Source organism: Ranitomeya variabilis, chromosome 3 (assembly GCF_051348905.1).
Source record: "Ranitomeya variabilis isolate aRanVar5 chromosome 3, aRanVar5.hap1, whole genome shotgun sequence".
Classification (NCBI taxonomy): Eukaryota; Metazoa; Chordata; class Amphibia; order Anura; family Dendrobatidae; genus Ranitomeya; species Ranitomeya variabilis.
The window spans coordinates 185,085,508-185,157,596 of record NC_135234.1 but is presented as its reverse complement, the minus strand read 5'-3'; the positions used below and the strand labels follow the sequence as shown (position 1 = coordinate 185,157,596).

The window sequence follows — 72,089 nt, the reverse complement described above, 5'->3', positions numbered from 1 at the left end:
AGCCCCCCACATATAATGATGGTGAAATGAGAGGAAGGCACAAACGTAGTTATGAAAACAGATTCAGCAAAATGAGGCCCGCTTAAGCTAGATAGCAGAGGATACAAAAGATGAACTGCGCGGTCAGCTTAAAACCCTTCAAAATACCATCCTGAAATTACTTGAACTCATGTGCCAACTCATGGTACATGAGTGGTAATTTCAGCCCACTAGAGCAACCAGCAGCAGAGAATTACATATCTGCAAGCTGGACTAAAAACATGAAAGCAAACATGAAACAGGGAAATCCATACTTAGCTTGTCTTGAAGGCCTAGGAGCAGGTAGCAAAGGTAACAGAGACACACTGATACATTGATAGCCGGCAAGGGAATGACAGGAAAGCCAGGTTAAATAGAAAACACCCAGCCTCTGATGGACAGGTGAAAACCAGAGACCGCAACCCACCAAAGTCACCCAGTACCAGTTGTAACCACCAGAGGGAGCCAAAAAACAGAATCCACAACAGAAGTGCTGTCTGCACAGTCAACACCTGCTCCAGTGTTATTGGGGTTCAGTAACGCCAGCTGCTCCCCTGCTGTGTGTGAGGCAATTTCTCCACTCAGTTTCTAGCATTGACCCTGGGCTCCAACACCGCCAGTTGCTGCCCAGAAGTGCTGTCTGCACAGTCAACAGTTGCTCCTCTGTTATTGGGGTTCAGCAACGCCAGCTGCTCCCCTGCTGTGTGTGCAGCAATTTATCCTGCTCCCTCCACATTGACACCACTACAGATTTTAAACTTGCTACAATTAGGCCTCAGCCTACACTCTGTCTCTTATGTAATCCCTGGGCTCCAACACCACCAGTTGCTGCTCAGAAGTGTCTTTGACATGGGTACTCCCTCCTGCCCAGCCTGGTTCCTGCATGCCAGCTGTTTCCGGGTAGTGTCAAGGTCACTTTGCCTCCAATACGTTATCCTGTCAGGTTGCGGTCGGGTTAGCCAACTCTATGGTGCCCGCAGTTTAGCTGCTTCCTATGTGGGCTGCGGGAACTGGCAATCAAGGCTGGTTCCGTAGTGCCAATAGGACAAGCTCCCCCTGTAGGACTGTGGGTTTTCAGTAACTCTGGCCGGCTCGCTGCCAAGCAATTTTTTTTCCATGTGGACCTTCTGCTGCCTATCTGAGTTCCAGCACCATTAGCTGGTTTTTTGGAAGACAATCTTGAATAGTTCCCCCTGGTTGCAATACCATCAGCTGGTTCCAGGCAGAGCCTTTGGCTTAGGTGCCTCCTTCTGTGTATCCGAGTTCCACCAATGTCTGGTGGTCCTTGGTAGTGCTTTCTGTCACTGGTACCTCCTGCTTAGTAACCGGGTTCCAGTACAGTCAGCTGGTCCTTGGTAGTTCCATTGGCTCTTGTACCTTCTGCTACCCATTCAGGTTCCAGCACCGCCAGCTGGTTCTCGACAGTGTCTTTGGCATGGGTACTCCCTCCTGCCCAGCCTGGTTCCAGCACGCCAGCTGTTTCCGGGTAGTGTCAAGGTCACTTTGCCTCCAATACGTTGGCCTGTTGGGTTGCGGTCGGGTTAGCCAACTCTATGGTGCCTGCAGTTTAGGTGCTCCCTATGTGGGCTGCAGGAACTGGCAATCAAGGCTGGTTCCGTAGTGCCAATAGGACAAGCTCCCCCTGTAGGACTGTGGGTTTTCGGTAACTCCTGCCGGCTTGCAGCCTAGCAATTTTTTTTTCATGTGGACCTTCTGCTGCCTATCTGAGTTCCAGCACCATTAGCTGGTTCTTTGGAAGACAATGTTGAATAGGTCCCCCTGGTTCCAGTACCATCAGCTGGTTCCAGGCAGAGCCTTTGGCTTAGGTGCCTCCTTCTGGGTATCTGAGTTCCACCAACATCTGGTGGTCCTTGGTAGTGCTTTCTGGCACGGGTACCTCTGGCTTAGTAACCGGGTTACAGTACCATCAGCTGGTCCTCGGTAGTTCCATTGGCTCTTGTACCTTCTGCTACCCATCCAGGTTAAAGTACCGTCAGCTGGTTCTCGGCAGTGTCTTTTGCTCTTGTACATTCTGCTCCCCATCCTGGTTCCAGTACCGTCAGCTGGTTCCAGGCAGAGCACTTGGCTTAGGTTCCTCCTTTTGGGTATCCGAGTTCAACCAACGTCTGGTGGTCCTTGGTAGTGCTTTCTGGCATGGGTACCTCCTGCTTAGTAACCGGATTCCAGTACCGTCAGCTGGTCCACGGTAGTTCCATTGGCTCTTGTACCTTCTGCTCCCCATCCTGGTTCCAGTACCGTCAGCTGGTTCCAGGCAGAGCACTTGGCTTAGGTTCCTCCTTCTGGGTATCCGAGTTCCACCAACATCTGGTGGTCCTTGGTAGTGCTTTCTTGCACAAGTACCTCCTGCTTAGTAACCGGGTTCCAGTACCGGCAGCTTGTCCTCGGTAGTTCCTCAGCCTTCTTGTACCTTCTCCTACATTTCTAAGTTCAAGCTTTTGGAAATGGTTTTTGCTAATCTCTCTGGATCTCCCTGACGATGACCCTAAAGACGACGACCCTGAAGACCACCCCGAAGAAGACGACAACCCCGGAGATGACGACCCTGGAGACGACGACCCTGAAGACCACCCTGAAGATGACGACGACCCCGAAGACAATGACCCTGGAGACGACGACCCTGAAGACCAAGAAGCAGAAGAACAAGAAGCTGCAGAACAAAAAGCAGAAGAACATTAATCATAAGACTAAAAATCAGAGCAAAAGATATTATCTAAATTATAAGCAGAAGAAGACTAAGCAGTGTATGGGGGTGAGTCCATTCCTCCTCGTGGTTCCCCTGGAAAAAACCTGCTGCTGCAGGCCAAACTGAACGCCGACAAATCCTGTTGTAAATCTTTTGTGACAGGCAGAAAGGAAGGTGTAATCTTCAAACTTTTATAGATAACAACTACAGGAATGCCTGTCACAAATAAGAATATGATGAAGAAGAATATGAAGAAGATGAAGAAGTAGAATATGAAGAAGAATAATAGTTGAATAAAAATAATATGAAGAATGTAAAAAAAAAGAATAATAGGAAGAAGGTGAAGAAGAAGAAGATGAATAAGGTCAAGGAGAAGTTGATGAAAAAGATGCTGCTGCTGAGGATGATGAAGAAGAAAGTGTGGGAGAAGTAAAAAAGAAGGTAAAGAGCATGGAAGTAGTGAAACATAAATATCTGACAAAATATAAAAAATCTTAACATAGTCAATATCTTTGTAACTCCAAACGTCTTTAAAAAAAATTAATTCCTGCTATTCCATTTGATTGGGCTAAACCTCTATGCCTTTAATTTCTCCTCCACCTCCCCCAATACATCCTACATTATTCTTAGTTGTTTTCCTTCATGTAGAATTAACCTACAAGGAAAGAAAGAGTTTATTTTAATTCCGATATTTTTGTCATTGGTATCAGGTATCGATATCGGCGATATCCGATATTTTTTGGATATCGGCCGATCCAATCCGATACTGATATTTCTGAATATTAGAAGGTATCGCTCAACACTAATATTGAATACTTACACCCTGTCTTTCCTCCTTGGGAATTTGAACCCGACGACCTTGGGAAGATTCATTTTGACTTGACTGCTCCTGCTCTTCAGCATTGGAAGGTTCATGTAAAGAAAATACATGATTTATCACATGTGTAGTATTGCCAGTCAATATATACCAATCAGTAAATCAAATGTGATTACATAATCAGTGTCATGTCCACCTTGGGAAGCAGTCAGTTCTTCACTGGATGACATGTTTGAAGAGCAGGTAGCAATCAAGTGAAACACTACAGAAAAGAACAGAAAAGAAAAAATTGAACTTGTTTAAAAGAGCCAAACACAATGTAGTCAAAGCAAAAAAAAATAAAATTCAAGGCCAATACTTAGATTAGAGGCAGTAGCCCAGCAGCACAGCAGGCAGCACAAAAACGTGACAGCAGCACAGCACCAGGACAGCAGCACAGCATGGGAACAGCAGCACCACACAGTCTTCAAGGAAAAAAAGGAAAACATGCGACACAAAGTGACGAAGGGTGTAAAACTGGGCAGTGTGAGATTGGGCAGAGCAACATAGTATTTGAAAAGTAAACACACTCATACTTACACAGGGCCACAGGAGCAATCCACGACAGGTAATCCCCAACAGGAATGAGCAATCCAGGCAAGGAGTCCAGGACAGTCTAGAAGGAGCAGAAAACAAAACATAAGAACAGAGTACAGAATGCAGTGTGAGACAAACATTTTCAAAGCTTATATACTTACATCCAGAGTCTTGTGTTTGCTCCAGAGTCTTGAGAGTAATGGACTTCCTGTCTTCAGACCCCCTTTTATGCAGCAGGAATTTTGCAGGTGGTGAAATTTTTTCCTGGATATTACTAATGTGAAAATTGCATGCGTATTGAACGCATGCGTACTCATGTCTTTGCGTACCAATGCGTTCCCATAGACAGTAATGTGTTGTTTTGACACACTCATCCTCATGCGTATATCTCAAAAAATGCAACATGTTGCGTTCGCCGCATGAGGTGAAACGATGCATGCATACGTATCTGCATGCGAACTGATGCTAACGCATGTCCCTGCATACACAATTTTAAATATATGTACGCAAGACGCATGCGGATCAGTACGCAGGTATACGCTGCGCACACATATGCTAATGTGAACCCAGCCTAATGCAGTTTTACTTGACCAATATTACTATTTACAAGTTAACAAGCACTATTTTGGGACAAATCTTTCACTTTTTTGTTAGCACAATTGTATCTTTGCAAACAGGTGGCTAGAGTTTTCTTTGTTAAAATGTAATGAATGACAAGTATGATAACATTCATGAAAATGAATTTTAGAAATACAGTGCTAGATGTCTCAATTTCCTCACCTAAGCTAATCTTCTTATTAAAAATGAGAACACCCTTGTGTATTCTTGTTTCTGGTTTATATGCATCTAAAATTCTATCTGCTTTTACATATCTAAAAATGTGTGCTATTGTCAAGTTTGAACTAATTATTTTTTTGAGGTAAACAGAATTGTAACTTATTTCAAACTGGATTAAGCTTAGTATTTCCTAAGGACATTAATAATCCTCTTAAAGAATGAAGAAGAAAAGTGGAGTTACTTTGTTTCTTCTTGAAGCTAATAACCACAAGCCTTTGTGATCCACTCAAAACCTTTTCAAAATGCAGCATAACTACTTAATCAAAGAGCAGTGAAGCTAACATTAACTTATAATTCATTAAAGCCACAGTTTTAGTGAGAAAATGATTCTGGTCCACATCTTCTAAACAGTGTCCTGTTTCATATTGTATTTAAATTGGAAGATGCAAGGTTTGATTCCATTACATAACTGTTTACACCATTGTATCCTGTGGAAATTTGCAGCAAATGGCTTTTAATGCTGAATATACCGTAGTTATATTGTATCATGTTTCCACAGTAAAATTGAATTGATGGCAAATCATACTTGCATACCTTTTACGTAATGTAACAGAATTAGTTGTAAAGTATGTGAGTAAGTTAAGGATGTAGTCCGACAATGATATAATTTATTTCATATATGGATATATTAAATATTATAAAGAGAAGAATACTCATCTTCCTGCCCAAGTCATCATAGAAGCATCTGATGAAGTGCTCTTCTTGTCTCCTCTCCTGTATCTTCCACACAGCAGCCCACTTCAGGAGCTGGAGTTGAACTCTTGAGTGGCCTGCACTGGATCCACAGGGGCGCTAGAAGGTATTAACTATTTTGAAACCATCCATATTTAAAACTAAATCATTGTTGGACAACCTCTTTGATATCTTAATTAAAAAGTACCGTATATACTCGAGTATAAGCCAAGAATTTCAGCCCATTTTTTTTAGGCTGAAATTGCCCCTCTCGGCTTACATTAGAGTCATTCCCAGGTGTCGGCAGGGGAGGGGGAGTGGCAGCTGTCTAATCATACTCACCTGCTCCTGGTGAGGTCCCTTCAGGTCCATGGTTCTCCGGGCGCTGACAGCTTCTTCCTGTGTTGAGCGGTCACATGGTACCACTCATTACAGTAATGAATATGGACCCGACTCCACTCCCATAGGGGCATATTCTATGGAGCATCTTATGCGGCCATGTGCAGCATTATATGGGGCAAATATCTCTATGGAGCATCTTATGGGGCCATAATCCGCATTTGTGGAGCGTTATACGGGGCAAATATGTCTATGGAGCATCTCATGGGGCCATAATCAGCATTTGTGGAGCATTATACGGGGCAAATGTGTCTATGGAGCATCTCATGGGGCCATAATCAGCATTTGTGGAGCATTATACGGGGCAAATGTGTCTATGGAGCATCTTATGGGGGCCATAATCAGCATTTGTGCAGCATTATATGGGGCAAATGTGTCTATGGAGCATCTTATGGGGCCATAATCAGCATTTGTGCAGCATTATATGGGGCAAATGTCTGTATGGAGCATCTTATGGGGGCCATAATCAGCATTTGTGCAGCATTATATGGGGCAAATGTCTGAATGAAGCATCTTATGGGGCTATAATCAACATTTGTGCAGCATTATATAGGGCATATTTTAATATGGAGCATCTTATGGGGCTATAATCAACATTTGTGCAGCATTATATAGGGCATATTTTAATATGGAGCATCTTATGGGGCGTATTTTGTATGAAGCATCTTATGGGGCCCATCATGAACTGTATGGATCATTACATGGGGCTCCTGATTCAATATGGATATTGAAAAACACTTAACCTACTGATGTCTCAATTAATTTTACTTTTCTTGTTATCTATTTTTATTTTTGACATTTACCAGTAGCTGCTGCATTTTCCACCTTAGGCTTCTACTCGAGTCATTAAGTTTTCCCAGTTTTTTGTGGCAAAATCAGGGGCCTCGGCTTATACTTGGGTCGGCTTATACTCGAGTATATACGGTAATCAATTATTGCCTTTTAATTTCTGTCTTTCTTTCTTTGTTCAATTGGGTTAAATGAATCCCATGCCTATTTGATCAACAAATTTTGAAATCATTTCCTTGTTTTTAGCACATATTTAGCATTATGTTTATTTAATCAACTGAAGTTCCCAGAGCACAGATTCTATAGTTTCAAGGTGCATTAACTATTGTATCCAGTCATTGTTGCCTCAATAATACTATTGTAACTTTATAATAATGTAACACAAATAGTGTTGAGCGATACCGTCCGAATCGGAAAGTATCGGCCGATACCGGCAAAGTATCGGATCTAATCCGATACCGATACCCGATACCAATACAAGTCAATGGGACACCAAGTATCGGACGGTATCCTGTATGGTTCCCAGGGTCTGAAGGAGAGGAAACTCTCCTTCAGGCCCTGGGATCCATATCAATGTGTAAAAGAAAGAATTAAAATAAAAAATAGGGATATACTCACCCTCCGACGCAGCCTGGACTTTACCGCCGTAACCGGGAGCCGTTGCACCTAAGAATGCGTGCTTGAAGGGCCTTAGATGAGGTCACTGCGCTCTGATTGGTCCATAGCGATCGCGTGACCGCTACGCGACCAATCACAAAGCAGTGATGTCTTCTAAGGTATTTCAAGCGCTTGAAAGACCTTAGGTGACGTCACTGCTTTGTGATTGGTCGCGTAGCGGTCACGCGACCGCTACGGACCAATCAGAGCGCAGTGACCTCATCTAAGGCCCTTCAAGCGCGCATTCTTAGGTACAACGGCTCCCGGTTACGGCGGTAAAGTCCAGGAGCCGCCGGAGGGGTGAGTATATCCCTATTTTTTATTTTAATTCTTTATTTTACAAATTGATATTAATCCCGATACCGATTCCCGATACCACAAAAGTATCGGATCTCGGTATCGGAATTCCGATACCCGCAAGTATCGGCCGATACCCGATACTTGCGGTATCGGAATGCTCAACACTAAACACAAACAATTGTGGGCTAAATTATGCATTCTACACACATTAGTGTTCTGAAAAAAGACAGATTCCAAAATGTAGTCTGAAAGTTTTATTCTATCATCTAAAGAAAAGTATATTAGGCTAACTTACTGGCTACAGGTTTTCATGGCTGGAAATTGTTAAGAATCTGCCAGCAGGTTTTTGCAATATAATCTGAAAACAGCATGAGTGAGGGGCCAATACACATTTTTAGGCTGTAAGCTGCTGTTTCTATGCAATAAATGTTTTATCACCAGGAGATTATCACTGCCTGGACTACAGGTCACATGAGCCCTGGTCTGACCACACCCCCTTTTCTGATAAGCAGCTGTCAATATACAATGTACACAAAAAGCCTGGCGTAGGCAGGGTTAGCTTTTGAGCTCTGCTACATGCTACACTTAGTTTACTGGGTGCAGCAGTTCTGACACAATCAGTTTCTAAGTGATTCGTTGTAGGAATCAGGGCTTATTTTCATACATTATGCTGCTCTTAGATGACGTAGCAAAACTCTGGTGACAGATTCCCTTTATTTGTGCTAGGAAAAAGAAAACCAACTTTTGATTGTATTTAGGAAAGTACAAATGCACCACTCTGCTCAGAGGTAAGAAGAGACAAATCGGCACATGGGGAAAATGTCACTGATATATATTTTTTTATTTATTAGTATCATCTTTTAGAATTAATAACAGAGAGACAGCAATAACAGCAGCAATTAAAGAGACTTTCAAACAATAAAAGCAGTGACCTTTTATTGATTGGTCTACATGCATTGTGCTCTACCTAACCTGAAGCACAAGCCCAAAGCAGTGGCTATTGATAGGCTAAATGACCCACATCATGGTATTACACTGTGCAATTGATACACTAAACTCAAGAATGAAGGTAGAACATAGATGTGTATGAAAGGTCAAAAAATCCCTTTACAAAATGGTGATTTTCTTGTTTTGCATTTTGTTTTTCCTCCCCTTCTTCCCAGTGTAAATTATTTTTTTTTATTCTTCTATGAACAGAAAGATTTTTTTGTGGGACAAGTTGCACTTTAGAATGACATCATCCACTTTATCATGTGATGTACTGGAAAACAGGAACAAAATCCAAGTGCAGTGAAATTGTTTTCACAGTATTTATTTTAGAGTAAAAATTACCTGGCTTTATGATTCTCAATGTCAATAAAATTATAGCTATACCAAGCTAGCATACTTCTTTAATTTAAGTGGTGTTAAAAAAAATTTGGAAATTTTTATTAAAAAATGCCTTTTTATGGCTACGTTCACATTTGCGTTGTGCGCCGCAGCGTCGGCGCCGCAGCGCACAACGCAAACAAAAACGCAGCAAAACGCATGCACAACGCTGCGTTTTGCGCCGCATGCGTCGTTTTTTTCATTGAATTTGGACGCAGCAAAAATGCAACTTGCTGCGTCCTCTGCGCCCCGACGCGGGCGCCGCAGCGACGCATGCGGCGCAAAACGCAAGTGCGCCGCATGTCCATGCGCCCCCATGTTAAATATAGGGGCGCATGACGCATGCGGCGCCGCTGCGGCGCCCGACGCTGCGGCGCTGGCCGCAAATGTGAACGTAGCCTATGAGATTCATAATACTTTCATTTTACAATCACTGTGGCTGTATGAGGTGTTTCTTTTCCATCCCAACCTAAAATTTTTATCAATATCATTTTTGAGTACATACAATGTTTTGATTTTTTTACTTATTCCATTGTTTAAAGGTGTTGAGACAACCCAAAACATGTAATGTTTTCTCATAAACCAATTGGGTTAATTTAATATTTTGACAGATCAGACTTTTATGGACTTGGACTCACCGCATATGTGTATTTTTTTTATTTATTTTTCATAGAGGAAAAGAAAACTGAACAAACCTTTTTTTTTACTTTTTCATGTTTTTAAAAACATTTTCTTCACTTTCCAATGTATTTTCTAATCCCATAATGGAACGTGAACTGCCAGTTCACTTGTGCTACATGTATCAATTTTTCAATATTGCTGTATATAGCACAAATCACTGCTATGAAAATCAGCCATTGTCTGGCATTCAGAGGAGTTTCGTCATGACATGCTATGATAGCCATCCATGAGCACTCTGTGGTCGAGTCATGGGCAGAAAGGAGCAGGGGTGGTCAGCAAAGAGTACCCACTCCACTCAGAGCTTTAAGAGGCAGATAATTGCTGAATTAAACTTCCATCATCTCCCGAGAAGGGAATGATATGTAATTAAAGGTTTAGGGTTGGAATGCTGGCACGAGATATCATTATCATAATAACAAGTCTTGCTTAAAAATTACTTTTCAGTCCAACTAACTGCATTACCAATGAACAACATTGAGAAATCAAGTGCTAGAGAGTTAACCTTTCAAGCAGTTTTTTTCTCTACCTAAGGTGTTTACACTATTGTCAGAGGCTTCATTTGCCAGTCTTGGCTGGCATCACAGGAATGCTAGCACAACATGGAAAATGATGACACAAGTGTGAACATAACCAAATAGAGACTCATTTGCTATCTATTACAGCCATATGTCCCTAATATTCATGTTTTATATAACAGTATTGCTGTAATTTAGGTTATCATATTCCATGCTGACTTTTTCCAAGTTAACACATTTTTAATTAAAATTTCATGTTCACTGCCATAGAGTATACATTAACTCTTTATTGAAAGTCTTTTGATTAGTAATATGTTGTACAGTACTAAGCCAAAATCTTATTATATGTCACAAATTATAATAGATATCCTGCCTTATTGAAGATGACATGTTGATTGCTTTTCAGTTTAAAGGAAACAACAAAGCAAATAGCAATTGACAGCTATGGACTTGTCTCTAATGACTGTAATATAAAGTCTATATGAACAGTGGGGTGTTAGGAAATATTCATTTTATTGTCAATTCTTTTCAAAGAGGGATTTTTTGGAATAACTACAATTAGGGGCATGGCTGGTTTTGCAAAAATAACAAGAGTTCATTAAAATTTATAGTGATAAAGTACCATTAGAAGAAAGGGCTCTGAGTGTTAAATCTGGAACAAATAATTCCATTTTTTGTGGATTAGTGATCAATATATACATTATGGATTTTTGGGAAATTTACATTTGCCAGCCTTAACAAATTTTTCTAAATAATTTGATTACCAATGAATCAAATTACAGCACATTGCAATACTGCAAATCCTCACATTGTTTGAAAAAGACACATTTTTAAGACTGTAAGACACACCAGACCATAAGAAGCAACCCAAAGTTTGGAGAGGAATGTAGGAAAAAAAAATATTTTTTATAAGACTGCGGTCCATCTTACAGTCTGAATTTAAGATATCCCACCTGGGGGGGCTTTAGCAGTGTAGTGGGGTCACAGGAGGCATGGTCCCTTCCTCAGGTAGCCGGCGGTGGCAGAAGTGGAGCAATGATGCAGGCTCTGGGTGGGAGAAGTGGATGCCCCAGTGGTGCAATTCTACAGGCCTGGGGTCGACGGTGAGGCAGAACAGAGTGTATTGCTTTCCTGGCAGTCATTTTCCTGAAGCCATGGGCTGCCGGAAGTGGCACATGCACAGACTGGCATCTCGGCCACCACCGGGGATGACCATCTTCCTGAAGCTGTTGGCTTTGCTCTATAATCAAGCAGCATTTACATTTAGGATTGCTGCACCAAAGATATCCTTTTAATTCTGGAAAAAAGGATAGTCCCCTTGGTCTGCTTTTAGCTGTATAATTTATTGATTTGATACAACTGGGGGCTACATGATTTTTAATGGTCATATTCCTCCTGAAAATGACCCCTAGATTTGGGGGTAGAACATTTGGGCATATTTTTTTCACAACACATTTTTTGAGACTCTGCTGACACTTTGAAACAAAATTTTTCACAATTCTTTGATCACACACTAATGTCTTAGCAATTTAAAAAGTATTACATCCCTCTGTAAGGCTTAACAATTGTTGATTTTTCAGAGACATTTAAATCTCTTGTTTGGCCCATTTTGCCTTAAGAAAACTAGCAGCTTAATCATTCTCCATTGATTGATGAAGGGTGTTAAAATCCTTAGGCCAAACTCTCCCTCATTACCCAAATACATATCATTTGATAAGCTTCAAACTAGTGATGAGTGAGTATGCTCCTTACTTGAGTTTTCCGAGCATGCTCGGGTGTTCTCCAAGTATCTTGGGCGTGCTCATATATTATGTTTGAGTCCCCACAGCTGCATGATTTGCTGCTGCTAGACAGCCTGAATACATGTGGGGATTCCCTAACAAACAGGCAATCCCTGCATGTGTTCAGGTTGTCTAACAGCTGCAAAACATGCAGCTGTGGGGACACAAACATAATCTCCGAGCATGCACAAGATACTAGGAGATCACCCGAGCATGCTCGGAAAACTTGAGTATTGAGCACACTCGCTCATCACTACTTCCAACCAATAAGATATTTAATCTATAAGAACCAATAAGAACTCAAGTTTATACAGCTTGAATTTGGAAAATATGCAGAAAATGATATGGTCTAAATACTTGGTTAATAATTGTGCACACAGTGTATATGATGGTTAAAAAATTATCCTTTTTGGGGAGTAGCAGCAGGTTTTTTACTTGATAAATGAAAAAGATGCTGCTTTTTAATAAGCTTTACAAAAATGATTGCTTTTTAGAAAGCATTAATAGATTTTTAACAAGCCATACAAAACTATCCCTATGTTGCGATTAGCAACCAATTTTCTGTTTGGAAAATGAAAAAAAAAATGGCTTTTTAACAAGCCATATAAAAATGACCCCTTTTAATGGAATCAGTACAGGTTTGCTATTTTGAAATTTAAAAAACAGTGTTTTATTAAAAATGTATGCAAACATTACCCATTTTTGTGAGACTTTTCAGGTCTATTTACCCTGTACAGTATATGTTTCTTAGCAGCAGTAAATTATACTGTACATACTGTGGTAGATCAGCTCACCTGGAACTGTTATGGCTGATTAACCCCTCTCAGCACATAACATGCTGCAGCAAACTTCCATGTTCATATCACTGAAGCTAATAACCTCAGTAAAACATATCTCCCCCAACACTTTACCAGTGACAGTCTTTCAATGTATAACACAATGGACAAGACAAGATGGAGACTTGTGGCTGCCTATCAGAAGTGACAATGGAAGCAGTGTGAACTGCTTAGTATAGAAATTCATAGGACAGGTAAAAAGATCCTGCTGCGTAGGACCAGCATTGGTAGTCCCAGAAGGAGCATTTCAGTATAGCTATAAAACACATAGGAACAACAAGAGATGTGTGGCCATCTATAGGCAGCCGCAGTGGCAGCTGATGCACAGTATACGATTTGAAAAGACATGCAAGGGCAAGTTTGGCTGTGTAAGGACCAGTACAGGCAGCCCCAACAGCAGCACTAGTAGTAGCATAATATAGATGTAACATGATGGATAGGATAAGCAGGGGTCATCACCACTGCCGGCAGATGAACAGTGTAGAACAAAATGAACATGCAGACAGATGCCATAACAATTCTAATCAATGGCATCAGCCATAGGTGAATGAAAATTCAAACTAATTTATGCCTGATTTATTTTGACACATGCAAAGTTTTTTACATTTGTGGATAACAAGTTGGTCACTTTGGTGTGACAGAAACACCTGCCATTCTGAAAATCCTGTCTGGCAGTACACTGGAGACTGGGCAAGATACTTTATCCATGGTAATTTGTGCTAGTTTTTTACACTGGTCCAATCTTCTGACTGAGAAGTACATGGCTTTGGGGTTCAAGTTATGTGCTGGAGAAAGAACACATTCCCTTTAAGACTGCATATAGCTTCTTAAGGGTATGTTTCCACGGTCAGGATTGGCTCAGTATTTGCTCAGGATTTCACGCAGGTGAAATCTCCATCTGAGGTCACTGGCAGGTCACCTGCGTTTTTGATGCGTTTTTATATGTGTTTTTAATGCTGTTTTTCCGCATGTGTTTTTGATGCGTTTTTTCATTACATGCTTTTTTTTCACTTGAAATAAAGCTTATTGAAAGTTGGCTTCTGGGAAGGAAAAAAAATGATTTCCTGTTTGCAGAAAGAGTACGTGCACACAGTCAGTAAACGCTGCAAGTTGAACGCTGCGTACATCTCCAGTGTCCAACCTGCAGCAGCCAGATGTTACAGCAAAGTGGATGGGATTTCAAGAAATCCCATCTCTACTATGCATTCAAAGACGCAGGCGGCAGACCTGCAGAAACGGACATGCAGCACGTCTTTCCAGATCGCAGCATGTCTATTTACGACACGGAGACGCTCAGTCCCCGCAGCGTAAATTTCAAATAGACTATCATTACATGCAGTAAAACCACATCTAATTATTAGTTACATGCGTAATAACTGCGGGAATGCAGCTTACAATGCATGTGGACTAATTTACATATGTTACATCAAGAAGTATGTGACAGGCCGAGGTCACACTTGCGAATGTGAAGTGAGAAACTCGCATCAACACCTGGCGCTGCCGCCAGAACTCGGACCGACGTGTGCGGCTGCATAGAAATACATGCAGCTGAACACTCTGGTCCCGAGTGCTGGTGGCAGCGCCAGGTGTTGATGCGAGAGACTCGCGCAAGTTTCTCACATTACACTTGCAAGTGTGACACTGGCCACACAGGAATATGTAATGTCCTTTCCTTTTTTCAACTAAATAAATATTTAAAAAAAAATGGTGGGCTCCCGCACAATTTTCCATACCAGCAGAGGGAAAGCCAGTGACTGGGGGCCAATGTTTTTAGCCTGGGAAGGGGGTAATACCCATGAAGCTTCCCAGGCTATCTAATATCAGCTCACAGCTGTATACTTAGCCTTTATTGGCTATTAAAAGAGGGGGACCCCAAAAAAATGACATTGGTCCCTCTATAATTAATTACCAGCAAAGGTAAGGTAGACAGCTGTGGGCTGATATTAATAGCCTAGGAAGGGACCATGGATATTGGCCCTCCCTAGCTACAAACAACAGCTCACAGCTGCCCCAGAAATGGCGCATCTCTAAGATGCACCAATTCCGACACTTAGCCTCGCTCTTCCCACTTGCCCTGTAGCGGTGGAAAGTGGGGTAATAGTTTGGGGGTTGATGTCACCTGTGTAGTGTCTGGTGACATCAAGCCCGGTTAGTAATGAAGAGGCATCAATAAGACACCTATCCATTACTAATCTTATAGTCGTTACAGGTGACACAGCCAAAAAAAAGTATTTTAATGAAATCAAACAAAACACAGTTTCCCCATCTTTATTGTTCTGTTAATTCCTCGAATGCCTCAATCTCCTGCCAAAAAAATAAAATAAACCAACACAAATACTCCCTGTTCCGGTGTAGTCCTTAATAACGAGTGTCCCACGACGAGTCCAGCTCTGCTACATCTGGATGCCTGACATAAATACTGTATGTAGCAGAGCTTGTAGTTGACTGCCGGAGATAACTCTCTGGCAGCACCTGCACTGCAGCTCTCGCGATCAGCTGATCAGCTGATCATGAGAACCATACTAGTGACCGGAGGTAACCCCGGCTGTCACGTGCACGGCACTTCTCGCGGTGAGCTCAGTCATCGAGAGAACTGCAGTGGATGCGGACTTCCGGCAGTCACAAGATAAGAGATTATTTAAATTAGTTTGCATGCCTAGTAAGCTGCGTTTCCGCAGCTATTACACATGTGACTAATAATTAGATGCAGTTTTACCGCATCTAATGATAGTCAATGGGAAATTACCACATTGTAAATAGACATTCTGCGGTCTGTAAAGATGTACCACATGTCCGGATACACAGGTCTGCTTCCTGCAACTCTGAATGCAGAGTGGAGATGGGATTTCATGAAATCCCCTCCACTATGCTGTAACATCTGGATGCTGCGGGTTTGATGCTGTGGATGTACGCAGCGTCAAACCAACAGTGTTTCCTGACCATGAAAACATACTCTTACAACCCCTGGCAAAAATTATGAAATCACCCGCCTTGGAGGATGTTCATTCAGTTGTTTAATTTTGTAGAAAAAAAGCAGATCACAGACATGGCACAAAACTAAAATCATGTCAAATGGCAACTTTCTGGCTTTAAGAAACACTAAAAGAAATCAAGAACAAGAATGTGATAGTCAGTAATGGTTACTTTTTTTTAACCAACCATAGGGGAAAAATTATGGAATCACTCAATTCTGAGGAAAAAATTATGGAATCACCCTGTAAATTTTCATACCCAAAAATAACATCTGCATCAAATTAGATCTGCTCCTTAGTCTGCATCGAAAAAGGAGTGATCACACCTTGGAGACCTGTTGCACCAAGTGGACTGACATGAATCATAGCTCCAACACGAGATATATCAGTTGAAACAAAGGAGAAGATTATCAAACTCTTAAAAGAGGGTAAATTTTCACGAAATGTTGCAAAAGATGTTGGTTGTTCACAGTCAGCTGTGTCTAAAATCTGGACCAAATACAAACAACACGGGAAGGTTGTTAAAGGCAAACATACTGGTAGACCAAAGAAGACATCAAAGCGTCAAGATCGGAAACTTAAAGCAATATGTCTCCAAAACAGGAAATGCACAACAAAACAAATGAGGAACGAATAGGTGGAAACTGGAGTCAATGTCTGTGACCGAACTGTAAGAAACCGCCTAAAGGAAATGGGATTTACATACCGAAAAGCTAAATGAAAGCCATAATTAACACCCAAACAGAAAAAAACAAGGTTACAATGGGCTAAGCAAAAGCAATCATAGACTGTGGATCACTGAATGAAAGTCATATTCAGTGATGAATCACAAATCTGCATTGGGCAAGGTGATGATGCTGGAACTTTTTATTTGGTGGCATTCCAATGAGATTTATAAAGATGACTGCCTGAAGAGAACATGCAAATTTCCACAGTCACTGATGATATGGGGCTGCATGCCAGGTAAAGGCACTGGGGAGATGACTGTCATTACATCTTCAATAACTGCACAAGTTTATGTTGATGTTTTGGACACTTTCCTTGTCCTATCAATTGAAAGGATGTTTGGGGATGATGAAATCATTTTTCAAAATGATAATGCATCCTGCCATAGAGCAAACACTGTGAAAACATTCCTTGAAAAAAGACACATAAGGTCAATGTCATGGCCTGCAAATAGTCCAGATCTCAATCCAATTGAAAATCTTAGGTGGAAGTTGAAGAAAATGGTCCAAGACAAGGCTCCAACCTGCAAAGCTGATCCGGTAACATAGTAACATAGTTATTAAGGTTGAAGGAAAACTTTAAGTCCATCTAGTTCAACCCATAGCCTAACATGCCCTAACATGTTGATCCAGGGGAAGGCAAAAAAAAACCATGCGGTAAGAGTAAACTCCACCATGGGGAAAAAAATTCCTTCCCGACCCCACATACGGCAATCAGACTAGTTCCCTGGATCAACGCCCTATCAAAGAATCTAATATATATACCCTGTAACATTATACTTTTCCAGGAAGGTATCCAGTCCCCTCTTAAATTTAAGTAATGACTCACTCATTACAACATCATACGGCAGAGAGTTCCATAGTCTCACTGCTCTTACAGTAAAGAATCCGCGTCTGTTATTATGCTTAAACCTTTTTTCCTCCAGACGTAGAGAATGCCCCCTTGTCTCTGTCACCGGTCTATGATTAAAAAGATCATCAGAAAGGTCTTGGTACTGTCCCCTCATATATTTATACATTAACATAAGATCACCCCTTAGCCTTCGTTTTTCCAAACTAAATAGCCCCAAGTGTAATAACCTATCTTGGTATTGCAGACCCCCCAGTCCTCTAATAACCTTGGTCGCTCTTCTCTGCACCCGCTCCAGTTCAGCTACGTCTTTCTTATACACCGGAGACCAGAACTGTGCACAGTATTCTAAGTGTGGTCGAACTAGTGACTTGTATAGAGGTAAAATTATGTTCTCCTCATGAGCATCTATTCCTCTTTTAATGCATCCCATTATTTTATTTGCCTTTGTAGCAGCTGCCTGACACTGGCCACTGAATATGAGTTTGTCATCCACCCATACACCTGTTGTGAATTCCGTTCTCGGACTCCCTCCTGTGGTCATGAATGGTACTTTGGTTAGTTCTGCTCTTGGACTCCCTCTGGTGGCTTTGAGCGGAACTGCTGGTCACTGAGGTTGGTTTTGTCAGCTGCTCTCATTTATTGCTATGTTGGCTTCCCTATTTAACTCCACTCAGATCGTTACTTGATGCCAGCTGTCAATGTTTCAGTATTGGTTCAGATCTCTCTTGGACTTCTCTGAGGACCTGTCTACTCCAGCAGAAGCTAAGTTTTTGCTAGTTCATTTGTTGTTACTGCTTCCTGAATATATTTCTTAGTACTGCTAATTTCTAGTCCAGCTTGCTATCATGATATTCCCTTGCTAGCTGGAAGCTCTGGGGTGCAGAGTGGCACCTCCACACCGTGAGTCAGTGTGGGGAGTCTTTTTGCTTACTCTGCGTGGTTTTTTGTAGTCTTTTGTGCTGACCGCATAGTTACCTTTTCTATCCTCTGACTATTTAGTGAAGTCTGGCCTCCTTTGCTAAAACCTGTTTCATTCCTGTGTTTGTGACTTTCCTCTTAACTCACAGTCAATATATGTGGGGTGCTGCCTTTACCTTTGGGGAATTTCTCTGAGGCAAGGTTAGGCTTCTATTTCTATCTTTAGGGGTAGTTAGCTCTTAGGCTGTGAAGAGGCGTCTAGGGAGAGTTAGGTACGCTCCACGGCTATTTCTAGTGTGTGTGATAGGAGTAGAGTTTGCGGTCAGCAGAGTTCCCACTTTCCCAGAGCTTGTTCCGATTACTAGTTTACTCATCAGGTCATTCCGGGTGCTCCTAACCACCAGGTCCATAACATACACCGAGGTCTTTTTCATTGACGGTTTTGCCCAGAGTTTTAGAATTAAGCACATAGTTATACATCTTATTACTTCTACCCAAGTGCATGACCTTACATTTATCCCCATTAAAGCTCATTTGCCATTTATCAGCCCAAGCTTCTAGTTTACATAAATCATCCTGTAATATAAAATTGTCCTCCTCTGTATTGATTACCCTGCAGAGTTTAGTGTCATCTGCAAATATTGAAATTCTACTCTGAATGCCCCCTACAAGGTCATTAATAAATATGTTAAAAAGAAGAGGGCCTAATTCTGACCCCTGTGGTACCCCACTGCTAACCGCGACCCAGTCCAAATGTGCTCCATTAATAACCACCCTTTGTTTCCTATCCCTGAGCCAGCTCTCAATCCACTTACACATATTTTCCCCTATCCCCATTATTCTCATTTTATGTAACAACCTTTTGTGTGGCACCGTATCAAAAGCTTTTGAAAAGTCCATATACACTACATCCACTGGGCTCCCTTGATCCAATCCGGAACTTACCTCTTCATAGAAGCTGATCAAATTAGTCTGACATGAACGGTCCCTAGTAAACCCGTGCTGATACTGGGTCATGAGGTTATTCCTCTTCAGATACTCCAGTATAGCATCCCTTAGAATGCCCTCCAGGATTTTACCCACAGTAGAGGTTAAACTTACTGGCCTATAATTTCCGAGTTCAGTTTTTGCCCCCTTTTTGAATATTGGCACCACATTTGCTATACGCCAGTCCTGTGGTACAGACCCTGTTATTATGGACTCTTTAAAGATTAATAATAGCAATCAGAGAAAGTTGGAGCCAGATTGATGAAGAGTACTGTTTCACACTCATTAAGCCCATGCCTCAGAGACTGCAAGCTGTTATAAAAGCCATAGGTGGTGCAACAAAATACTAGTGATGTGTTGGAGTGTTTTTTTGCTTGTTTGTTTTTCATGATTCCATAATTTTTTCCTCAGAATTTAGTGATTCCATAATTTTTCCCCTATAATTGGTTAAAAAAGTAACCCTTACTGACTACCACATTTTTTGTTCTTGATTTCTTTTAGTGTTTCTTAAACCAGAAAGTTGCCATTTGAAATGACTTTAGCTTTATGCCATGTCTGTGATCTGCTTTTTTTCTACAAAATTAAACAACTGAATGAACATCCTCCAAGGCCGATGATTCCATAATTATTGCCAGGGGTTGAGAGTGGTAAGTGGGTGCAACTATGTATCCTGCTATTGTTCGGGCTGGGGTTATGTTTATTTAGCAAGATACAGGAGAGGTATAGGAGAAAATGATTGGGTGCTGCCTAATGGTGGAACAAGACCTTGTTGCACACCATGAAGGCTTTAACAACCATCTTGGAAAAGGTGGTGCATCACTGCCACTCCAAACAATCACCCAGTGTTATGTGAAAGACAAATGCTATCCCTGTCCACATTTGCTGCTCTACAAGTCTACAGTGCAGTGCACTTTCAAGATACATGCAAAGCAAGAAAGTGGCCTACAGTCTCCTGAATGTGAGAGTATAGGACACCACTTGGGTTCATGGAATTACTCACCTGGTCAGGTTATGAACTGACAACACACAAGGCTCTTTATATGGCTGCTGCAGACCATAAACCACATTCTTTTATCCTGGTTCATGCTCTTTTCTCAGGAATTTTCATTGGTATGCATGGTGGTGCTTTAAAAAAACCTTTTATCCCTGCTTGTTGGATTTTTTAGTTAAATGCAATAGACTCTACTACTAAATAGTACAGCACAGACTGTACCCCCAGAGACATAACTGGGTGAAAGTCGAGTGAACTTACAAGTATGTGACTGGGAGCATAACCTTTGTTTGAACCACACAATTAAGGATGGATATTGGATGTTGTGACAGAGAAAGGAAGGAGTAGTCCGAGTGGGGCAAACAGAAGTTGTATAGGATTATGATAATGATGACACCGACTAAGTACTACTTGGGGATGCGACCTGACTACCATAAATCTGAATGTGAGAGGAAAGGTTAAGAGGACAACTTGAGCATTGCTCATATTGTTGACCAGCTTCCTTTTCTCAAATGAGCAGGTGATATCACTTCATGAGCTAATAAAAAGCCAAATATCCCAACTTAATCAAGCTTAGCTGTCCATGTCTTAATTTCCTCCTGTAGTGTGTGAACATAGAAAAAGCTTCCTTAGCTTGTAGCATAAAAAATAATTCAAATGTATCTGTTGATGAGATCATGTACTCCTCATCTCAATGTGCTTTTAGGTCTTGGTCACCTCTCACAATACAAGGAAGAGACATATATGAGGAAAAAACATATAGAAGCATGTCAATATGCTAAGAAGCTAATTTAAGAAATCCTAAAACTGTATACCTTACACAGAGAGCATTTAGTAGATGATGCAACTGTAATTTGTATTACATCATAAGAACTGAATTGGTGTTTTTTGATTGGTCACCCTAAGATGATAGAATACTGAATGCAGAATAGATGATGCAATATAGTAGCTACTAACAAAGTAATAATGATAATGAAATATTACAGACACAATTTTTCTATAAGCCTGCATGAAACGTGTTATAAGTAATTGCAACCTCCTCCGGATCTTGAAAATTAGAGCCAATCAGCAAATGTAAGCAACATATTCATTTTCAGTGCCACAAATTTAGGTAAGTTCAACTGCTTTCATCTCAGAACCAACTTGACTGTAGAATATTGTTATTACTTTCTATGTTTTAAAAATGTTCGAGATCTGGGGAATTTGGAGTCAACACAACGAACCCCTAGTAATGTTCGGCACAATATTCCTGAACAATTTTCACAATTTGGCAGGGCGAATGATATTTCTAAAAAAGACCACTTCCATTAGCATGTACTGTTGCTATAAAGGAGTGTATTTGGTTTGCAACAATATTTTAATAAGTGTTTTGTGTCAGCGTAACATGCATATGTGTGACAGTAAGTTCATACAGGGCATTTTTGCTGCTTTGTTTTCTGCAGCAAAACCTGATCTTCTGGGCAGGAAAGAAGCTGCGTCAAAAACTAAGGTTTAGGTGCTTTTTTTGTTGCATTTTTGGTTGCGTATTTGGTGCATTTTTGGTGCGTTTTTTTTTGCTGCCTTTTTTCACTTTGTCCATGCTAATATTCTTAAATTTTCAGCAGCAAAAACACAGCAAATAATGATATCTGTGTTTTTGCTGCATTTTAGCTGCATTTTTCAGCACCCGTTAAAGTAAATGGGTGAAAAACGTTGAAAAAACGCAGCAAAAACGCTGAAAGAAATGACATGCTCTATGTCCAAAAAATGCAGCAAAGCACAAAATACTGATCACACAAAAACATAATGTGTGTGCATGAGATTCCGGAAATCTCATAGGCTTTGCTGGTACTGTAAAAAGCAGCTAAAAATTAGCATAAAAAACTCAGCAAAAAAGCCCAGTGTGAACTTACCTTTAAGCAGTTTTCAAGCAAAACATTTCTCAGTATATCTCACTGTCTCAACTGATTTTTCTTCTCTCATCAGTTTATACAGTGCAGTGCAGTGGTATCCACACTGTGCAGTGATGAGGCAGTCACCCTGCAAAGTTCAAAGCAAAACGTGCTTTAATGTCCAACTCACAAGAGTACACAGCACACGATATCCTCCGGATAGCAGCCGGGAAACATATTCTCCAGATTGCAGCCAAAAAACATGCCAGTCCACCTTCTAGAGCAGTTGCCGTGGGCATCTGCATCGTAGCATAGCTACCGGGGGGCAGAGGGTGTGTGCGCCCCGGGCCCGGTGCTCAGAGGGGGCCCACCAGAGCTACGGTAACTGTATCGGTGCGTGCAGCGTGCCGATACAGTTACATTCTGCGGCACAGCAAGGAGAATCGATCTCCCTGCTCTGCTGCTGTGGGGCCCCTGATTTGGTGGGGGGCCCGGTGCCAGCAGTGAGCCCCCTGCCTGTCATTGCAGGGTCAGCTGTACCGGCATTTAGCCGATACAGCTGACCACAATGATGAGGGAAGGTGCGCTGCGCTCCTTCCCCCATCATCCCCCTGTCAGTGTCTGATGTCGGCGGCGCTGACAGGGTGCGCGATGTTGTCACTGCCCAGTGCCCGCTGTCAGGAGATGAGCAGGAGCTCAGAACAGCGCAGGAACCAGGAAGAAGAGAGGTGAATATTTATTCATTTTTTTAAGGGGTGCTGCCTTTTAATACAGGGTCTGCCTATGGGGGGTCTGCCTAATGCTACAGGGTCTGCCTATGTGGGGTCTGCCTAATACTACCTGGTCTGCCTATGGTGGGTCTGCCTTATACTACAGGGTCTGCCTATGGGGGGTCTGCCTAATACTACAGGGTCTGCCTATGGGGGGTCTGCTTTATACTACAGGGTCTGCCTATGGGGGGTGCTGTCTTATACAACAGGATCTGTCTATGGGGGTACTGTCTTATACTACAGGGTCTGCCTATAGGGGTGCTGCCTTATAGTACAGGGTCTGCCTATGGGGGTGCTACCTTATAGTACCAGGTCGGCCTATGATGGTGCTGCCTTATAGTACAGGGTCTACCTATGGGGGTGCTGCCTTATAGTACAGGGTCTGCCTATACTTGTGCTACCTTATACTACAGGGTCTGCCTATAGGGGTGCTGTCTTATACCACAAGGTCTGACTATAGGGGTGCTGCCTTATAGTACCAGGTCTGCCAATGGGGGTGCTACCTTATAGTACCAGGTCGGCCTATGATGGTACTGCCTTATAGTACAGGGTCTACCTATGGGGGTGCTGCCTTATAGTACAGGGTCTGTCTATACTTTTGCTACCTTATACTACAGGGTCTGCCTATAGGGGTGCTGTCTTATACCACAGGGTCTGCCTATAGGGGTGCTGCTTTATACTACAGGGTCTGCCTGCAGGGTGCTACCTTATACTTAAGGTTCTGCTTATGGGGTGCTGCCTTATACTACAGAGTCTGCCTATGGAGAGTGCATTATACAATATAGAGTAGGCCTATGAAGAGTGCATTATACTATATTGAGGACTATCTGGTGCATTATACTATATTGAGGACTATCTGGTGCATTATACTTTATAGAGGCTATCTAGAGGGGCATCATACAGTGTGGGGATTACAGTGTTGGAGCCATCAATCAGTTTGGAAGCTACTAAGGGGTCAGTATACTGTGTATAAGAGAGCATCATACCGTGTATAGGGGAGCTGTACAGGGGGCAGACTCAGGACATTATTAAATGTAAAGTGGGCACTTATTGTTATAGGGGAACTCAGGTTACTGTGACTGTCAAAGGAGCACACATGGCAATATTACTTTCTAGGGGACAAAATATGCGCACTGTTTTCTAGGGCACTTGTGCCCAGCATTACTATATTATAGAGGGGTGCTTTAGAATTTAGAGGGCACACCGAACCACACAGCAGGTGCAGTAATAGGGCACCAGCAGCTCAGTATTGGGGTATCAGGTGCTGTAGGACACATATGGCAGCAGAGGCTCAGTATTGGGGTATCAGGTGCAGTAATAGGGACACATACGGCAGCAGCGGCTCAGTATTGGGGTATCAGGTGCAGTAATAGGGACACATACGGCAGCAGCGGCTCAGTATTGGGAGTATCAGGTGCAGTAATAGGGACACATACGGCAGCAGCGGCTCAGTATTGGGATATCAGCAGGATGAGGATTTTGTGCAGGTTGGGAATAGATGTTGATGGGGCTGGAATGTGAGAAGTGAAATGTGTCTTTGTTGTTTTCTCTGCAGCCGAGTCCTGGCTGGAGAAGTTGTCATGTCGTTCTGGGCCAGATGGGAAAAGTGAACGATTCCATCAGAAAGGACGTCAGCGGTAAGTCATTATCTGTAACTGTGCAGTGATTTGTTACAGTATATGTTCTGTAGGACTGATATCTACCACTGACCATATGGCGGTAATATCCATGCTGGTCTTTGTATAGAGATTATCTTCAGTAATAGAGCGGTCATCTGCTGAGGTTCTCCACTATTAGGGCACATCACCCAGCTGTAATCAAGGTTACCTGGTTAGGGGCCCACTCAGAAGCTTCTCCCCCCGAACCAAAACCCTAGCTACGCCTCTGCCGTGTACGCTGTGGGTGCCAGACCTTTCAGCTCCCTTGGCTGTTTGGCTCCGCTTGCCAGTGTTGCCTCACACAGATGGAGCTCTGCGGAGCCTTCTACTCTGCACTTTTGCAAACACCAAACTGACACTGAGCCTTACACACCCAAACCTTTTACTGCAGGGTTTTTAACTGGAATCTGTGGCCATAGACCACATGAAAAACACAGGTTGGGGGAAAAATGGACTGCCCCGCTGCCATCCTGTAGTCCGTTTCAAAAATAAAAGCCCAGCAGGTTTTTTTAAATTTACTCTGGACAAATAGCTTATTTAAGAACCTATACTCACTTTTATTCCGCATGGCAATCACAGCTATGCCTGTGACTGCAATGCACTCCCATGGCCTCAATAAGTCTCTGTGCACATCTTGGGTGTTACACACAGTGACTCTTATATGTGACACCAGTGACTGCCTCACATGCCCCCTCCCTCTGTTCAAACCTGTGGGGTTGAACACTTGTCACCCCACATGGGCGTGTGACAGGGCACCCGCATGACCCTATGACATCCCCACCCGACACTGTACTGAGAAAGCAAAGTAGGGACCAGAACCATCGGCTGGTGCAAGCATCCCTCCCCTTTGTGGTTCTCCTCCATACTTTGATACGGGACCACCCACCTCCCCATTCTCCATTGCAGAAGACACAGCCACTTTCCTGACTAATAGTAGATTTGGGCCAGCTTTGGGTGGTCTCAACCTTGTTTATTTGGGGTTCACTTACCCCGCAGATCATTCTGTGACCTTCAGGCACTTGGTACTATTTCTTCTGTACCCCTACCCATGCCTCGGTGACTACGTCATGCTGGAACACCGAGGTCTGCTGGCAACTCTGGGCATTCATACGTACCACGTTGCACCCCAATCTGAGCCACCCGACGCTGCTGTGTAGCAAGAGCTTTATCTATTTTATCCCGACCCCTAGCCACATCCTTGGTCGGTGCCAGAGAGTTCCCCGTGCATACGTCTCTAGTCTCCTACATGACCATATACTCCCGGTTCCTCCAGCCTTCCTTTTTATTAGTACGTTGCTGCGTAGGTCCCTCGAACTGGAATGTCCTGAACTTACCGAGGGACATTTCCAACTCGTAGTGGGGTCTCCTCAACTTCTCCTGCCAATACCTCTAGGGGAAGCCTATCGGGGTTACATTTTGTTAATAGATTGGTGACCCCTATGGCAGGTATCCCTGATTCGGGATCTTCGGCTTCTGCACCCGAAATATCATTTACCTTGGGAGGGTTAAACATGGTCTCACACAGGGACCAAAAAAGGGGCAAGTCTCTTCCCAACACAGTCCCATTTGGAAGAGACTTTACCACTCCCATCACATATTTAATGTCCCCATATGGTGTGGAAAAATTAACCTCTGCGGTCGGTTACTTCCGAATTTCCCCATGGATGCCCATCACCTCCACTTCCTATCCTTTTGTGTTGTTCCTGGCAACAGGGGCCCATGGACTAAAGTCACTATGCTCCCTGAGTCCAGGAGACCCTTTGTTTGGTACTCATTCACGAGTAGCTGGCACAGCCGCGGTTCGCTGCTGGCAGTGCCTGTGGAGCGCCCCCAGACGCAGGGCCGCAGGGTACTCGGTACCGGGCCTCTCTGTCTCGGTTCTGGGGTTGTCACGTTGGCTGGACCCGGTCCGTGACCCTGCTAACGGGCATCCAATGAAAAATGGGATGATGGTGCGTGGTGCAGGTCTCGATGAATAACGAGGACACAGAGTTGCAGTCTCTTTACCTCTTTACTGAAGGCTTCAGGATCTTCATTCCAGAGTACTGCTAACAGGGCTGGCTGAGACTGGCCGGTCCGAAGGCACATCCAGAGTTCCCTTTGCAGGTGGAAATCATTGCCTACCTTCTAGCGCCTGTGTGTTGTAGTACCTCCCTGCTGAGCACCACGGGATAGTCCTCACAACTGTTGTGTCTGTTTCTGATGTTCTTTCTCACAACTCGTATCTGTTCTGATGTTCTTCTCCATCCCCCAGATGATATGGATAGGACGCACCCGTATGACGGGTAGGCCTGGAGTTCTTCCGGGACCCTAGCGTTGCCCCTCTCCCACAATTGCCCCCTATGTCTTCTTAGGTGATTTAGGTGAGACAGCCAACCTAAAATTAACTGTGCTGACGCTGTTTAAAGTATTGCTTGGAGCCTAATACTTCCTCGGCGTTCCGGCCACCGGCTACGCGCCTCAGTAGGATGTTGCCTCGATCTTATGGCACGACTCCTACTGGCTTTATCTCCTTTTTGCTGCGATCTTGTTTCTCACTTCTCCACAGTAAACCTCACTTCTTTTCCTTTCTTAGGATGCCACCGCATTCGAGTGCAGGCGCGGCTCCGTAACGTTCTGTTCTGTTTGCTAGGCCACTGTCAGGATCCCACCCCTGACAGAGACCCCCCTGAATCTTCCCCCCCGCAACACCCTCTGCCACAGGATGTTGCCTGGTTCCAACCCAGTCAGCTTCTGACTAACTTCCTATCCAGCCCCCAGTTTTACCAGATTGTGAGGAGTGGCCTAATACATGGAACCCTTTGCTCCCCCTGGTGGCCAGAATGTGAAGTGTAAAGTGTGACTGTGATACCTGGTCAGGTGAACTCCTTAAGTGCCATCAGACGTACCATCACTCCCCTTAGCGGCGGAGCGTCAGTACTGCAACGACCAGGACTCTGGGGCGCTGCACCCCCCCCCCCCGGTTAAGTCCAGTACTCCCGGACTGGGAAGAAAACAACAATACATGTCAGCAAAAGACATACAAATTTTGAAATGCAATGAACAAACAATAATAACAGTGCTTCCCTTTATGGGAGGTGAGGACTCTTGAACGTTACAAACAAAACATGGTTAAATATTTTAAATAACATACTATAAATAACTTCTATTACCCAGCCGGGTATTCTACTAAGTGCAAATTCTGAACAATAATTTAACTTTTCCTTTAAGGGCGTATAGGCTGAACCCACTAAAGGTTTACTTTAAAACTATAAAATATAAATTAACTTTTTCTTTATTTTTCTCTTCTAAGTGCAACATTTTCTTTTTACTCTCTGATTTTTCATATGCAGGACCGCCTGTCTATCTGGCCAGGCCTACTGCCTCTTTTCTTAGTACAGGATCACTGAGCCATCTCTCTATGGCTCTCAGGAGGGCTCACTATCTAACCCCTATGGGTTTACTTTCCTGTCCTCATTCTCTAGTAACATTATTAAACATTCTCTATAACTATCTAGCTAACTACATATTACTCCTATGTAAAACATTATTACCATCTACTTTCTTTAAGGCAACATTATACTTTAAGTGCAACTGGTGAACGTTCCCTTTAAGAGGGAACTAAGTCTCTTTGAGGTAATGCAGACTCTGTCTAGCTGCAAGTCCAGTTAAGGCAAGAGCTTCCATGCTGTACTCAGGAATAGTCTCTTCACAAAGCTCTCCTTCTTGTAAAACCAGTAAGGGGCACCTTTAAGAAGGTGCGAACTATTTACAATACAGTTTGTGAACCATTCACCGTCCATGATTCGGCAGTCTTTATAACATTGTGGAACAAAAGCAAAAATGAAGACAAAAGCAAAAATAAAAAGCAATAGGGATCCTGGGTAAACGAAGGGATCCCTTTAAGAATAACCCAGGTCGGGTATTAGCAGCAAAAAGCAGGAAAACTAACAGTTAACTATTTACATACTCGTGGTTCCAAGGTTTATCTTTACAGGAGGTTACACTGCATCAGCTGGTGACGGACACTCTCCGGCCGGTAAGGCTGCGGTCCTCTGTCTTCAGCAGATGCAGGATCGGTGTCATTGGTTGGTCTCCCAGGCGCAGTCAGATCACCCGGTGTCTGGATTCGAATGTCAGCTGTGGTTGCAAGTTCAGTAGCGGCGATAATACACACCGTGGTGACAGTAGTGGCGTTGGTCAAATCTGGGTTAGTCGTAGTCGGGACAACAGGTGGCGCTACTGCCGGCTCGCATCGTTGGACATCTCGAGCGCACCACCCCTGCGCACTCCGGTGGCGAGTGTAGGTCACCTGGTCCCCTTTACATGGTAGCTGATTGTCACATCTATTGCGGAACGGGGTTTTCACATTGTAGCTGGTAAAGAAGATTTCAGTCGGCAGTCCCGGTTCTTGTATAGAGCCCCAACTCCACTTCGGGTGAAAGGCTAGTACAGTCCCCTGCCTTACCGAGTTCCTCCTGTTGTGTTCAGTCTTTGGTTTCTGTACTTTTGGTGGGTCATTTGGTTCTGTCTCCTTTTGGTTTTTCCATTGTAGAATTAAGCATTGCTTATACTGTTCCCAGGTGAGCGCAGCAATGCTGAGGCCCTCCTGCCTGGCCCCATCCGGCCCAATCCGTGGGGTGTCCCACTGGAAGATCACCCCCTCTGTGCTCACATCTAGCGGTTTCTCCATCGTTGTTGGTAACGGAGGCACCAGCTTTTCCATGGTACCTGGGGTTAGCACTACCAGCTCAGCTGTGAAAACTCGGTTATTGTCGGGCTGGGGAGCGGTCACGGGAGCAGGATCGGTCGGAGGAGCAGGATCGGTCGGGGGAGCAGGGACGCTTTCCATACCTGCGTCGGATGTGGTTCCACCGATGTCGATCTGTTCCGTTGCCAGGGACACTGGAATCGGCTGCAGCCCGGACTGCGGTTCTTCCAATGCGACCCTCTCGCCCGGCTCCGACTTCTGTGGCTTCACAGCGGCTGGCTCCGCGTTCGGGATAGGCTGGCTCAGCTCCGCCACCTGTAGCTCCGAGAAGTCTGGATCCTCCAGCAGCGGTGGGTTCGGATCCATCTCCGGTGGGCGAAGACAGGCCGGGATTACTTCGCCGTCGCTCTGGGACTCGCTGGTCGCCATCCCTGCTCCGGGATCTTCGGTGGCACATGCACGTTGCCCCTCCATTTTCTGAGGGCGTAGCTTCTTCTCCCTCTCATTCCCACTGTTGCAAATCAGGGGGCGGTTATCCTCTGCTTCTGGGCAAGTCGTCATCTCGCAACAGTAGTCGGAGGGGGCGGTCGCCACTTTTGGCGCCATTTTGATAGTCTCCTCCCATGGCACGCCCTTCTTCTTCCTCTGCGCTCCCTGTCATGCTGCAATGGCGGCGGTTTTGGCAGAAACTTTTGGCGGCAAGTGGCAATTCACAGTCTTTGCAATAAATCACAGTTCAAGCACAATTCAGTCACAGTTCCAAGGCACACATGACCTGATTCTTCAGGCTTAAGTAGATCCTGTTCGTGACGCCAAGTTGGAGCGCCCCCAGACACAGGGCCGCGGGGTACTCGGTACTGGGCCTCTCTGTCTCGGTTCTGGGGTTGTCACGGTGGCTGGACCCAGTCCGTGACCCTGCTAAGGGGCGTCCAATGAAAAATGGGATGATGGTGCGTGGTGCAGGTCTCGATGAATAACGAGGACACAGAGTTGCAGTCTCTTTACCTCTTTACTGAAGGATTCAGGATCCTCAATCCAGAGTACTGCTAACAGGGCTGGCTGAGACCGGCCGGTCCGAAGGCACATCCAGAGTTCCCTCTGCAGGTGGAAATCAGTGCCTACCTTCTAGCGCCTGTGTGTTGTAGTACCTCCCTGCTGAGCACCACGGGATAGTCCTCACAACTGTTGTGTCTTTTTCTGATGTTCTTTCTCACAACTCGTATCTGTTCTGATGTTCTTCTCCGTCCCCCAGATGATATGGATAGGACGCACCCGTATGACGGGTAGGCCTGGAGTTCTTCCGGGACCCTAGCGTTGCCCCTCTCCCACAATTGCCCCCTATGTCTTCTTAGGTGATTTAGGTGAGACAGCCAACCTAAAATTAACTGTGCTGACGCTGTTTAAAGTATTGCTTGGAGCCTAATACTTCCTCGGCGTTCCGGCCACCGGCTACGCGCCTCAGTAGGATGTTGCCTCGATCTTACGGCACGACTCCTACTGGCTTTATCTCCTTTTTGCTGCGATCTCGTTTCTCACTTCTCCACAATTAACCTCGCTTCTTTTCCTTTCTTAGGATGCCACCGCATTCGAGTGCAGGCGCGGCTCCGTAACATTCTGTTCGCTAGGCCACTGTCAGGATCCCACCCCTGACAGAGACCCCCCTGAATCTTCCCCCCCGCAACACCCTCTGCCACAGGATGTTGCCTGGTTCCAACCCAGTCAACTTCTGACTAACTTCCTATCCAGCCCCCAGTTTTACCAGATTGTGAGGAGTGGCCTAATACATAGAACCCTTTGCTCCCCCTGGTGGCCAGAATGTGAAGTGTAAAGTGTGACTGTGATACCTGGTCAGGTGAACTCCTTAAGTGCCATCAGACGTACCATCACTCCCCTTAGTGGCGGAGCATCAGTACTGCAATGACCAGGACTCTGGGGCGCTGCACCTGTAGTGGCAGTACAAACTGGCTGGGCATGCATAGATACATGGTGAGTATACTAGCAATCCATAGGTTCAGCTCTCAGGGGGCAGTTGGCAGCCACATGTTCAGACACTCAACATTTAACTGCTGCAGCACGACTGTACCTTGGAGCCTCTTTAAGGGAAATGGGAGTTTTGTCACCCTCACTTCATGTTACCTCCTGATCAGGGGCTCGGTCCTGGTTAGCACCAACAGTGGTTTGTGGACTTTTCCCATGCTCCTGTACAAAGTCCTGAGGGGCTGTATAGCGCTCAATGCAACTTTTCAGCTGGTCCAGAGTGCCCAGATCCCCTTGCCCCACCCAACGCTGCATAGCAGCTGGCAGAGCCCTCACCAGCCGGTCAACCACCACCCTCTCTACAAAATTGGGACAGGGTCAAAGTCTCAGGCTGGAGCCATTCCTCAACCACCTGCAATAAGTCATACACCTGAAACCTCGCTGGACAAGTCTCTGCAAATGACCACTGGAACACCCTCTGATTGCCCCTTACCTTACAAGGTATCTTCTTGGCACTGCTGATCGCCCCTTACCTTAGGAGTCTCTTCTTTACACCACTGATGCTCCTGCTGCTGCAACTGCAGTGCTTCTTGCTACTGCTGCTGGAACTGCTGCACCTCTTGCTGCTGCTGAACTAGTAGCTCCTGCTGCTGCTGGATCTGCAGTGCCTCTTGCTGCTGCTGGCCCAGTAGCTCCAGCTGCTGATGAATGAGGACCACATGTTTCAAAAGCTCCTCCATTTTTCCAACCGGCTTGCTCACCGACATGCAGCACACTTTGGGGTACGACTCAGTTCACACTTCCGCATTCTCTAACCATATGTAATGCAGTGGTATCCGCACTGTGCAGTGATGAGGCAGTGACCCAGAAAAGTTCAAAGCAAAACGTGTTTTAATGTCCAACTCACAAAAGTACACAGCACACGATATCCTCCGGATTGCATCCAGGAAACATATCCTTCAGATTGAAGCCAATAAAAATGCCAGTCTACCTCCGAGACCGGTTGTCTTGGGCGACTGCACCGCCATGTATGCTGTGGGTGGCAGACCTTTCGGCTCCCTTTGTTGTTTGGATCCACTTGCCTGTGTTTTGTCACACAGGTGGAGCTCTGCAGAGCCTTCTGCTCTGCAATCTTGTAAACACCAAACTGATACTGACACTGGCCCTGACACACCCAAACCCTTTACTGCAGGGTTTTTAACTGGAATCTGTGGCCGTAAGCCACATGGAAAAATCTGGGCTGGGGAGGAAACGGACTGCTCTGCTACCATCCTGTAGCCTGTTTAAAAAATAAAAGCCAAGAAGGTTTTCTTAAATCTTCTTTTGTTTATCCAAGACCTATACTCACTTTTATTCTGCATTGCAATCACAGCTATGCCTGTGACTGCAATGCACTCCCATGGCCTCAATATGCCTCCGTGCGCATCCTGGGGGAACACACAGCGGACCCTTACATGTTACACCTGTCACTGCCTCACACCAGGTACCATATATTTTTTTCTCAGGTGAGCAGACTACACCAACCATCATTCACATGTTGCAAGGCTGTTTAGATTGTTCCCATTGTAGACAAACTCATTAAACAACGTTTGTCATGGACATTTTTACTACCTTTAGCAATACAGGCTATACAGCCCCATAACCAGTGATCCCCTGTTCATTTTAATGCCACTCTATTATATTGTAGCTAGTATAAATCCCATGCATAAATCAGCCTTGGGCACCTCTAATAGACAGACATGACCCATTTGCACAGTTTTACTTTCTTTTTTCTTATTTTCTAGTGGAAAATAACTAATGAATACCAGGAACAACAAGAAAAAGCTGCTGTTCTCGGCATCACAATAAGGCCCATGTTAAAATTAAATTGCTTCAAAACAATACATGAAACTGCAAGGTCAGAGAATTTCCAAACTTCCATTGAACCAATCTTATCTGATAGCCCTATCTGGGAAATAAAGGCATGTCTCTAGACTGATGTTAAATGTGTTCATAAACTCAATCAAAGTAATTCAGTTCTGTAAACACTGAAGCCGAGAAATTAATGTTTAAGAAGACTTTATATAATATGATAATAATTAATATAATGATGTCCCATGAGAACAGGATTATCTTTTTCCTATCTAAAGGGCATTTCCATTTCATAGAATGTATTTAATATAGCTCTTGATTCTAGATAATGCATTTTTATATTTACTTTTTTTATATTGTTTGACATATATCCCTGCTGTTTCATTCCATTTCCCATATATTTTTTTAATCTTCTAATGTGTTTTGATTCTGCAGTGTTGCCTTTGCTTTTTGAGTCACAAGAGAACTTAGAGAATAGGATTCTTCGATGAATAGGATGACTCCTGTTCAGCCAATGGTAGTATTATAGGAACCCTAGGTCCTATGCATTATGTGACAGAATGTCCTATTCTGTTGTCAAGTCTCCCATGTCCAGGACTGTAGCCATTGCTGGATGTTGAACAATTGACACTGTTCTCTATGAGGCACAGAGCCCTGCTCTGCTCTTAAGTACTGTATAGGACTCTTGAGACAGTTTGCTATGAAACGAAGAATGCTTCTCTATGCCCTGTCCATGCATATTCAACAATGTTGACCACTGTACAGGAAGCTGAAGACACTAAAACAAATTGAGGTTCTCAGCCTAATAGTGTACTATGTCAAGGGTCACTATAATGCTGATCTCCATGTACTAGACAGAGAAACCTTGAAAAAAATAACTGTCTCATATTGCACAGTGCCAAAGAGCCCAGAGTGCAGACTGTGGATAGGATTTCATAAGGATTGATACAGCGTTGTCTTCTGACAAAGTTCACATCAGACAGTAAAAGCTGAACAATTCCTTGTCAGACCACTTAGTATTGTCTATATCAAAAATTTCTAGAAAATATTTTTTTTCTAATGTAGCCTGTATAGAAAATGATATAGCAGAAAATTGAGTCTAAACGCATTCAACCTCTCTGAATTCACTACTTTTGATAGCAGCCGAAAGCGTCTAGTTGGCGTGTGACCACAAGCATGTAAATCTCATATATGCGGTCAGAGTGCCTTGAGGCTTGCACTGGAAATATTGTGACAACGAGGACACAGCAGGCATAGTACAGGATTTTGTCTCAAGCATAGATAGGGATTGTTGCACTTTATATAATGAATTACCTACTTGTGGAAAATTGTAAAATGCTTAAAGGGATTTTAAGCATTTTACAATTTTCTACAAGTAGATAATTTTTTACATAAACTTCAACTGTGTTAAAGTAGAAAATATGCGACACACATCGGATCATTATTGTTTTAAATAATTAGATTTTATTTTTTCTATAGAACTACTTTCTGACTGATGCACTTAAAATCAATTGTATTCTTTAGATTCTATTTTAAGTATCTGATTTAATGACCTTGAGAACTTTAGCACAAAAAATCTCTCTCAGTGTACTGTAAGAAGCCTTCTTTCAAACTATTGGGATAGTTTATTTCAGTCACTAGATGTTAATTTTCAAGGGTGGCCAGTTTGATCTGCAGCTTCCAAAAAAATAAAGAAATCTAGATGGAACTTGATATGATCTCTCCAGCTCTCTATTGCATCTAATGCTAACAAATTTGGCAGAGAAGAAAAAGAGATTGATTTGTTTTCAGTTGGCTACTTGGGTTTGCTTAACATACAAAACTCATTTTCTTTCTGCTTGCAATATTGATCAGTAAAGAATGTGATAAGATTACAATAATCTTTACCTTGAAAGAGCCGCCCTGCAATCAAAATAAAGAGAAAATAAATTGTTCTTTTAAATTATACTTTTTGGGCATATTGTAAAAGCATAGCACAGGCATTGAGGAATTGAGGTAGCTATATATAATGCAACTACAGTACATTTAAAAAAAAAAGAGTTATGTTAAAGCTGGTTTCCAGCTTGGATTTTATGCAGTATTTACTACTTTTTCAGCCAAATCCTCAAAAATGAGTATTAGAAGTAAATAAATATTAAAACTTCTCTCTTTGTAATCGATTACTGCACTTCGCTCACAAAGTGCCCCAAATCTGTTTGTGTGAATTTACCCTGAGGATTTTTTCAAGGTTCTTTTTACATTTTTCAAAAAGTAAAAATTGAAAAAAAAAATCATAAGGCTAAGTGCACACGTCGCAGAATTGCCGCGGAAATTTCCGCGGCAATTCTTCAACTCCTGCCGTGGGTATATCGCATGCGGAATTGGCATGCATATTCCTGCTGAACACTAGCATTTTGCAAGCATAATTAGCTTGCAGAATGCTAGTGTTTTCCAGGTGATCTGTAGCATCGCTTGGAAAACTGATTGACAGGTTGTTCACACTTGTCAAACATAGTGTTTGACAAGTGTGACCAACATTTTACTATTGATGCAGCCTATGCAGCATCAATAGTAAAAAGATATAATGTTAAAAATAATTAAAAAAATGTAAAAAAATGGTTATACTCACCTTCTGATGGCCCCTGATCTCCTCAGCGGTGCACGCGGCGGCTTCCGTTCCTATAGATGCTTTGTGTGCAGGACCTGCGATGACGTCACAGTCACGTGACTGCGATGTCATCGCAGGTCCATCACACAAAGCATCCATGGGAATGGAAGTGGCTGTGTGCACCGCTGAGAGGCGGGAAGACTCCGGGGGCCATCAGAAGGTGAGTATATCACTATTTTTTATTTGAATTCTTTGTTTTACCAATTATATGGTGCCCAGTCCGTGGAGGAAAGTCTCCTCTCCTCCACCCTGGGTACCAACCGCACATGATCTGCTTACTTCCCGCATAGTGGGCATAGCCCCATGCGGGAAGTAAGCGGATCAATGCATTCCTAGGTGTGCGGAATCCCCGCGATTCCACAAATTAATGAACATGCTGCGTTTTTTTCTGGAATGCATTTCCGCTCAGGAAAACAGCGCAGCATGTGCACAAAAAATGCGGATTGCATTCTATTAAATAGGATGCTTAATGTGAGCATTTGTTTCGCGGTTTTATAGCATTTTTATAGCGAAAACCGTGAAAAACCCGCGAAAAAAAGCGACGTGTGCACACAGCCTTAAAAGTAATGATGATTTTCATGCTTTTTTAACATACATTTTTAATATGCAGCTGTTTATGAAAAAAAGAAGGAAAGGATATAATTAGAAAAAAAAAGAAAAAGCAGAACCAAAAAAACAAACTGCGTTGCTCTTAGTGTGCTTTATATTTTCCCTTTGATTGTTCTGGCAAAAAAATTATTTGACAAAAAAGTTATATTATTTAAATATACCAGAATTCATTTGAGTAAACATTTTGTAATTGGAATTCTAGTATATTTGTAAAAAGAGAATTATGCACCAGTTGCTGAAAAAAAGCAATGTTCACTGGTTCACACCTCAGTATGCCTCCTTAGGATCTCTGTAGGGTGGTAAATTCACATAGAAAACATCAAGGTAAATCATAAGAAATTGAAAGAATTAGCGCACTCACCCAGATCCTTCTCGTTGTGCAATTTTATTGCATGATAAAACGTGACATCAAACCATATTAAAGTGAGGAGTGCAGGTAGCAGCGGAGCTATGCAGATGAGAGAACCTGACGGACTATGGCCGTTTCATGCTTGCTTAGCGCTTCTTATGTGTCCAATATATAAATATATTTTTCTTCTAGCCATTCTTATGAAAATTAATTACTTTTTTTATTATATGAAGCTGTCACAGCAATTAGTAGGTTTTAAAGGAACTAATTAAATAAAACCATGATATCATATCCATAATATTTGTCTGCTAAAAAATAAGAAATATCCAGCCAGGAGTTTTAATAGTGGTCAAAAAGAAGTTTATAAATCCAAGATAAAAGAGTACTTTAAGTGAAAATATGTTCTTTTAAAAATATGTCATTAATAACAAACTGACTCAGAGAGTGATGGAGGAAACACGTTTGAAACGCACTTGAGAGTGTGGGCCAGCAAGAGCTCAGAATCATTAACCTGGCCCAATATTGATACTTAATCATGTTTCATGTTTATCTTGTATTTGTCTAGTTCCTTCTTGGAAGGATGAAGTTCTCCATATACATATGGGGGTGACTTTCATGTTAGGGCATTATATTTAAATTTAATCTATATGGGAATGATTTTGATGGTATGGTATTATCCTGTTATTTCTATTTTCACAACATATCATTTTGTTAGGCAGGACATTTATATATCCAAGCATGTTTACCACAGTGGCCTATTCCTTATTGGAAGGAGTTGGTTCTAATTTATAAGAACTGCATTACATAGTGCTACTGTCCTATTTACATAGTAACATAGTAACATAGTTATTAAGGTTGAAGGAAGACTTTAAGTCCATCTAGTTCAACCCATAGCCTAACCTAGCATGCTCTAACATGTTGATCCAGAGGAAGGCAAAAAAAAAACCATGTGGCAAAGAGCAAGCTCCACATTGGGGAAAAAAAATCCTTCCCCAAATTTGAAGGAAAAGGTTCTATTATTCACTTATTAGTATCACACTAACCACTGCTGCATATTTAGCCTTATTCCTTATTCGAAGGATTTTCTTCGAGCATACAGTTACTTTGCACTGCACTAATCATTTTTGTGTACTACATTTTTATTTGTTACTAGATGGCAGCCCGATTCTAAAGAATCGGGAGTCTAGAATCCATATATACTTTATTTATTCAAATGTAAGAATAATACAATTAATAAATAATAGTAAGAAAGAACAAAAAATGGCTGCACTCACCAGCTCTTGACAATTCTTGACAGTACGGCACATTTCTGATTGGTCGCTCGCGGCAGGCGGCAACCAATCAGAAAAGTGCCGCGCACCACGAAGGCATATATCTTTGTCCACCCTGAGCGGGTGTAGGACGCTGGTGACGTCACTTATCTCCGGACATTATCTCCGGACAAAGCCACGGAAGTTGGCACAAATTGCCGGAAGTAGTATTCTAGGCAATTATATATTAGATTTTAATGTTATCAGTGTTTACCTTTGAACGTTTATATTGTATTGTCCTGTCACCAGCCATGTGTACGATTATCGGCCGAAAGCCTCTCTGGAACCAATAATCACCCCATGTAAAGGTATCTTTATAAGTTAAAGATTCAGAATACTATGACTTTTATCATATCCTGAACAGTCAAGTTTTTTATGAACCGTTAAGGTTTTCTGGTTGAAGTAAAAAAAACTCTGAGTGTTTACAGTTTGAAACCATAAAATGTTGAAAAATTATGTCATTCTTGAGTATATCACTCAATGGTGCTCATAAACGTGTCAAATTTGATCTATAATATACTTTAATATACGTTACTTTAATCTTTAATATACTTAAGAACAGGGCCCCAGACATCACACAGGGGGTCTGAAACACCGCACAGTGGTCCAAAATATCGCTGTGCTCTGCCTGGGGCCCCATATGCTGCCTGGGGCCCCTGTGCTCTGCCTGGGGCCCCATATGCTGCCTGGGGCCCCTGTGCTCTGCCTGGGGCCCCATGTCCTGCCTGGGGCCCCTGTGCTCTGCCTGGGGCCACCGTGCTCTGCCTGGGGCCCCATATGCTGCCTGGGGCCCCTGTGCTCTGCCTGGGGCCCCATATGCTGCCTGGGGCACCTGTGCTCTGCCTGGGGCCCCATAGGCTGCCTGGGGCCCCTGTGCTCTACCTGGGACCACTGTGCTCTGCCTGGGGCCCCATATGCTGCCTGGGGCCCCTGTGCTCTGCCTGGGGCCCCTGTGCTCTGCCTGGGGCCCCATGTTCTGCCTGGGGCTACTGTGCTCTGCCTGGGGCCCCATAGGCTGCCTGGGGCCCCTGTGCTCTGCCTGGGACCACTGTGCTCTGCCTGGGGCCCCATATGCTGCCTGGGGCCCCTGTGCTCTGCCTGGGGCCACTGTGCTCTGCCTGGGGCCCCATATGCTGCCTGGGGCCCCTGTGCTCTGCCTGGGGCCCCATATGCTGCCTGGAGCCCCTGTGCTCTGCCTGGGGCCACTGTGCTCTGCCTGGGGCCCCGTATGCTGCCTGGGGCCCCTGTGCTCTGCCTGGGGCCCCTGTGCTCTGCCTGGGGCCACTGTGCTCTGCCTGGGGCCCCATAGGCTGCCTGGGGCCCCTGTGCTCTGCCTGGGACCACTGTGCTCTGCCTGGGGCCCCATATGCTGCCTGGGGCCCCTGTGCTCTGCCTGGGTGTAGGACACTGGTGACGTCACTTATCTCCGGACATTAGCTCCGGACATTAGCTCCGGACATTATCTCCGGACATTAGCTCCGGACAAAGCCACGGAAGTTGGCACAAATTGCAGGAAGTAGTATTCTAGGCAATTATATATTAGATGGGCATTTCCTGAAGGAAATACATGGTGCTTGAACAGCGCTACCAGCTTTACAGCAGCACTTTTCACACACGGGACTGGGGGGCGTGCTTACTTTTGCACCCGGGGCCGGGGGCGTGCTTAATTTTGCACCCGGGGGCGTGCTTACTTTTGCACCCGGGAGCGCGCTTACTTTTGCACCCGGAGGCGCCCTTACTTTTGCACCCGGGGGCGCACTTACTTTTGCACCCGGGGGCGCACTTACTTTTGCACCCGGGGGCGCACTTACTTTTGCACCCGGGGGCACACTTACTTTTGCACCCGGGGGCGCACTTACTTTTGCACCCGGGGGCGCACTTACTTTTGCACCCGGGGGCGCACTTACTTTTGGGGCCGCACTTACTTTTGGTGGGCGGGGCTCCTCGGACTCCGATTTGGTTGGTGGGGCCCCTCGTCCTCCGATTTGGTGAGTGGGGACCCTCGGCCTCCGATTTGGTGGGTGGGGACCGGCCTCCGAATTGGTGGGCGGGGACCCTCAGCCTCCGATTTGGTGGGCGGGGACCCTCGACCTCCGATTTGGTGGGCGGGGACCCTCGGCCTCCGCTTTGGTGGGCGGAGCCCCTCGGCCTCCGATTTGGTGGGTGGGGTCCCTCTGCCTCCGATTTGGTGGGCGGGGACCCTCGGCCTCTGCTTTGGTTGGCGGGGCCCCACGGCCTCCGATTTGGTGGGTGGGGTCCCTCTGCCTCCGCTTTGGTGGGCGGGGCCGCTCGGCCTTCGATTTGGTGGGCGGGGCTCCTCGGCCTCCGATTTGGTTGGTGGGGCCCCTCGGCCTCCGATTTGGTGGGCGGGGCCCCTTATCCTCCGATTTGGTGGGCGGGGCCCCTCGGCCTCCGATTTGGTGGGCGGGGACCCTCGGCCTCCGATTTGGTTGGTGGGGCCCCTCGGCCTCCGATTTGGTGGGCGGGGCCCCTTATCCTCCGATTTGGTGGGCGGGGACCCTCGGCCTCCGATTTGGTGGGCGGGGCCCCTTGGCCTCCGATTTGGTGGGCGGGGACCCTCGGCCTCCGATTTGGTGGGTGGGGACCCTCGGCCTCCGATTTGGTGGGCGGGTCCTCTCGGCCTCCGATGTGGTGGGCGGGGCCCCTCGGCCTCCGCTTTGGTGGGCGGGGCCGGGCCCCTCGGCCTCCGATTTGGTGGGCGGGGACCCTCGGCCTCCGATTTGGTGGGTAGGGACCCTCGGCCTCCGCTTTGGTGGGCGGGGCCCCTCGGCCTTCGATTTGGTGAGCGGGGCCCCTCGGCCTCCGATTTGGTTGGTGTGGACCCTCAGCCTCCGATTTGGTGGGCGGGGACCCTCGGCCTCCGATTTGGTGGGAGGGGACCCTCGGCCTCCGATTTGGTGGGCGGGGACCCTCGGCCTCCGATTTGGTGGGCGGGGCCCATCGGCCACAGATGTGGTGGGCGGGGCCCCTCGGCCTCCGATTTGGTGGGCGGGGCCCCCCGGCCTCCGATTTGGTGGGCGAGGCCCCTCGGCCTCCAATTTCGTGGGCGGGGACCCTCGGCCTCCGATTTGGTGGGCGGGGACCCTCGGCCTCCGATTTGGTAGGCGGGGACCCTCGGCCTCCGATTTGGTGGGCGGGGACCCTCGGCCTCCGATTTGGTGGGCGGGGACCCTCGGCCTCCGATTTGGTGGGCGGGGCCCCTCGGCTTCCGATGTGGTGGTCGGGGCCCCTCGGCCTCCGCTTTGGTGGGCGGGGCCGGGCCCCTCGGCCTCCGCTTTGGTGGGCGGGGCCGCTCGGCCTTCGATTTGTTGGGCGGGACTCCTCGGCCTCCGATTTGGTTGGCGGGGCCCCTTATCCTCCGATTTGGTGGGCGGGGACTCTCGGCCTCCGATTTGGTGGGCGAGGACCCTCGGCCTCCGATTTGGTGGGCGGGGACCCTCGGCCTCCGATTTGGTGGGCGGGGACCCTCGGCCTCCGATTTGGTGGGCGGGGCCCCTCGGCTTCCGATGTGGTGGTCGGGGCCCCTCGGCCTCCGCTTTGGTGGGCGGGGCCGGGCCCCTCGGCCTCCGCTTTGGTGGGCGGGGCCGCTCGGCCTTCGATTTGTTGGGCGGGACTCCTCGGCCTCCGATTTGGTTGGCGGGGCCCCTTATCCTCCGATTTGGTGGGCGGGGACTCTCGGCCTCCGATTTGGTGGGCGGGGACCCTCGGCCTCCGATTTGGTGGGCGGGGCCCCTCGGCCTCCGATTTGGTGGGCGGGGACCCTCGGCCTCCGATTTGGTGGGCGGGGCCCCTCGGCCTCCGATTTGGTTGGTGGGGCCCCTCGGCTTCCGATTTGGTGGGCGGGGACCCTCGGCCTCCGATTTGTTGGGCGGGGACCCTCGGCCTCCAATTTGGTGGGCGGGGACCCTCGGCCTCCAATTTGGTGGGCGAGGACCCTCGGCCTCCGATTTGGTGGGCGGGGACCCTCGGCCTCCGATTTGGTGGGCGGGGATCCTCGGCCTCCGATTTGGTGGGCGGGGACCCTCGGCCTCCGATTTGGTGGGCGGGGACCCTCGGCCTCCGATTTGGTGGGCGGGGCCCCTCGGCCTCCGATGTGGTGGGCGGGGCCCCTCGGCCTCCGCTTTGGTGGGCGGGGCCAGGCCCCTCGGCCTCCGCTTTGGTGGGCGGGGCCGCTCGGCCTTCGATTTGGTGGGCGGGGCTCCTCGGCCTCCGATTTGGTTAGCGAAGACCCTCGGCCTCCGATTTGGTGGGCGGGGACTCTCGGCCTCCGATTTGGTGGGCGGGGACCCTCGGCCTCCGATTTGGTGGGCGGGGACCCTCGGCCTCCGATTTGGTGGGCGGGGACCCTCGGCCTCCGATTTGGTGGGCGGGGACCCTCGGCCTCCGATTTGGTGGGCGGGGACCCTCGGCCTCCTATGTGGTGGTCGGGGCCCCTCGGCCTCCGATGTGGTGGTCGGGGCCCCTCGGCCTCCGCTTTGGTGGGTGGGGCCGGGCCCCTCGGCCTCCGCTTTGGTGGGCGGGGCCGCTCGGCCTTCGATTTGGTGGGCGGGGCTCCTCGGCCGCCGATTTGGTTGGTGGGGCCCCTCGGCCTCCGATTTGGTGTGTGCTCTGCCTTGGGCCACTGTGCTCTGCCTGGGGCCACTGTGCTCTGCCTGGGGCCCCATAGGCTGCCTGGGGCCCCTGTGCTCTGCCTGGGACCACTGTGCTCTGCCTGGGGCCCCATATGCTGCCTGGGGCCCCTGTGCTCTGCCAGGGTGTAGGACACTGGTGACGTCACTTATCTCCGGACATTAGCTCCGGACATTAGCTCCGGACATTAGCTCCGGACATTATCTCCGGACATTAGCTCCGGACAAAGCCACGGAAGTTGGCACAAATTGCAGAAAGTAGTATTCTAGGCAATTATATATTAGATTCCTTATTGGTAGGAATCATTAATCACACATAGCACTCATTTTCTCGTCAAGAACTTGCATTTTTATTCTCTATTGGAATGACAGGGTTTTTAATCTGCTCATTATGCTGACCATATCAGCTTACACTCTACAGAAGAGAAGGACTTACCCAGTGACTTTGCTGATAGGAAACATCTCTGCCGTACAAATTGGTACCAGTTCTTGTGATCAATAAAATGTGTTAACCACAGGGTATTATAGGTAGCAGCATGCAGCAATGCAAACTTAAGTTAGCCCACTCTCTGATGCTTCTGCAAGTTTTGGGGGTTTTTGCAAATTGAATCTTAAAATGTCTGAATTTGCATGAGCCACGAATTTCAGGAAATTTAACTCAGACTTGATTCCCAGAGGAACGATCTGCTAATTTCTAGTCTTGATGCAGTGATCACACACTTGATCCCGATTAATAGCGATAAGCAGCAAGTAAAAAAAAACCAAACACAATAAAATTAACATGTAAATCACTATAAAAACTAGCACATTTCCACATAGATATATACACATATATAAACATACATCTATCAACAAGTACATAAATATGCATTATTAAAATGTTTTCTCTATTAATTTGTTAAGACCCTCAGGGACCAAGCAGCATAATGGGAATATCTCATAAGATTCCCTGTTAATCAATATCTGATGCTGATTAGGATGATTTTACTAGCTGAAGAGTCCAGCATTGCCCGATCATAGTAGCTAACTGTGGTTAGCTATGGCACCTCACTTCTCTCATTTTCCCGTCGCGTCTCTCATTTTCCCCCTCACATCTCTCATATTCTCCCTCACATCTCTCATCTTCCTCCCACTCCTCTCATTTTCCCCTCACACCTCTCATTTTCCCCCTCACACCTCTCATTTTCCTCTTCCTCACATCTCTCATTTTTCCCCTCAGTCCTCTCATCTTCCCACCTAACACCTGTCATTTTGACCTCACACCTGTCATTTTCCAATCACTCCACTATTTTCCCCTCACTCCTCTCATTTTGCACTCACACCTCTCATTTTCCCATCAGTATATAGCTGTATGTCATCTCCCCTGTATATAGTATATACCTGTATGTCATCTCCTGTGTATAGTACATAATTGTATGTCATATCCCCTGTATATAGTATATATCTGTATGTCATCTCCTACTGTATATAGTTTATAGCTTTATGTCAACTCATCCTGTATATAGTATACACCTGTATGTCATCTCCTCCTGTATATAGTATATACCCATATGTCACCTCCCCTGTATATAGTACATATTTGTATGTCATCTCCTCCTGTATATAGTATAAACATGTGTGTCATCTCCTCCTGTATATAGTATATACCTGTACGTCATCTCCTGTATATAGTAAATACCTGTAAGTCATCTCCCCTCTATATAGTATATACCTGTGTGTCATCTCCTCCTGTATATAGCAAATACCTGTGAGTCATCTGCTCCTGTATATAGTATATACCTGTGTGTAATCTCCCCTGTATATAATATGTACCTGTATGTCATCTCCTTCTGTATGTAGTCTATACCTGTATGTCATCTCCTCTGTATATAGTATATACCTGTATGTCATCTCCTGTATATAGTAAATATCGGTATGTCATCTCCCCTTTATATAGTATATACCTGTATGTTATCTCCTCCTGTATTTAGTATAAACCTGTGTGTCATCTCCTCCTGTATATAGCAAATACCTGTATGTCATCTGCTCCTCTACATAGTATATACCTGTGTGTCATCTCCCCTGTATATAATATGTACCAGTATGTCATCTCCTCCCTTATATAATATATACCTATTTGTCATCTCCTGTATATAGTATATACCTGTATGTCATCTCCTCCTGTATAAAGTATATACCTGTGTGTCATCTCCTTTTGTATATAGTATATACCTGTATGTCATCTCCTTCTGTATGTAGTATGTACCTGTATGTCATCTCCTTTTTTATATAGTATATACCTGTATGTCATCTCCTTCTGTATATAGTATAGACATGTATGTCATCTCCCCTGTATATAGTATATACCTGTATGTCATCTCCTGTATATAGTATGTAACTGTATGTAATCTCCCCTGTACATAGTATATACTTGTATGTCATCTCGCCTGTATATAGTATATAACTATAAGTATATGTAATCTCCTCCTGTATACAGTATAAACCTGTATGCCATCTACTCCTGTATATAGGATATACCTGTATGTCATCTCCTTTTGTATATAGTATATACCTGTATGTAATCTCCCCTGTATATAGTATATACCTGTATGTCATCTCCTGTATATAGTATGTAACTGTGTGTCATCTCCCCTGTATATAGTATATAACTATAAGTATATGTAATCTTCTCCTGTATACAGTATAAACCTGTGTGTCATCTCCTCCTGTATATAGGATATACCTGTGTGTCATCTGCTCCTGTATATAGTATATACCTATGTGTCATCTCCCCAGTATATAATATGTACCTGTATGTCATCTCCTCCTGTATAACGCATCGGGTATTCTAGAATATGCATGTCCACATAGTATATAGCACAGCCACGTAGTATATTGCCCAGCCACATAGTATAATGCCCAGCCACGTAGTATATTGCCCAGTTACATGGTATATTGCCCAGTCACGTAGTATATTGCCCAGCCACGTAGTATATTGCCCAGTGATGTAGTATATTGGCCAGTTACGTAGTATATTGCCCAGTCATGTAGTATATTGCCCAGCCATGTAGTATATTGCCCAGCCACATAGTATATTGCCCAGCCACGTAGAATATTGCCCAGCAACGTAGTATATTGCCCAGTGACGTAGTATATTGCCCAGCCACATAGTATATTGCCCAGCCACGTAGTATATTGCCCAGCCACGTAGTATAGTGCCCAGTAACGTAGTATATTGCCCAGTGACATAGTATATTGCCCAGCCACGTAGTATATTGCCCAGTCACGTAGTATATTGCCCAGCCACGTAGTATATTGTGGGCATCATATCCCTGTTAAAAAAAGAAGTAAAATAAAAAATAGTTATATACTCACCTTCTGGAGCCCCCGCATCCAAGCGAAGCGGTTACCGATGCTCCTCGCGCGGTCCGGTCTCAAGAGTGCATTGCAGTTTCGCGAGGTGATGACGTAGCGGTCTTGCGAGACCGCAACGTCATCATCTCGCGAGATCGCAGCATGGACCGGTTACCAGAGCGTCGCGAGCGGGAAAGGCCTGTTGTGGATCCGAGGGGCCGACGGACGGTGAGTATATAACGATTTTTTATTATTTTTAACATTAGATATTTTTACTATTGATGCCGCGTAGGCCGCATGAATAGTAAAATGTTGGTCACACAGGGTTAATAGCAGCATTAACCGAGTGCGCTACACCGCGGCATAGCGCGATCGGTTAATGCTGCCATTAACCCTGTGTGAGGGCTGACTGGAGGGGAGTATGGAGGGGGCACTGACTGTGGGGTGGAAGGAGCGGCCATGTTGCCAGCGGACTGTGCCCGACGCTGATTGGTCGTGGCAATGGTCATGGGCGTTTTGGCACGACCAATCAGCGACTTGGATTTCCATGATAGACAGAGGCCATGACCAATGAATATCCAGGACAGACAGACGGAAGTACCCCTTAGATAATTATATAGTATATACCTGTATGTCATCTCCTCCTGTATATAGTATATACCTGTTTGTCATCTCCTCCTGTATATAGTATATACCTGTATGTCATCTCCTCCTGTAAATAGTATATACCTGTGTATTTTTACTTCAGTATTTGTAGGCTAAAACTTGGAGTAAAACAATCAGTGGAAAAGAATATAAGAAACACATCACCACTAGTGATGAGCGAGCGTGCGCGCCACTACTCGTTACTCACCCGAGTATCACTGTACTCGGTGTACTCGGCGAACACCGAGCATTTCCGGAATTACTCGGTGGGAACTTGGGTCTCCACCCTGCATTTTTGGCGGTCTTTAGAGACCCAATCAACATGCAGGGATTGTCTGTCAGGCACTGTAATGCCGCAGCCATCTTTGTTGTGGTCTTGCAGTGATTGGCTGGCTGCACAGCATCATCAGGGGTATAAGAGACCGGACACCACCCTGCTCGGTACATTCAGCTCCGGAATTGGACAGTGTAGGGAGAGCTGCTGCTGAGATAGGGTCAGATTTAGGGATTTCTTAGTCAGTGTGGGGTCTACCATTCTAAACTACTCAAATCCAGCTAAACCAACAGTCCTTTTAAGGGCTAATTCCAGAGTATATAGGTTGCAGTGTTCGGTAGGCAGGGGAGTATACGTCGCTCTATTCATATTATTGCAAGGCCTGCAGGCACTGTATGTGTGTATATAGATATCATAGCATACATCAAGAGGGTCCATTCCATTACTGTCTGCAGCTGCTGCTGCTACTTATAGCATATATTGACCATATATACCTATCCTCAGGTATAATTGGCTAGTATTTTTTTTTTGCCAGGTTAACAGAGATTATTTTATTGCAAAGCAATCCAGAGCCTTATTTTCTCCATTTGCTTTTTGACACTGCACAACACAGCAAGGTCCTTTTCCTAGCACAGCGTGAAAATCCAGCAATTTTAAAAGGGTCACCATTTCCTGAAGATGTTTGGATCATGATTTTAACCCCTTTCTGTCATTGGACGTACTATTCCGTCCATGTGGGGTGGGCCCTACTTCCCAAGGACGGAATAGTACGTCCAGCACGATCGGCCGCGCTCACGGGGGGAGCGCGGCCGATCGCGGCCGGGTGTCAGCTGACTATCGCAGCTGACATCCGGCACTATGTGCCAGGAGTGGTCACGGACCGCCCGCGGCACATTAACCCTCGGCACACCGCGATCAAACATGATCGCGGTGTACCGGCGGTATAGGGAAGCATCGCACAGGGAGGGGGCTCCCTGCGTGCTTCCCTGAGACCCCCGGAGCAACGCGATGTGATCGCGTTGCTCCAAGGGTCTCCTACCTCCTTCCTTGCTGCAGGTCCCGGATCCAAGATGGCCGCGGCATCCGGGTCCTGCAGGGAAGGAGGTGGCTTACCGAGTGTCTGCTCAGTGCAGACGCTGGTAAGCCTGCAGCCCTGTCAGTGAGATCGGTGATATGACAGAGTGCTGTGCACACTGTCAAATCACCGATCTGTGATGTCCCCCCTGGGACAAAGTAAAAAAGTTTAAAAAAAATGTCCACATGTGTAAAAAAAAAATAAAAAATTCCTAAATAAATAAATAATAAAAAAAAATTGTTCCCATAAATACATTTCTTTATCTAAATAAAAAAAAATCAAACAATAAAAGTACACATATTTAGTATCGCCGTGTCCGTAACGACCCCACCTATAAAACTACATAACTAGTTAACCCCTTCAGTGAACACCGTAAAAAAAAAAAAAAAAACGAGGCAAAAAACAACGCTTTATTCTCATACCGCCAATCAAAAAGTGGAATAACACGCGATCAAAAAGACGGATATAAATAACCATGGTACCACTGAAAACGTCATCTTGTCCCGCAAAAAACGAGCCGCAATACACCATCATCAGCAAAAAAATAAAAAAGTTATAGTCCTCAGAATAAAGCGATGCCAAAATAATTATTTTTTCTATAAAATAGCTTTTATCGTATAAAAGCGCCAAAACAAAAAAAAAAAAATGTAAATGAGATATCGCTGTAATCGTACTGACCCGAAGAATAAAACTGCTTCATCAATTTTACCAAACGCGGAACGGTATAAACGCCTCCCCCAAAAGAAATTAATTAATAGCTGGTTTTTGGTCATTCTGCCTCACAAAAATCAGAATAAAAAGCGATCAAAAAATCTCCCGTGCCCGAACATGTTACCAATAAAAACGTCAACTCGTCCCGCAAAAAACAAGACCTCACATGACTCTGTGGACTCAAATATGGAAAAATTATAGCTCTCAAAATGTGGTAACGCAAAAAATATTTTTTGCAATAAAAAGCGTCTTTCAGTGTGTGACGGCTGCCAATCATAAAAATCCGCTAAATAACCCGCTATAAAAGTAAATCAAACCCCCCTTCATCACCCACTTAGGCTACATTCACATTTGCGTTGTGCGCCGCAGCATCGGCGACGCAACGCACAACGCAGGAACACCGCATGCACAACGCATGCACAACGCTGCATTTTGCGACGCATGCGTCCTTTTTTTGCTTGATTTTGTACGCACAAAAAATGCAACTTGCTGCGTCCTCTGCACCATGACGCGTGCGCCGCAGTGACGCATGCGTCGCAAAACGCAAGTGCAACGCATGTCCATGCGCCCCCATGTTAAATATAGGGGCGCATGACGCATGCGGCGACGCTGCGGCACCCGACGCTGTGGCGCAGAACGCTAATGTGAACGTAGCCTTAGTTAGGCAAAAATAAAAAAAAATTAAAAAATGTATTTATTTCCATTTTCCCATTAGGGTTAGGGCTAGGGTTAGGGTTAGGGCTAGGGTTAGGGCTAGGGTTAGGGCTAGGGCTTGGGTTAGGGCTACATTTAGGGTTGGGGCTAAAGTTAGGGTTAGGGTTGGGGCTAAAGTTAGGGTTAGGGTTTGGATTACATTTACGGTTGGGAATAGGGTTGGGATTAGGGTTAGGGGTGTGTCTGGGTTAGAGGTATGGTTAGGGTTACCGTTGGGATTAGGGTTAGGGGTGTGTGTGGATTAGGGTTTCAGTTATAATTGGGGGGTTTCCACTGTTTAGGCACATCAGGGGCTCTCCAAATGTGACATGGCGTCCCATTTCAATTCCAGCCAATTCTGCGTTGAAAAAGTAAAACAGTGTTCCTTCCCTTCCAAGCTCTCCCGTGCGCCCAAACAGGGGTTTACCCCAACATATGGGGTATCAGCGTACTCGGAACACATTGGAGAACAACTTTTGGGGTCCAATTTCTCCTGTTACCCTTGGGAAAATACAAAACTGGGGCTAAAAAATAATTTTTGTGGAAAAAAAAATATTTTTTATTTGCATGGCTCTGCGTTATAAACTGTAGTGAAACACTAGGGGGTTCAAAGCTCTCACAACACATCTAGATGAGTTCCTTAGGGGGTCTACTTTCCAAAATGGTGTCACTTGTGGGGGGTTTCTACTGTTTAGGTACATTAGGGGCTCTGCAAACGCAATGTCACGCCTGCAGACCATTCCATCTAAGTCTGCATTCCAAATGGCGCTCCTTCCCTTCCGAGCCCTCCCATGTGCCCAAACGGTGGTTCCCCCCCACATATGGGGTATCAGCGTACTCATGACAAATTGGACAACAACTTTTGGGGTCCAATTTCTCCTGTTACCATTGGGAAAATACAAAACTGGGGGCTAAAAAATAATTTTGGGGGGAAATTTTTTATTTTTTTATTTTCACGGCTCTGCGTTATAAACTGTAGTGAAACACTTGGGGGTTCAAAGTTCTCACAACACAACTAGATAAGTTCCTTGGGGGGTCTAGTTTCCAATATTGGGTCACTTGTGGGGGGGTTCTACTGTTTAGGTACATTAGGGGCTCTGCAAACGCAATGTGACGCCTGCAGACCAATCCATCTAAGTCTGCATTGCAAATGATGCTCCTTCCCTTCCGAGCTCTGCCATGCGCTCAAACGGTGGTTCCCCCCCAGATATCAGGTATCAACGTACTCAGGACAAATTGGACAACAATATATAGGGTCTAATTTCTCCTGTTACCCTTGGAAAAATACAAAACTGGGGGCTAAAAAATAATTTTTGTGGAAAAAAAAATATTTTTTATTTGCACGGCTCTGCGTTATAAACTGTAGTGAAACACTTAGGGGTTCAAATCTCTCACAACACATCTAGATGAGTTCCTTAGGGGGTCTACTTTTCAAAATGGTGTCACTTGTAGGGTTTTTTTACTGTTTAGGTACATTAGGGGCTCTGCAAATGCAATGTGACGCCTGCAGACCATTCCATCTAAGTCTGCATTCCAAATGGTGCTCCATCCCTTCCGAGCCCTCCCATGCGCCCAAACGGTGGTTCCCCCCCACATATGGGGTATCATCGTACTCAGGACAAATTGGACAACAACTTTTGGGGTCCAATTTCTCCTGTTACCCTCGGGAAAATACAAAACTGGGGGCTAAAATATAATTTTTGTGGGAAAAAAGTTTTGTTTTATTTTTACGGCTCTGCATTATAAACTTCTGTGAAGCACTTGGTGGGTCAAAGTGCTCACCACACCTCTAGATAAGTTCCTTAGGGGGTCTACTTTCCAAAATGGTGTCACTTGTGGGGTGGTTTCAATGTTTAGGCACATCAGTGGCTCTCCAAACGCAACATGGCGTCCCATCTCAATTCCTGTCAATTTTGCAGTGAAAAGTCAAACGGCGCTCCTTCCCTTCCGAGCTCTCCCATGCGCCCAAACAGTGGTTTACCCCCACATATGGGGTATCAGCGTACTCAGGACAAATTGCACAACAACTTTTGTGGTCCAATTTCTTCTCTTACCCTTGGGAAAATAAAAAATTGGGGGCGAAAAGATAATTTTTGTGAAAAAATATGATTTTTTATTTTTACGGTCCTGCATTATAAACTTCTGTGAAGCACTTGGTGGGTCAAAGTGCTCACCACACCTCTAGATAAGTTCTTTAGGGGGTCTACTTTCCAAAATGGTGTCACTTGTGGGGGGTTTAAATGTTTAGGCACATCAGTGGCTCTCCAAACGCAACATGGCGTCCCATCTCAATTCCTGTCAATTTTGCAGTGAAAAGTCAAATGGCGCTCCTTCCCTTCCGAGCTCTCCCATGCGCCCAAACAGTGGTTTACCCCCACATATGGGGTATCAGCGTACTCAGGACAAATTGCACAACAACTTTTGTGGTCCAATTTCTTCTCTTACCCTTGGGAAAATAAAAAATTGGGGGCGAAAAATCATTTTTGTGAAAAAATATGATTTTTTATTTTTACGGTCCTGCATTATAAACTCCTGTGAAGCACTTGGTGGGTCAAAGTGCTCACCACACCTCTAGATAAGTTCCTTAGGGGTCTACTTTCCAAAATGGTGTCACTTGTGGGGGGTTTCAATGTTTAGGCACATCAGGGGCTCTCCAAACGCAACATGGCGTCCCATCTCAATTCCAGTCAATTTTGCATTGAAAAGTCAAATGGCGCTCCTTCGCTTCCGAGCTCTGTCATGCGCCCAAACAGTGGTTTACCCCCACATATGGGGTATCGGCGTACTCAGGACAAATTGTATAACATCTTTTGGGGTCCATTTTCTCCTGTTACCCTTGGTAAAATAAAACAAATTGGAGCTGAATTAAATTGTGTGTGAAAAAAAGTTAAATGTTCATTTTTATTTAAACATTCCAAAAATTCCTGTGAAACACCTGAAGGGCTAATAAACTTTTTGAATGTGGTTTTGAGCACCTTGAGGGGTGCAATTTTAAGAATGGTGTCACACTTGGGTATTTTCTATCATATAGACCCCTCAAAATGACTTCAAATGAGATGTGGTCCCTAAAAAAAAATGGTGTTGTAAAAATGAGAAATTGCTGGTCAACTTTTAACCCTTATAACTCCCTAACAAAAAAAAATTTTGGTTCCAAAATGATGCTGATGTAAAGTAGACATGTGGGAAATGTTACTTATTAAGTATTTTGTGTGACATATCACTGTGATTTAATTGCATAAAAATTCAAATTTGGAAAATTGCGAAATTTTCAAAATTTTCACCAAATTTCCATTTTTTTCACAAATAAATGCAGGTAATATCAAAGAAATTTTACCAATATAATGAAGCACAATATGTCACGAGAAAACCATGTCAGAATCACCAGGATCCGTTGAAGCGTTCCAGAGTTATAACCTCATAAAGGGACAGTGGTCAGAATTGTAAAAATTGGTCCGGTCCATAACGTGCAAACCACCCTTGGGGGTGAAGGGGTTAAATAACCATCTGGACTTTGTATCACCCCACCTCATTGTAGATTGTAAGCTTTTATGAGCAGTGTCATCATTATTTTTGCTTTAATTATTGTATTATTGTTAACTGTAATTTATGACTCTTTTATATGAACTGCTGACTTGTAAAGCTCTGTGGAATATGTTTGTGCAAAATAAAGAAAGGTTATTATTACTAGTAAATTGAAGATGGTGAAGTTCAAGCTCTTAGCTTTGCCATGTGTATGAGTAAGCAATCTTTTACATGACTACAACTGCACGAATGAGGGCTTGCTGCTGTGTTGACAGAGGGTAGAGTAGGGTGAACACGACAAACTACTGAACTGTGAGTGAGATGCAGGTGGGGATGTTATGGTGCTTGGTGTCTAAAATTGGTCAAAAACAGCAGGCATGTCCACTTCTGTAACAGCTGATGGGCTCTCACTCATAACAACTGTAGCGGGTAAACAAGTGGAGGATCTGCAGATGGAGAACTGTGTGACAACACTTGCCACATTGACAAGAAAGAAAGAAAGAAAGCAGATGTGGTTAATGGGGTGGCTGGTGGTTGGCGAAGCCCGCTAGTCCACAATTTAGGGCAGTGAGATTCCTAGGCTAATGCAACTTAATGTGCTGGTTCATGCATGTAATAGGCAAATTATTGGATTTGTTTGCCTCTACTCAGTCATTTTTTACAAAATTGGCAGATAACATGTTAGGTCATCCATTGTGGTCTCAAAAAATGGCCAGGCTAGCCAACCCCTGCCGCCCTTGTGAACTTCAGACCCGCGATCATTGCTTGCCACAGTCAGAGTTGTGACTGAGGATGCAGTGCATTTTGTGGTTGCATCACTCACTCTGTGAGGGAAGCTGCAACATAACCTACTCGTCTTTCTCCTCCTTCACCTCCTCTGATGAGCTACTCAGCTGTGTGCCTCTGGGCTCACACCAAATGGAATCTACAACTTCATCATGTTCTCATACACTTTATGCAGTTAATAGCACTCTGTGTCTGTACTGCTACACAATTAGGCAGTTTAGTCTACGTTCACATTTGTGGTGTGCGCCGCAGCGTCGTCGCCGCAACGCACAACGCAACAAAAACGCAATAGAAACGCATGGTTTTTCGACGCATGCGTTCAACGCATGCGTCGAAAAACGCTGCGTTTTTTGCAAACGCAGTTGCGTTTTGACCAAAGAACGCTGCGTTTTTCGACGCATGCGTTTTCCTACAGTGAGTCATTCTTCATCCCCCCCAAAAAAAAAAAAGTGTGTACACACTAGATAAGGACCACCAATGGCTAGAAGAGGGTTGGTGTAATGTAATTGTGTATATATACCCTGGCAGAGATGAATTCCTCCCATTTTGCTGGTATTCATGATGGAGCGTATCTACATGGATATGGAGATGGAATTTGCCTTGGCTAATGCCTATGCTGTCGCCTGTTTTCATCAAAGGGAAAGGGAAAAACGGAGATGCAGTCGTCGCCGCTTTTGGATACACCCTATCGTGGAAGTCCGGGAGAGCCGTGGAGCCTACCATTGCTTGTTTGGCGAACTCAATGACAACCTGGAGAAATATTTTGAATATACCAGGATGTCTCAAGACAGCTTCCGCTATCTTCTGCGTCGGGTGGAAGGATCCATTAGCAGGCAGGACACGCAGCTCCGGAGAGCTATTTCCGCAGAGGAACGGCTGCTGGTGACTCTACGGTACGTAGCTGTTTGAATGACTGTGATATGTTCTTCCCTTTTTTTTTTTTGGGGGGGGGTTTGGTATGGTCAATGTACTTTTATAAATTGCAATGTACTTTAATGTAATTTTTTTATCTTCTTGGCAGTTTCCTGGCTACCGGAGAGACCTTGAGATCACTTCATTTTCAATTCAGGATTGGAGTCTCCACTCTTTCCGGAATTATTGCTGAGACATGCCGCGCTTTGTGGGATAATCTCCGGGAGGAATTTTTACCCGTCCCTACAAGTGAAATCTGGGAGGCCAACGCACAGAAATTTGAGCAAGTGTGTTCTTTTCCAAACTGTATTGGCGCAGTGGATGGAAAGCACATTCGGATTACCAAGCCTGCAAAAAGTGGATCCCTTTTCTACAATTATAAAAAATACTTTTCAACTGTGCTCATGTCAATTGCCGGTGCGGACTGCAGGTTTCTCGCAGTGGACATTGGTGCGTTTGGCCGTGCAAATGACTCACGCACATTTAAGGAGTCGGATATGGGCCAAAAATTATATGGAAACAATTTTCATTTCCCACAGCCACGACCTCTTCCCCACACCGAAGGCCCTGCAATGCCATTTGTTGTGGTTGGGGATGAGGCATTTCAAATGTCTGCCAACCTATTGAAACCCTACTCCAGTCGGGGCTTGGACCACACCAAAAGGATTTTCAATTACAGACTGTCCAGGGCCAGAAGGACTGTGGAGTGCGCCTTTGGCATCCTTGTCTCCAAATGGCGTATATTAGGATCCGCCATTAATCTTAAAATTGAAACAGTGGATGAGGTGGTGAAGGCTTGTGTGGTTCTCCACAATTACATTATGGCCAAAGAGAGACTGAACGTGGAACTCGATGAACCCATAGCCAACCCATTGCCCGATTACCATGATCATCCTCTGAGGACAAGTGTGGAAATTGCGCAGATGAGGGATCGTTTTGCGGCCTATTTTGTTTCAGATGTTGGCCGTGTGTCATGGCAAGATCAAATGGTGTAGTGTTAATGTTACTGTTGGACTGTATTCTGGTTTTAACTACACCAAAAAATACCTCTACTGTGACTGTGCTAAAAATATAATATAATAATAAACTAATTCTCCAGTATTATGTGCAATAAATGTCATCCATTTAGGTTGGTTTTGTTAGGTCAACTTTTACATCTACCTATACTTCACAAATGTAATGTGCCTTATCTAAAAAATTGGAACCCTTTTTTTTTTTAAATGTTGTTGTTTAATAAAAAATTTTTCTAAGTTTTCTACCCTGCTTCAAAGAACATATTTATACCATACCATATCATATTTATTTGGTTGTCAGATCGCCGTGTATCGTTGTGTTTGACAGCAAAAGCAATGATACCAGCGATGTTTTACAATGGTAATCAGGGTAAATATCGGGTTACTGAGCGCAGGGCGGCGCTTAGTAACTTGATATTTACCCTGGTTACCAGTGTTAAATGTAAAAAAAACAACAGTACATATACTCACCTTCGCGTCCCCCGGCGTCCGCTTCCTGCACTGACTGAGCACCGGCCGTAAAGTGAATGCACAGCACAGCGGTGACGTGACCGCTCTGCTGTTAGGGCCGGCACTCAGTCAGTGCAGGGAAGCGGACGCCAGGGGACGCGATTGTGAGTATATGTACTGTTGTTTTTTTTTACGTTTAACACTGGTAACCAGGGTAAACATCGGAAGTGCGGCCCTGCGCTTATCAACCCGATGTTTACCCTGGTTACCCTGGGACCTCGGCATCGTTGGTCGCTGGAGAGCTGTCACACAGACAGCTCTCCAGCGACCAAATAGCGATGCTGCAGTGATCTGCATCATTGTCTTTTTCGCTGCAGCGTTGCTTAAGTGTGAAGGTACCTTTAGGGTATGTGTCCACGTTCAGGATTGCATCAGGATTTGGTCAGGATTTTTCATCAGTATTTGTAAGCCAAAACCAGGAGTGGAACAATTAGAGGAAAAGTAGAATAGAAACATATGCTCCACTTCTGTATTTATCACCCACTCCTGGTTTTGGCTTACAAATACTGATGTAAAATCCTGACCAAATCCTGATGCAATCCTGAACGTGGACACATACCCTTAGTGTTTGTAAACACCTCATACAGCAATGAGAGACACCCAAAAAAAGGCAAAATAAAAATTGTAAAAATACTGTCTGACATTGCATATATGAGGTGTTTGAAGCACAAAATATGTGTAGACGGCGCACGGCGTGAATTGCCGAGAAGTATACTGCAAAATAAGAACAAATATTGTTGTTTTAAAAAGAACAATTTTTATTGGGGGGAAACAGAAAAAAAAAGGGGAAATAAACTTAGGGGGTATCAACCTAAGTCTCTGGTTGGGAATGGGGAGAGGAAGCGGAGGATGATGAGCCAAAGTCCAATAGGCTTGATGGTAGTTCCAATCCCTCCTCAGGGTACACTGGCGACGAAACCACCACCTCTGTAGGGGAGGGAGGAGGCAATACCAGTCTTTCCCTGGTTCTTGAATGGCCCTGGCTGCTCCTGCTGCGGCAAGACCCCTGCCGCAAAGTTGGTGTCTGGCTTGGAGCAGCCAGAGCCTCAGTGTGTGTCCTCCTTCTTTTTCGCTTTCTTTGCTCTCCCGCGGCAGCTCCCACAGCATGATGACGGCTACGGGAGGATGAGGGCCTGGCAGGAGCAGGAGTCGGCGGCACAATATTACGGTGCCTGTGGTGGCGTCGCTCCACACGTGGACCTCGGTGGGGTGGCTGGAGTGGCTCTGCAGGAGGAGTCGGAGTCATGCTAGCCAGCGACGGCACTACGGGCATTGTCGCTGACTGCATGACCCAAGCCTGCTGCAGAGCCCTCACGTAGGCAGTGTTGCAGGCCTGCATCACCGAAATCTGGAGTTCCGGCGTAAGGTGTTCCACCATGCCCTTAGCAATGGCACTAAAAAAATGTTTTGCTGGCCTCGAGAGCTCGGATTCCATATTTTCAAGGCGCCGGTCGATATTGGACAGAGCCTATCGCCCAACGCCTTGAAACAGTTCTGGAAGACCGTGCTCAAATGCAAAAATTCGGGCATGGTTGGCCTGTCCGAGGCCCGCTGGCGCTGTCGGGAATTCCCGAACGAAGGAGCGCCAGAGGCCTCGGGCAGGGGAACACCTGATGGACTGGCTGCCGGTTCTCCAGATGGTGGTGCAAGCCTGCTGTCGCTGTGGGAGGGCTGTGACGGGTCAAATGGCGATTCATGAAGGTCCGCTCCTGAGGGGCGAGCTCGCTCGAGGGTGCTGCTGTGTGTTCTGTGAAAAGATAAGGGAAAAATTAGTCTTCAATTAAAAACCTATCACATACGCCAACTCCTGTAATAAAATTAACATTACATGACACAACAATACATTACAATCCTCTGTCTCTCAGTCTGTGTGGCCTATAATAAATTGCTGATTGTTATCGCCAGCTGACCGTTATGGCTGACGATAACAATTATGGACATACCAACGGCAGAAAATGACTGCTCATTCCCGCTGCCAAAGCCTTTTGACTGCATACCACTGTCGTCGGTAAAAAACTTTTTTGTCAAAAACTCTTTATTGACGCTGCATATGCCGCAAAAAAAGTATAAAATTTAAAGTCAAGATAAAACTTAAAAAAAAATATATATATATATACACAGTGACTTTGCTGATCTGATCGCAGGAACGGCCATGACGTTAGGATCATGTGATCGAGACGTCATCATTATTCCTGCGATCAGAACTACCCTGACTCAGAACGTAACCTGTCATGGACTACAAGGACTCACGCTTAACCCAAAAAATTACTAATGGGCTATATACCATCCCACTAGGGAAAAAGTTACGTGGATGGCCAATATGCTACGCTGACTACATGGATGGCCAATACACTATGTGCCTGGGAAATATACTATGTGGATACGTGGCTAGAACGTGTACTATGTGACTGCGATATAGTGGCCTGCCAATATACTATGTGGATGCACAATGTACGTGGCTGGGCAATGTACAATGTGGTTGTGCAATATGGTATGTGGACAAAATACTTACTGTCGGCGGCCAAGGACCGGTCTTAGGAACTGTAATGCCCTGTTGTACTTATAGGGCACAGACTTGGCCGCAGCAGCACCACTCTGAGCTTGCTCCTCCTCATTACGGAGCCCCTTATTGAAACGGTCCTTCATGGATCGCCATCTGGTCCTCAACTTTTTAACTGTGAATGCAAAGAAAAAAAAGGTTACATATTTAGCATTTAAAAAGGATAAAACAACCGTGTGCGATGCAAAGTTGAAGGCGTTGATCGCATCACACACGGTTGTGTTTATCCTGGCATGATGGGTCATAGCAGCGTATCAGCACGGCGTATCAGCAATACTCACCAAAGTTGCTTTTGTCACTGCTTGAAGCGCTTTCAAAGCCATCCCACAGCGACTTTGCCACCTCAACCCACAAACGCCTCAACACCACCTGGTCCATGTGCCGGGGGTCACGGCTGTCCCACAACGGGCCACGCTCCTGTATGCAGGTTATAAGGAGGTCCACATTAATCCCACTATCTCTTTGGTCCCGTTGTGAAGCCTAGAAAAATTAGAAAACATTAAGGTTACAAATATGCAAATATTAACAACCACCAGCACCTGTCATGATATGTACCTTTGCCCTGTCCTGTCTTTGCCATTTGATGTATGTATATTTCTGGTTTCTACACCTGTATTTAGGTATGTTTTTGTGCAGGGAGTTCAACTTTATGTTACCTTCCCCCAATACTTGCAGCCCTTAAAAGCTATCCCTAGTGAAAGCAGGATGCTCCTCAAATGTACTGTTCCTCAGAGCAGGATGCTAGTCAAGAAAAATTTTTAAAAAAAAAATACTCACTCGCCGTCTTGACGCCACAACTTGGCCCCGAGCTCTCTGCTCCCGCTGAGTGCCTTTCCCCTCACTTGAAGAAGCCTGTAAAAATTGTAGACAAAAATTATTGCCAATGCTACAAATGACAGCAAATAGTAAGCAACTGGACATAATTACTCACCGCACTCCCCTGCGCCGATTGGCTATGTTCTGAGTCACTCGCCATTCTTGCAAGTTTGTTCTGCAATGAAAAAATGAGCAAAAAATCACATCCAAAGCTAACAATGCCACATCCAATAAAATAGCCACAAAAAAAAAAAAAAAACACAATGGACTGTTGACTGATAGGACAATGCAAACTCAACAAGCGACACCACAACACCATACATTGCAAGAGAATACAATAGAAGATACAACACAATGCAGAGTATGAAAAAGTTTCATCCACAATAGACCCAAACAAAATTAAGCAAAAATAGACACCTATGTCCAAATTTAAAAAAATAAAAAAAATTAAAAAAATAAAAAACCTTTATTTATACAGAAAAAAAAAGGCACAATGAAATAGCGAACTAATGAACGCCATACTTTACAATTACAACAAGACATGATCCAAAACAACACCATCTGGTGACATATAACCACAGAAATACATCAGAAAAAGGTGATAAATACCATTCTACATAATAAGCAATAAACATTACCGGACAACCGCTGTTTTACAATATACAGCAGCCCAAAAGATAAACCATAGTCAAATAGAAAAAAAAACCATGAAACTAAAAAAATAGTGCCACACCAAAAAAAAAATAAAAATGCATACTACACACTTGGCATTGCAAACAGTCAAGGAAGGAGATATATGCCATACGGAAAACGACGTAAAACCATCAGAGATAAAAAAAAAATACAATTGAAAATAGAATGGCATATAGCCACACGGTGTTTACAATACAAATGAAACATCATAAATGTAGCCCCCCCACCAGCAAGAAAAGACACTCAAGGAAAGAAAAAAAAATGCCAACAGCATAATAAAACACAGCAAGACATGAGCCAAGAAAACGCCATACGGTTACCCCCAACAATAGAAACCAGAAAAAGACATGCACCAGAAATTTAACAATAAAAAATCAGCCAAAAAAAAGACATTGATCAACCGCATGACACCAGAACAACCCAAAACCAATCCCAAACCAATCCCAAACCAAGCAAGGCCGAAGACAAGAAACGCCATCATATAACGCCAGAAGTACATCAGAACCAGATTAAAAAACACTATATTTCTATAACAACCCACAGTGCCATAACCGTACAATAGCACAGACCAAACATTGCACAAATTAAATCAAAATCAAGAAATAAAACACAGAATAAAAAAAATGCAAAGAGAAATTAATATACCGTATATACTCGAGTATAAGCCGAGATTTTCAGCCCACATTTTTGGGCTGAAAGTGCCCCCTCGGCTTATACTCGAGTCACGGTCGGCGGTGGGGTCGGCGGGTGAGGGGGAGAGGGCGCTGATGCATACTCACCTAGTCCCGGCGCTCCTATCGCTCCCCCTGCCTGTCACACGGTCTCCGGGTGCCGCAGCCTCTTCCCCTGAGCGGTCACGTGGGACCGCTCATTAGAGAAATGAATAGGCTGCTCCACCTCCCATAGGGGCGGAGCCGCCTATTCATTTCTCTAATGAAGCGGTGCCGGTGACCGCTGATAGAGGAAGAGGCTGCGGCACCGAAGACCAGATGTCCGGGGGAAGGAGCGGGACGCCGGGAGCAGGTAAGTATGTCATAATCACCTGTCCTCGTTCCACACGCCGGGCGCTGTCTCCATCTTCCCGGCGTCTCTCCTCACTGACTGTGCAGGCAGAGGGCGCGATGACGCATATAGTGTGCGCGCCGCCCTCTGCCTGATCAGTCAGTGCAGGGAGACGCCGGGAAGATGGCGCCGAGGAGCTGCAAGAGAGGTGAGTATGTGTTTTATTATTTTTATTGCAGCAGCAGCACAGCTATGGGGCAATAATGGACGGTGCAGAGCACTATATGGCACAGCTATGGGGCAATAATGGTGCAGAGCACTATATGGCACAGCTATGGGGCAATAATGGTGCAGAGCACTATATGGCACAGTTATGGGGCAATAATGGTGCAGAGCACTATATGGCACAGCTATGGGGCAGTAATGGTGCAGAGCACTATATGGCACAGCTATGGGGCAATGGTGCAGAGCACTATATGGCACAGCTATGGGGCAATAATGGTGCAGAGCACTGTATGGCACAGCTATGGGGCAATAATGGTGCAGAGCACTATATGGCACAGCTATGGGGCAATAATGGTGCAGAGCACTATATGGCACAGCTATGGGGCAATAATGGTGCAGAGCACTGTATGGCACAGCTATGGGGCAATGGTGCAGAGCACTATATGGCACAGCTATGGGGCAATGGTGCAGAGCACTGTATGGCACAGCTATGGGGCAATAATGGTGCAGAGCACTATATGGCACAGCTATGGGACAATAATGGTGCAGAGCACTATATGGCACAGCTATGGGGCAGTAATGGTGCAGAGCACTATATGGCACAGCTATGGGGCAATAATGGTGCAGAGCACTATATGGCACAGCTATGGGGCAATAATGGTGCAGAGCATTATATATATGGCACAGCTATGGGGCAATAATGGTGCAGAGCACTATATGGCACAGCTATGGGGCAATAATGGTGCAGAGCACTATATGGCACAGCTATGGGGCAATAATGGTGCAGAGCACTATATGGCACAGCTATGGGGCAATAATGGTGCAGAGCACTATATGACACAGCTATGGGGCAATAATGGTGCAGAGCACTGTATGGCACAGCTATGGGGCAATAATGGTGCAGAGCACTATATGGCACAGCTATGGGGCAGTAATGGTGCAGAGCACTGTATGGCACAGCTATGGGGCAATTATGGACGGTGCAGAGCACTATATGGCACAGCTATGGGGCAATAATGGTGCAGAGCACTATATGGCACAGCTATGGGGCAATAATGGTGCAGAGCACTGTATGGCACAGCTATGGGGCAATAATGGTGCAGAGCACTGTATGGCACAGCTATGGGGCAATAATGGTGCAGAGCACTGTATGGCACAGCTATGGGGCAATAATGGTGCAGAGCACTGTATGGCACAGCTATGGGGCAATAATGGTGCAGAGCACTGTATGGCACAGCTATGGGGCAATAATGGTGCAGAGCACTGTATGGCACAGCTATGGGGCAATAATGGACGGTGCGGAGCACTATATGGCACAGCTATGGGGCAATAATGGTGCAGAGCACTGTATGGCACAGCTATGGGACAATAATGGTGCAGAGCACTGTATGGCACAGCTATGGGGCAATAATGGTGCAGAGCACTGTATGGCACAGCTATGGGGCAATAATGAACGGTGCAGAGCACTATATGGCACAGCTATGGGGCAATAATGGTGCAGAGCACTATATGGCACAGCTATGGGGCCATAATGAACAGTATGGAGCATCTATTTTTATTTTTGAAATTCACCGGTAGCTGCTGCATTTTCCACCCTAGGCTTATACTCGAGTCAATAAGTTTTCCCAGTTTTTTGTGGCAAAATTAGGGGGGTCGGCTTATACTCGGGTCGGCTTATACTCGAGTATATACGGTACTTAGTTTTTGAAAGCAGATTGATCCTCTCTCTGTCTTCTCTGATCCTCTCTCTGTCTTCTCTGATAGCCTTGTGAAAGACAATGGCAACCCCCCTTTTTTTTTAATATATATATATAGTGTTTTTTAGTGTCTAGACAAAGTCTAGACAATGTTTTGCATTTTTTAATTGAAAACGCATGTGTCGTACAACGCACAATGACGCAAGTACTTGCATCGTCTGTGTTGTCAATACTATTCAATGGGGAATAAGGCGCATCGACGACGCAAACACGACGCAAACACGACGCATGCGTTTTTTAAAAGGTCGACGCCGCCCAAAAAATGCAACATGTTGCGTTTGCCGCGCCCTGACAGGTGCGCCCTAACGCCGCATGCGGCGTACAACGCAACACAACGCATGACAACGCATGTACATGCGGCCCCATGCGGCGCCAATGTTAAAGATAGGGCCGCACGACGCATGCGTTTTCTTGCGGCGGCGACGCTGCGGCGCACACCGCAAATGTGAACGTAGCCTAACTGGTTCATGCAGCTTTACATGAACACCCGAGCCTTACACTATGGCTGGTCCAAATAACTAAAGCAATTGATACCATCCACATCTCGTGTCTCCCCTTTTCCTCATAGTTTGTAAGCTTGCGAGCAGGGCCCTCATTCCTCCTGGTATCTGTTTTGAACTGTGATTTCTGTTATGCTGTAATGTCTGTTGTCTGTACAAGTCCCCTCTATAAGTTGTAAAGCGCTGCGGAATATGTTGGCGCTATATAAATAAAAATTATTATTATTATTATTATTATTATTATTATCATCCTCTCTGTTCTCCCATTCCACACAATGAAAATCACCCCGTTTCTCGTCCTGCCCTTACAGCACAGTACAATCTGCATGCGCCACAGGTATCTGAGTCTCTGAAGACTTTATACCTAAAAAAAGCTGCTTGAACACTAGAATCAATCATAAAAGCGTAATACAAAAAAATCAAATTCATAATAAACACAACTTTATTGAGGACATCAATCAGAAATACACTAGACATGATAAAAATATATGACAAATAATTAAAAATAAGGGGAGCAGGGCATCACATATAATGTAAACATAATCTATAATATGATAAGGAGAATATCATAGCCAAAGATAAAATATTATGAATTAATAAAGTGCTAGGCGTATAATAAATCCAGATGGTGCTGGAAAAAATAAATAAATAGAAAAGTGCTCAGTACATATAATGTGATATATATATATATATATATATATATATATATATATATATGTGTGTGTGTTTACAGGTACAGCAAAGTGCCAAAGTGCAAATAATAATCTATAACTTTCTCCATAAAAGGTAAAGATGAGATAGATATACTAACCTGGATTCATCCTATACGTGGTGCGGCCGCTACCCCCCACTCCAACGTGCGTTTCACACATCGCTTCGTCACTCCCTGACGAAGCGACGTGTGAAACGTGCGTTGGAGTGGGGGGGTAGCGGCGGCACCATGTGTAGGATGAATCCTGGTTAGTATATCTATCTCTTTATCTTTCATGGAGAAAATTATAGATTATTATTTGCACTTTGGCACTTTGAGGTACCTGTAAACACATATATATATACCGCATATATGTACTGAGCACTTTTCTATTTATTTATTTTTTCCAGCACCATCTGGATTTATTATACTCCTAGCACTTTATTAATTAATAATATTTTATCTTTGGCTATGATATTCTCCTTATCCCATAATAGATAATGTTTATATTATATGTGATGCCCTGCTCCCCTTGTTTTTAATTATTTGTCATATATTTTTATCATGACTAGTCTATTTCTGATTGGTGCCCTCAATAAAGCTGTGTTTATTATGAATTAGATTTTTTTTGTATTACGCTTTTATGATTGACTAGGTGTTTCCAGCCAGCTAACGCTCGGCATGCTCATTGCTATCTAATTAACGCTGCTGGTGATTAAACTAAAGTAAATAATGACAACATTCAATAGCGCTTACGCAGGTGGTAAATTAACATGTGGTAATGTGTGGGGACGGAGCCTCGTGTGGTAATGTGTGGGGACGGAGCCTCGTGTGGTAATGTGTGAGGACGGAGCCTCGTGTGGTAATGTGTGGGGAAGGAGCCTCGTGTGGTAATGTGGGGGGGACGGAGCCTCGTGTCGTAATCTGTGGGGATGGAGCCTCGTGTGGTAATGTGGGGGGGTGGGATTTTGTGAGGTAACGTGGTGGGGGGGCGGGATTATGTGTGGTAATGTGGTGGGGGGCAGGATTATGTGTAGTGATGTGGTGGGGGGTGGGATTGTGGTGATGTGGTGGGGGGGCGGGATTATGTGTGGTGATGTGGTGGGGGGCAAGATTATGTGTAGTGATGTGGTGGGGGGCGGGATTGTGGTGATGTGGTGGGGGGTGGGATTATGTGTAGTGATGTGGTGGGGGGCGGGATTGTGGTGATGTGGTGGGGGGGTGGGATTATGTGTGGTGATGTGTTGGGGGGCGGGATTATGTGTGGTAATGTGGTGGGGGGCAGGATTATGTGTAGTGATGTGGTGGGGGGCGGGATTGTGGTGATGTGGTGGGGGGGCAGGATTATGTGTAGTGATGTGGTGGGGGGCAGGATTATGTGTGGTAATGTGGTGGGGGGTGGGATTATGTGTGGTGATGTGGTGGGGGTGGGATTATGTGTGGTAATGTGGTGGGGGCGGGATTATGTGTGGTGATGTGGTGGGGGCGGGATTATGTGTGGTAATGTGGTGGGGGGCAGGATTATTGTGGTGATGTGGTGGGGGGCGAGATTATGTGTGGTGATGTGTTGGGGGCGGGATTATGTGTGGTAATGTGGTGGGGGGCGGGATTAGCGAGTGTGATGTGGTGGGGGCAGGATTATGTGTGGTAATGTGGTGGGGGGCGGGATTGTGTGTGGTAATGGGGTAGGGGGCAGGATTATGCGTGGTGATGTGTTGGGGGGTGGGATTATGTGTGGTAATGTGGTGGGGGGCGTGATTATGTGTGGTAATGTGGTGGGGGCGGGATTGTGTGTGGTAATGGGGTGGGGGGCGGGATTGTGTGTGGTGATGGGGCAGGATTGTGTGTGGTGATGTGGTGGGGGGCGGTATTGTGTGTGGTAATGGGGCGGGATTATGTGTGGTGATGTGGGGGGGCGGGATTGTGTGTGGTAATGTGGTGGGGGCATGATTATGTGTGGTAATGTGTTGGGGGGCAGGATTATGTGTAGTGATGTGGTGGGAGGCGGGATTGTGGTGATGTGGTGGGGGGTGTGTTATGATCCGGTGGTAGGATCACAAAACTGACCTGATAGGTAAACCTGAATTGTAGTACAAGCTCCGGGAATGTGGGAACTATACCGACCGCAATCCTGATCCTATCCACACACACTAAAGGCAGCCGTGGAGCGTTACCTAAAAACCTAGACGCCTCTTCACAGCCTAAGAAACTGGCTACCCCTAGAGAGAAAGCAAAGCCTCACTTGCCTCAGAAATAACCCCAAAGTTTAGACAGCCCCCCACAAATAATAACGGTGAGTTAAGGGGAAAATACAAACGTAGAAATGAAAAACAGGTTTAAGCAAATGAGGCCCGCTAAAAAACTATCCACGCAGAAAGTACAAGAACCCCCACACCGACTCATGATGTGAGGGGCGCACTCTGCACCCCAGAGCTACCAGCAAGCAAAAAATCACATATAAGCAAGCTGGACTGAACACATCATATACTGAGAAACATATTCAAGGAAACAATGAGCAAAAAGAACTAGCAAGACTTAGCTTCTCAGAAAGAGACAGGTCACCAGGGAGATCCAGGAGAGGTCAGAACCAGTACTGAATACAACGACAGCAGGCAACAAGTAAAGGTCCAGGTGGAGTTAAATAGGAACCAGCATAGCAGGAAATGAGGCAGCTGAGCCCAGCTCCAGACCCGCAGTATCGCTAAAGGCCACCAGAGGGAGCCCAGACGGAATTCACAACAGTACCCCCCCCTTAAGGAGGGGTCACCGAACCCTCACCAGAGCCCCAAGGCCGATCAGGACGAGCCGAATGAGAGGCACGAACCAAATCGGCCGCATATACATCAGAGGCGACAACCCAGGAATTATCCTCCTGACCATAGCCCTTCCACTTAACCAAGTACTGAAGCTTTTGTCTTGAAACACGAGAATCCAAGATCTTCTCCACCACATACTCCAATTCTCCCTCGACCAAGACCGGAGCAGGAGGATCAACAGAAGGAACCACAGGCAACACATATCTCCGCAACAATGACCTATGGAACACATTGTGAATGGCAAATGATGCTGGGAGGTCCAAACGAAATGACACAGGGTTGAGGATTTCCAAAATCTTATAAGGACCAATGAAACGAGGCTTGAACTTAGGAGAGGAAACCTTCATTGGAACATAACGAGAAGACAACCATACCAAATCCCCCACACGAAGTCGGGGACCCACACAGCGCCGGAGGTTAGCAAAGCGCTGAGCCTTCTCTTGTGACAACGTCAAATTGTCCACCACGTGGTTCCAAATCTGCTGCAACCTATCCACCACAGAATCCACCCCAGGACAGTCAGAAGGCTCAACCTGACCTGAGGAAAAACGAGGATGAAAACCAGAATTGCAAAAAAAAGGCGAAACCAAAGTAGCAGAACTAGCCCGATTATTGAGGGCGAACTCAGCCAATGGCAAAAAAGTCACCCAATCATCCTGATCAGCAGAAACAAAACATCTCAGATAAGTCTCCAAGGTCTGATTAGTTCGTTCGGTTTGGCCATTCGTCTGAGGATGGAAGGCCGATGAAAAAGATAATTCAATGCCCATCTTAGCACAAAAGGACCGCCAAACTCTGGACACAAACTGGGATCCTCCTTAGACACAATATTCTCAGGAATACCATGCAAACGAACCACATTCTGAAAAAACAGTGGAACCAAATCGGAGGAGGAAGGCAGCTTAGGCAAGGGCACCAAATGGACCATTTTAGAAAAACGATCACAAACCACCCAGATAACAGACATCTTCTGAGAGACTGGAAGACCGAAATAAAATCCATGGAAATATGCATCCAGGGCCTCTTCAGGACAGGCAAAGGCAAAAGCAATCCACTGGCACGAGAACAGCAAGGCTTGGCCCAAGCACAAATCCCACAGGACTGCACAAAGGAACGCACAACCCGCGACAAGGAAGGCCACCAAAAGGACCTAGCCACCAAATCCCTGGTACCAAAAATCCCAGGGTGACCCGCCAACACCGAAGAATGAACCTCGGAAATGACTCTACTGGTCCATCTATCTGGGACAAACAGTCTCTCCGGTGGACAACGATCAGGTCTATTGGCCTGAAATTCCTGCAGTACCCGTCGTAAATCAGTGGAGATGGCAGACAAAATCACCCCTTCTTTGAGGACACCAGCCGGTTCAGAAACTCCCGGAGAGTCAGGCACAAAGCTCATAGAAAGAGCATCAGCCTTCACGTTCTTCGAACCCGGAAGGTATGAAACCACAAAATCGAAACGAGAGAAAAACAGCGACCATCGAGCCTGTCTAGGATTTAGCCGCTTAGCAGACTCGAGATAAGTCAAATTCTTGGGATCCGTCAAGACCACCACACGATGTTTGGCTCCCTCAAGCCAATGTCGCCACTCCTCAAATGCCCACTTCATTGCCAATAACTCCCGATTACCAACATCATAATTCCGCTCGGCAGGCGAAAACTTTCTTGAAAAGATAGCACATGGCCTCATCACAGAGCCATCAGAGCTTCTCTGTGACAAGACGGCCCCTGCTCCAATCTCAGAAGCATCAACCTCGACCTGGAAGGGCAGAGAGACATCCGGCTGAAGCAAGACAGGAGCTGAAGAGAACCGACGTTTGAGCTCCTGAAAGGCCTCCACAGCCGCATGAGACCAATTCATCACATCAGAACCCTTGTTGGTCAAATCCGTCAAAGGCTTAACCACACTGGAAAAATTAGTGATGAAGCGACGGTAAAAATTAGCAAAACCCAAGAACTTCTGAAGACTCTTTACCGATGTAGGTTGAGTCCAGTCATAAATAGCCTGGACCTTGACTGGATCCATCTCAATGGTAGAAGGAGAAAAAATAAAGCCCAAAAAGGAAACCTTCTGGACTCCGAAGAGACATTTAGAGCCCTTCACAAACAAAGCATTGGCTCGCAGGACCTGAAATACCATCCTGACCTGCTTCACATGAGATTCCCAATCATCAGAAAAGACCAAAATATCATCCAGGTACACAATCATAAACCTATCCAGATACTCTCGGAAGATGTCGTGCATGAAGGACTGGAACACAGAAGGGGCATTAGAAAGCCCAAAAGGCATCACCAAGTACTCAAAATGGCCTTCGGGAGTATTAAATGCTGTTTTCCATTCATCGCCCTGCTTTATACGCACAAGATTATACGCTCCACGAAGATCTATCTTGGTGAACCAACTGGCCCCCCTAATCCGAGCAAACAGATCGGACAACAGTGGCAAAGGATACTGAAATTTGACCATGATGTTATTTAGAAGGTGATAATCTATACAGGGTCTCAGAGAACCATCCTTCTTGGCCACAAAAAAGAACCCCGCACCCAAAGGGGATGAGGACGGGCGAATATGCCCCTTCTCCAAAGACTCCTTGATATAACTCCGCATAGCGGCATGTTCTGGTACAGACAAATTAAAATGTCGTCCCTTAGGGAACTTACTACCAGGAATCAAATTTATGGCACAATCACAATCCCTATGAGGGGGTAGGGCACTGGACTTGGGCTCATCAAATACATCCTGGTAGTCCGACAAAAATTCAGGGACTTCAGAAGGAGTAGAAGAAGCAATTGACACCAAAGGAGCATCGCCATGAATTCCCTGGCAACCCCAACTTGACACAGACATTGCTTTCCAATCCAGGACTGGATTATGAGCCTGCAGCCATGGCAAAAGACAAATCCATCAAATTCAGGGCAGCACCTGAATCCACAAAAGCCATAACTGAGTAGGATGACAGAGAGCAAATCAAAGTAACAGACAAAATGAATTTAGGCTGTACAGTACCTATGGTGACAGACTTAGTGAAGTTTTTTGTGCGCTTAGAACAATCTGAGATAACTTGAGCAGAATTACCACAGTAAAAGCACAACCCATTCTGACGTCTGTGATTTTGCCGTTCAATTCTGGTCAGAATCCTGTCACATTGCATAGACTCAGGCTTCTGCTCAGAAAATACCGCCAGATGGTGCACTAGTTTGCGCTCCCGCAAACGCCGATCAATTGGAATGGCCAAAGACATTGACTCATTCAGACCCGCAGGCGTGGGAAACCCCACCATAACATCCTTAATGGCTTCAGAAAGACCCTTTCTGAAAATCGCTGCCAGGGCACACTCATTCCATTGAGTGAGCACAGACCATTTCCTAAACTTCTGACAGTAAACCTTTGCTTCATCCAGACCCTGGGAGAGAGCCAGCAAAACCTTTTCTGCTTGGTCTACCAGATTAGGTTCCTCATAAAGCACTCCAAGCGCCAGAAAAAACGCATCCACATTTTGCAATGCAGGATCTCCTGGCGCCAGAGAGAATGCCCAATCTTGAGGGTCACCACGCAACAAAGAAATAATAATTTTAACTTGCTGAACCGGATCACCAGAGGAACGAGGTCTCAGAGAAAGGAACAATTTGCAATTATTTTTAAAGTTCAAAAACCTAGATCTGTCTCCGGAGAACAGCTCAGGAATAGGTATGTTAGGCTCTGACATAGGACTGCGAACTATATAATCCTGAATGCCTTGTACCCTAGCAGTGAGATGATCCACACTAGAAGACAGACTCTGAAGGTCCATAGCTGCAGCTGAATTCTGAAACACCCAGAGATTAAGGGGAGGAGAGAGGCTAGACACACTGCAGAGGAAAAAAAAAAAAATGAACTCAGGATTAGGGTTGAGCGACTTTCATTTTTTTAAGATCGAGTAGGGTTTTGGGAAACCCGATTTTGTCCAGAGTCGAGTCGAGTGCAGTCGGCCGATTATCGCTAAAAGTCGGGGATCGACCGAAACACGAAACCCAATGCAAGTCAATGGGGAAGCATAGTCGGCAGTGAGTGGAGGCCAGGAAAACACCTACAGTGCCCATTTTAATGCCAAAAACATCCATTCTTGTTTCTGAAGCTTGCCAATCTTAATTAACTGTATAATAATAGTTGGGCATAGGGAATTGGGGGAAAGTTGTGGGGGGAGTAGGGCTGGCTCAAGTTTTTCGTGGGCCCAGGAAATGCCGACTACGTCACGGCGGTGTTGCAGGGAAAGGTAAGTATTTAAAAGTTGCAAGTGCTGTGATCCTGAGCAAGCAGGGGGGGGCCCACTCGTTCGCATTGCCACTGGCACAGGGCCCCTCAAAGTACGGCGGTGTGTTTGCATGGCGGGGGCGCCTCCCACCAGCAGCGACACTTTTGCGTACTCTGAGGGGCCCTGTGCCAGTGACGTCGCCAACGAGTATGCCCCCCCACCTGATGAAGGAACCTGCACTTTCATCTGCACCTTCCTCTTTGTCCCTGTGTAAGGTGGTATAACATGCGGGAAGGGGAACCTTACTTTCAGCAGGGTCAGATTCTGGCTGTGTAGAGTACAAGGGGAATGTAGTGGTCTAGGTCAATGTACCAGCAGACTCATTTAGCAGTGGCTGGGCAATGGGCAGGATGAGGAGGAAACAGATATAGGGCCAAAGAATAAAGTAGGCTACATGCAGTTCAAAATTGGTAACAGGACTAAACAGGCGGCATTGCTTTGTTCAGTGGAGTAGCAAACCCAAGAGCAGCAGACACTGTTTCAA

The 72,089-nt window shown here is 45.2% G+C and overlaps 1 protein-coding gene across 1 annotated transcript; it reads right to left on the bottom strand.

Annotated features, from left to right (window-relative positions):
* Window positions 1-31,955: 31,955 nt before the first annotated feature.
* Window positions 31,956-60,736, bottom strand: LOC143817642 (uncharacterized). The gene is made up of 4 exons (XM_077299135.1): window positions 59,093-60,736; window positions 58,764-58,926; window positions 57,667-57,998; window positions 31,956-32,137 (listed from the first exon to the last, which is right to left on the bottom strand). The coding sequence occupies exons 1-4, from the start codon at window positions 59,187-59,189 to the stop codon at window positions 31,956-31,958; spliced, it is 774 nt and encodes a 257-aa protein (XP_077155250.1). The 5' UTR covers window positions 59,190-60,736.
* Window positions 60,737-72,089: the final 11,353 nt, after the last annotated feature.

Excerpts from the sequence above, each read along its gene's own strand:
- LOC143817642 (XM_077299135.1), bottom strand. The coding sequence starts at position 59,189 with ATGGACCAGGTGGTGTTGAGGCGTTTGTGGGTTGAGGTGGCAAAGTCG. Across the intron at positions 58,927-59,092 it reads CAGTGACAAAAGCAACTTTG|TTAAAAAGTTGAGGACCAGA; the intron begins GTGAGTATTGCT and ends TTGCATTCACAG. Across the intron at positions 57,999-58,763 it reads CCGGTCCTTGGCCGCCGACA|AACACACAGCAGCACCCTCG; the intron begins GTAAGTATTTTG and ends ATCTTTTCACAG.